General features: G+C 40.6%; 1 protein-coding gene across 1 annotated transcript; it reads right to left on the bottom strand.

Annotated features, from left to right (window-relative positions):
* Window positions 1-4,606: 4,606 nt before the first annotated feature.
* LOC121622941 (tenascin-like) lies at window positions 4,607-29,534 on the bottom strand. Its single transcript, XM_041960021.1, is given in 22 exon segments — window positions 4,607-5,355; window positions 5,819-5,982; window positions 6,567-6,728; window positions 6,819-6,915; window positions 7,109-7,260; window positions 7,636-7,768; window positions 8,221-8,351; window positions 8,433-8,576; window positions 8,737-8,856; window positions 8,989-9,132; window positions 9,821-9,943; window positions 10,257-10,529; window positions 16,175-16,450; window positions 19,641-19,904; window positions 20,121-20,210; window positions 20,296-20,481; window positions 20,972-21,241; window positions 23,961-24,114; window positions 25,970-26,085; window positions 26,204-26,475; window positions 26,533-28,159; window positions 29,057-29,534. Coding segments are annotated over 22 exon segments (5,487 nt in total). The 3' UTR covers window positions 4,607-5,244.
* Window positions 29,535-62,034: the final 32,500 nt, after the last annotated feature.

Below are 62,034 nucleotides of genomic sequence, written 5' to 3'. Positions count from 1 at the left end.
GAGTGAAATGTCTCAATTATTATTGGATGGATTTCCATTTAATTTGGTACAGATGTTCACGATCACCTCAGGATGAACTGTACTAGCACTGATTATCCTGTCACACCATCGTCTGGCTTTGTTTTATATGTAAATACCTTCAGAACAAATAACATTCCCATCAGCCTCAGGTGTAGCGCCAATTAGCAAATGTTAGCATGCTAATAAGCTAAATTAAAACAGTAAACATTAGCGACACCAAATGCTAAGGTGATGCAAGTGTTGTGTCTGTCTGCATGTTAGCATGCTAACATTAGCAACACTGTGCTTAAGTGCAGCCTAGCCAGTATGACTGAAGAATCAGTGTGTAGCTAACAGGCTAACAGCTCAGGTGTTCTCCTGTCCAGCCTCATGGTGTGTCGCTGATATTAGAAATGAACAGATAACAGGATGCAAACGTCTGTTTGTGATAGCGTCCTGTTACAGCAGTCTGTGGGTGACACAGCACTACATGCATACTAAATGTATACTATAAGCATTAAATATAAATTACACTGAAAGACATAAGAATAAAAATGAGGATAAATTGTGACAAAATGGCTAAAAGAAATTGTTTTTGGAGGGATTAATGTAAGTACTACAGCCTGAAAATAATTTTACTTTGCTTTACGTACGTAGGAATAGTTAAAAAGTCTTTAAGAGATTAAGTCATAAAATGATATAAAATGAATTAGTCATCTGAGACACTCATATAAAAACACTGTGTGAACATATATATGTATATAATGTGATATTAATGCCATTTTAATTAGTTAACAGGAATTATATTGATTGATTGATTGATCCATTTTGCCCTACAGTAAGCCTGGCTGCGCCACACTGCAGAGCTGCTTTTAGACGTCACCTGAACGCAGCACATTATTGCATGCAGCATTAATCAATGTCCCTTAATGTTTGATATGGTGTACTGTGTGTACTGTTGCAGTACTGTTGTACTTGCTTTGAGCAGTCCCCCAGGCAATGCATGCTGTCTCTTTGCTGTACAGGCAGCCTGGCGTCAAACTTCTTGCGTAACTGCTTTATACTTTTCTTTAGTACACAAATAATTCTTGGCTGCTTCCATATATATACATACTTTTTTAGAGATGAAGAGAAAAATACCCCACCCAAGCTTTAAAAACAGTCATAATGACAATTAAAATTATATCTGCAGGCTTAAATGTAAAAACAAAATTAAAGCCACAATCATCTTCAGTTTACAGCACATGCATGAGGAAGTCACTCAGCATATAGAATAATCAAATAGAGCGTGAAATTACCTATTTTTCAATTACATATGTCTAATGGTGGAGTGGAAAGCAGTGTGGAGCGCAGTGACGGGGTCGTGGCAGATGATTTAGATACATGTTCACACAGTGCCAGGGACTCTGCACCGAGAGCGCAGCCAATTCAAATATAGCACAGACTCTTGGGAAAAAGTTTCCTTGAAAAACATGATTAATGGCAGTCCAGCGTGTTTCAGCGGGGCTGCATGGCGTGACTAATGCAAACAGGTTTTCTTAGGCAACAGAGTAACCTTTGCTCAACTGGCACATACAGAAATCCCATTTTTATTTCGGCTCCTATTTGACCTCACGAAGGAAAATACAACCTCCGTGTTGCTTTCAGGTAGCATTTTAGACAGACAACGCCAAACCGCCGCCTGTACTGTGGCGCAGGCAGCAAACAATCATGCAACAACAACAATATAAGACACAAAACGTTCCCTGACAAAAGTCTAATCTCTGAAGACTTGTCTTTCGGCCGTTGCATCAGCAGGAGAGAGTTGACTGTGTAAATGTGAGGCAGCTCTTTGAGCAAACAATGATATAACGCTGTTCAAATACTGAGAGTATCACAATGTGTAGCAACACCGTGACAGTTCTGAGAACTGTTGGCTAATTTTGGTTCACATGTACTGAGGCAGGCCCCCGTTGAACTGCAGCCTTACCTGGGATGCATATGTTACCCTATGGGAAGTATATATAGCAGCTACTGTGCACAGTAGCAGCCAGGACTCTCGTCTACAGCCATGCTAGCAGCTCTGTGAGGATGAACGTAGTTCTTTAAGCTAAATGCTAACACCAGAATGGAAGATTCACTTAATTTAGTGAAATCATAGGAGATGTTGGTTGCTGAAACCTAGCGGTTAGCTGTCACTCAAAGGTACCATGCCCATAAATATGCATTACTTTGAGCCTTAACATCATTTAAGTAAGTTAGATAAAAATTCACCCCTGTACAGTTGTCAGGAACGAGGAAATAAGCTATAGAGACCAAAATTGTTTTTGCACCAGGCTGCTGTTTATTTCTGCGGTAAAGTTTGGTATTTTAATATGGGGGTCTATGGGGAGGAACTGCAGTTTTTGCCATTTCTGCATGGTTGCCGCTTGGATAGAACAGAACAACACAAGCTAGCTAGGCTGTGCTAATACACAAAAAGACCTCTGAACTGGAAACAAAATCCATCTGGCCAGAGTTCGCCAACATAAACACACCTCACGTCACAAAAATATGGCACCTATTGAGGAGATATTTCACTCCGAACCACAGATGTGCCCCTCATGTTGGTACGACAGGAAGTAAGTCAGAGTCATGGGCTTAATGGATGATTCAACAAGATTTCCTGGAAATCCATCCAATAGTTGTTGAGATGACTAATGGGCCGAATGACCAACCAGAAACCTAAAACTGAGCCTTTTCCCTTGGTTCGATCTCCAGAAAGTCTGCTGCATTTAGGGAGACAAGCAGAAATGCCGTTACTCAAACAGCAAACCACGTGTATTGCGGTTTTGGCCATTTCACCAAGTTAACCTCTGAATACATATAATCTCGTAACAAGGCCCGCTATCGGCTCTTATCTGTCCCCCTGACGACAGGAAGTAATCAGGGTCATGGGAAATATGGTGATTTTGACAAACACAAGGGCTAGATAATTGTATAATCTCTCAACGCTGGAAACGCTTGGAAAGCTTTTAGTTGGGTGCTTGTATCACCGATAGTTTTCGGAGGTGTATCACACGGGCGTCTGACTCATGACCTCGAAGTCCTTATTTAGAAACATCTCAGGGCTAAATCTGATCTTAGCATCATGCATAGGGTAGAAATCCAGGTCAACTGTTACTTCTATGTGGAAAACTCCCAGCTCTGTGCCAGCAGACATCTAGTTTCTCCTCGCTCCTCTTCGCATTCCTCATCGTCACATTCAAACAAAATGTTCCAACATCGTAAACCTTGAACAGCTGAGTGTGTCCGGCTCCTCTGAACGCATAAAGGTTAATCTGAATACTCAGAAACTGCTGTTGTGATCACGACGAGACCAAACGTTCAGTCACGGTGGGACTGCTCTCGAGGAGGATCGCACGCCAGAGGCCAAAATGTACCCATTAAAGCCATCAGCACACAAACAGTAGCCGAGAGGGGAGAGAGGACACAGGTGGCTGCAGATCAAGATGAATGATGGACCAGAGGACAGGAGGTAGGGTCTGATCACCAGGTCACCTGCCTGGTGTCCAAAGACTGAAATGACCTGATACTTGCTTAAGCACGACACATACATCAGTCATATTTAATCAAAACGATCCCTCATTTAGGGCTCCTGTGGTTTTAAGAACAAACACCCGCCTGCCCTTGTTATAGGCGATGAGAGGGTTTCACGTCAGATCTGGAACGGTCTGCCTAAACGACGGATTTGATGACAACTGTAGAGAGGTATTGATTTTTGCAAACCTTGTGCGGTTTGCACAGAAGGCTCCAAAGGGCTCCAGTTGCAAAAGAAAGATAACGCTGATTTTGACTGAAACTTTGGAACGGCGAAGAGATCCTGGCGCAGAGACATCGGGCTGCATTCAAGCCTGTGAAGCCTCAACAGAAAATCTTCTAAAAAGTGAAGCCGGTCAACATGAAGAGTGAAAGCCCGCCTCCTGCATCTACACCAGTTTCATCTTTTATTCTGGAGACTTTTTTCTGATATCAAACAGGGTTTTAAACGCCACATAGAATTAAATAGTTTTAGGAGTTAAAATGATGGGAAATGTTGTCAATAAGGCCTAAAAACAGGAGATTATTGACATTTATGCCACATTTTTGTTTGTACTTCCCACCTGTATTTAAAACTAACTCCAACTACATCTGATCAATTAACATGAGCTGGACACAGAGAAGCAGCGTTACACTGACGGTTAAAACAACCATTTAATTCAGGTTTTTACTAAAATAAACACTAACTCATTGAGCCGATGAGCTTTCTGGCTACAGAAACAGTTTTTTACAGGTCTGATAGTGCTGACTTGTAACTCCACAACAAATACTCAATAATTTAAGTCTTTTTAACACCTTTTTTGCCGTAATCTGAATTGAATGCTTTTTGATACCAGGAATAATTTATATTTTTGATATTTACTGTCAGTTGCTCTGTAAAATATACTCTTAAGTAACAACAACCACATACACCCAGTACTGAGTATTGCATTGAGGGTAAACACTGCCATCTGCTGGACCGGAGGTGGAACTATCTGACAAGACTTCTTACACAAAGAGCTCACACACTTTTATCAAACTAATATTTTTATTTGTACTGAAGGTTGCAGAGCATCAGATTTTTTTTTCTATCAAAAGAAGTAAAGCAACATTTAAATATGAATTCAATGGTGTTATCGGCTTCCAAACGCGAGCCGTCTTTTGGTTGTACAGTAAAAACATACGTGACATTTCACAGACTTCATTCTATGTTAGGATGTGTCATTTTATACAATTTATCCTTGTCAATAACTCAGTTTAAGATGGAGGAATTGGACTAATTCAAACTTTCCATCACTTTCAGGGATGTGAGAGGTCTGACGCCTTCTGGCTATGTGCCTTTGACATGTTACTGATTCAGTGGATCCATTTACACAATTTTACAGTTAATCATCATATCATTACAGATGTTTGGTCCCAATAACACTTGTACTGTATGTCCACGTGCGCTCATCCAACTCATCTCTACTTTCTTTCTTCTGGAACGCAGAAATATAATCACACATACAACAGTGTCAAATCGGGATTTCTACACACACAAAATAAACGGCTAATTGATCCTTTGGTGTAACGTTACCAGGCTCATTTCTTACAGGCAGATTGTCTTCGTTTGTGTGTATTTTAGAGAAAGGTCTGAGGAAGTTCATGACTGCTGACGAGGCTGTGGGAGGGCGGAGATGAGGTGTAGGCGAGGGCGGGTTCGCGAGTCTATGATCGCTTTTTCCTGCTCTCAAAGTTTCTGAAGTTGGCTGGCCTAATCTTCATCTCTGCAAATTCAATTGAGTGTTCGTGGCCCTTCCAGTGGAACCAGTTGATCCCCTGTGGAAAAACAGAATACAAGTGATGGGAAAGAGGCAGTGAGAGATCTAACACATCAGAGTTACATAATGTTGGAGAGAGTGGAATATCTGATGTAGATCACTCACAAGTTTTGGGAAAAGTTATGTAAAGTGTTACAACAAATACTAGGATATAAGGTCTTCATTAGTTGTACTTCATCTCTGAGGAAAGCGTGATGAAAAGCAAAAGATATTTTTTTGGGTGAACAATCGTTGAATAACTTTTCTTAATATACAAACTGACTGCAAGAAGCACAAGTGGAAGAAAAATGGGAAAAATTATGTTATACAAGACTCAGAATAAAACAAATCAACAGGGCTGTAAGACGTGAATTAATGTCCCAGAAAGTTTGTTTGTTATCGATGAATCCTGTAAATCTTCTGCCAATGAAAATTCAAGTTGTTTTTAATAATTTTGTGAAATGGATCTCAACTGTACATACCTTACTGTGACTGTTGTCCCCGTACTTCCCCATCAGGTTGACACGGTGACAGTTTTTATACCAGAAAGCGCCTTTGTAGGACAAGGCGCAGTTGGTGACTGCGATATCATTATCATTGTCGTAGGTGGAGAAGGGTCGGCCCTGGTGGTACGTCATGGAGTCACCTGGTAAACATATCGACAGTAAAGCTCACAGGTTCATGCATGTGAACGTGTGAGCTTGTTCAAGACAAGCCTGAAGCAAACCTGTCAGTGTTAATTAGTGAGCTTTAGTAGATGGATTCAGTTAGCTCTGGATTGAGTCATGCTAGCTGCTTCTACACGTTTCCATTCTTTAAAGCTAAGCTAAGCTAACCTGCTGCCGAGCTGTGGCTTAATATAGCACACAGACATGAGAATAGTGTTGTTTACTACTGGTCCCCAAATGTCAAACTATTCCTTTAAGGTAGTAACTGCTAAACAAATGATGCAAAATGCAAACATTGAGATATTCATTCAGAAAAAATGCCATCTAAGCAAAGCGCCTACATGTCTATTTAAAAATGCAATAAAGCAAAGTGCAGCGTGTCCTTTAGCAAATACCCTTTCTAATCAGGATTACTCAAACTATTGCAGTTCTATGGACATAAACTATATATTTAAAAAAGCAGATGCTGATGGAAGTTGCTGTCAGGAGCCTGGAACCCAAAAGGGATTTTTGTAGTGAGTCATTCTCAAAATGTCCATCTAATCCTTAAATGTATACCCACCTGCTGTTCCACTATACGCTCCTATGTAGATTTTGTAGCGTGTTCTCGGCTCTGCAATTGTCAGCTTGTCGTACTGAGCGTAGGCCGATTCCCCGTTGTCCCTCAAGTCCACCCGCAGCTCATAATGGCCAGAATTTGTGATTTTATGGAGGTTGGAGAGACCTGTAATAATTTAATATGTGTGAATAGGGAAGGCAGCGAGTAAGAGACCGAGAGGCGGAGTGAATAAGACGAGAAGACGAGTGCTCTTACCCAGCCAGAACTCATTATTCATGTTTCCAAAGCCAGCAGTGTAGTTCTTCCAGTTCCTGTAGAATTCCAGCTTTCCATTCTGGCGTCTGAGGAAAACCTGAAGAGGACTGACTTTCATGAGTGTCACAACAGCTTCACAACGATCATAACAAGCGCGGCCGAGGTCACGGCGGTGCCGTCCATCATTAGGAAAACAGCCGTCGCATAACTTGTGCGATCACATCCGATTCGATGTGAGTTATGGTTTCAAAGCTGCCTTTAATTGGATTCCAGCAGGTTGATTTACTCACCATCCATCCTCCGCCATCTGTGGTCATGTCACAGTAAACCTGGATGGGCTGGCTCTCCTCTCCTCCCACGTAGATGGTGTACAGACCAGAGGTCGTCTCTCCATTCAGTAAAATCTGAGCACAGTCCTTAGGGTGTCTGTACAACTGTCCAACTAGAAGCACATATTAAATAGAAATCATCTTAGATGACACAGTTGCTTCATCTTCATCTCCGTTGCATAAAAAAAGCGGATGGAGTGTACAGTGTCATGAGAGGGGAAGAACTTTGGAAAGAAAAGAAGGTTTTGAAAGAGGAAAGAAAGTGAAAATTGAATCCTTTGGGAGCAGCTCAGACAGAATGAAAAATAAGCAAAGGTGATCTGACTGCAGTATCACGTTAACTGAAAGGAATCTGCGTTAGAAGAAGTCGTCTTTCTAACGCGCATCTGGACCCTTCGTGGCTAAAAAATACCAGCAAGTCTAGTAAATTTTACGCAATCCGCACAAATGATTAAATGCGTGCTTAAAATGTGTGTTTCCGTCCTTACTGGTGGTGAAGACGGCGTTGACGTGACGACTCCTCTGGGCTCCAGCGATGGCCTGCAGTCTGACACTGTACTCAGTAGAGCCAGTTAGCTGAGCCATGCTATAAGAGGACGCTGTGGGGCTTAGCACCACTTCCTGAATCCATCCACAAACATACAAACACAAAGTATTTACAAAGAGCGAGACGACTCTGGAGGTTTCACTACAAAAACATTACAACTAAACTAGAAGACACTGGAAACATGTTAATCCAAAGGAATAAAAATATTTTTATGTTTTTGCATTTGTTTGTTAGAAGACAAACCGTAACAAAAAAAAACACGGACAATGTAAAACATATGTGAATTTGGTAATTTCTTGTGCAGAAAAGTTAGACTTCAAAGACAGAACTCTGCTGTCCGAGAGTCCTTGAATGCACCAGAAAGAAAGTTCAGAGCTGTCATTCTCTGTTTAGCTCGCAAGGCAGCTGAGATCACAAGAGATCACACGATGTAAGAATCCACCTTGGTAGGATTTAAATATCTGAACTACAGTCGTTTGGTTGTCAGTCACCGTGAGTTCAGGCGGTCTCTGTTTTTTGTACATACCCTGATTATACCATCAGCAGAGGAGAAGCTGAGTGTGTAACCAGTGACAGCAGCCTGCGGAGGTTTCCAGGTGAGAGTCGCACTGTCAGTTTGGATGTTAATAGCAGTCAGATCACGAGGAGGGTCCACGTCTGAAAATACAACATCACGCTGTGGATTAAAGGCACTGCAGCTACAAAACGTACAAGAATCAACAGAAGAGTAGCTTCTACCTGTGGTGAACTCAGTCACAGCAGAGTCGCTCCTCTGAGCTTCTTTCATAGCATGTACTCCAACTGTGTAGTGTGTTCCTGGAACCAGGGAGCCCATCTCAAACTCCACTGTGTTCCCAGAAACATGCTCCACCATGGGGGACACTGCAAGGCAAGGCACACCCGCATCAATAAATCAAACACACAATCAAAGTCACTCATGCACACTATGAGACTGTGAATGTGAAGAATGAGAACAGAAATGTCTCTTTTAAAGAGAATCAAGGGCTAACGCAGATAAATAACACTGTAAACAGAAACACACCTGAATCAGCACTGTAAGTAATGACGTAGCCATCGACCGTGGCCGCAGACGGTTGCCACAGCAACAGGGCTGAGACGTCGGTGACATTGACTGCGGTCAGACCCCGAGGCCTGTCCAAAGCTAAAGGCCACAAACGGGAACACAGCGTCAAGAGAAACGGCTTCAATTTCATTTTCTACGAACTGCCCCCAGCATCATTACAGCTCAGGAGGACTGAAGAGTGTTGTGCAAGAGAAGAAGAAGAACGCCAACCTGTGGTTACAGTATCAGTGCTGGGGTCACTCTCCTCCAGGCCCTTCACAGAACTCACAGTCACTTGGTACATTTTGCCGGGGATCATGTTGGGCAGCAAAGCCTCGAACACGCTGCCGTCCACAGTCAACGTCATCGGACTTCCTGTGGAGGAAAGCGAACAAAATGTGAGTCCTGCACTAAAAATCTACCTGTTTTCACTGCATCCTCCAGAAATGAGCTCTACTATAACTTCAAGTCTACCTGGTACTTCTTATTTTTATCGTCATGTGTGATAAACTCAATTTGTGATGGGCAGCAAGCAAGACTAAGAGTTTACAGCTGTGTGCGGCTGTGTCTAAACACTGGTGATCTGACTAAAATGCTAACATCAGCATGCTATTATTTGCTCAAGATAATGTTAACTTGCTGACAACGTTATTTAGCATGTCAGCCTGCTAACATTTGCCAATTAGCACTGAAAATAAAGAAGACAAAAAAAAAAACAACAAAAAAGACCCGATATGAACATGCATGTACTAAATTTAAAAAATAAAGATGCCAACCTCATGGTGGCGCTATCACGAGAGTCTGCACATATTTCATAACAACCCGTCTGTTAAGATATTTCATTCAAAAAAAGATCAAAATGACTGACTGGAGGACCAACACTGCCATCACTAACAGCCATGACACTAGTGAGGCTAAATTTACTTAAACTAAACCATAATTCAAATATTTATTGAATTATAAACCAACCAAAACTAAACTATGTAACTACATTCAAATGTTGATCTAAATTAGAACAGAATAAAAGCCTGCAGTAAACTACAACAACACGATAACCTCTTACCGCCTTCGAAGGGCACATAGGTGATTCGATAGCTGTCCACTGGAGTGTGAGGCATGGACCAGTGAACTACAGCTGAGGAGTCAGTCACTTCAGAGAAGTGAAGTCCCCTTGGAGTGCTCAGGCCTAGCAAAGTGCAAAAGAATATGCGCAACAGGAAAGCAGAAAAAAAGCTGAATTAAAGCGAAGAAAATACGGCCAACGAAATAGCACGAAAAAATGAGAACTATGAGCTCGGAGGATCCAAATTAAACTACAGAATATATGTTTCCCAAAAGATCATTTTCCATTAGAGTCAGACCTGGAGGTAAGCCTAAACCAGACAAATAAAGATGATTAGTGGGACTGTGAGTTCAGCTCTGACAGCAGACGTCACACCAGAAACTCAGAGTTTAGTGGTTAGTATAAAACTGCACACTCGGCAGTGTTTTTCATATACCTGTCTGAGCAACCCCAGTTATCGGTTGGGAGCGTTGGTCCAATGTGACACCATAGAGCTCGATTTCATACTCAGTGCCACTCATGAGTCCAGTTAAAACTTTGGTGCGTTCGTCGCCACGGACGCTGTACTCTTGGGGGTGGGCTAATCTTTTGCTGTCTCTTATTTTAATCACAAATCTGTCAAATATGTCTTCATCAGAAGTCCACGACAGGCGGAAACTGTCGGCCGCGATGTCGGAGACAAAGAGATGCTCCACCTCCGGCTCAGCCTCTGGTTGGACAACAGAGACATAACGTTGCAGAGGGTTTGGTGTTTTCCCAGCAATACTCATCAGCTTCTGAGAGGTGGCCAAAGACATCAGTTTGGAAGAAGTCAGCAATCAGGCAAGAAGGTTTCCAGGTGGCAGACAGGTGTTAGAGTCCAGCCTGAAGGCCTTGTTGTCCACCACCTCTGATCTGCCATGCTCAGGCGTCCGTTAGTGTAAATCAGTCAAAAACACAGCACGCGGGACATGAAGGCGCAAGTTTGGGTGAATTTAAGACAAGATGCTTTGTGTAAATGTGCATTTATATCAGCGAACGGTTTGACATTCTGAAAAAGGCTCCAGTGGAGCCGTTGGACGGATTTCAGCAAACACCGGTTGAGCTGAGGTCCCCATGCGTCCTCAAGGCCAGCCTCGATGCATTCAGTGCATTCAAAGACAATGAGACAACAAACGGGATCAACTGACATCTCATGCTCAAAATGTCTCGTTGATTTATCAGTGTTTTCCTACTTCTGCTCCTTTTCTTTTATTCTGTGGTTCTAGCCAGATCGAGGAACCGGCATGAAAAGGTAACAGCGTGGTGAAAGGAACTTTAAAGACGTCCGTGGACATGATACGGTACGTCGTATTACGTCCACAGACATCTGCGGTAAGAAGGCTGCAGGAAAACACATTTTAAAATATGAAAACAAACAAATATGCTTGCTCATATTTTGGAGGGGAGAAGAAACAGACGGGAGATCCACATCTCTTCCTCCCGGCGGTGAAGCTGCATACCGAGAAAATGCTTAAAACAGAAGACAAGTGAGCTCATTCTGGAAAAGAGTTGTTATAAATCTGAGTTAGCGTTAGGTTACAATACTGAGCTGAAGCCTCACCATCCAAACATGGCATCCACAAAAATGGGTCAATTCTCAGGCTGATTTTGTTAAATGATATATTAAAGGCTGCTTCTATTATTCAAAATTATGATACAAAAAAACTGCATATCAAAGAATTACTCCATTTATACACCTGGCCAGGTTGTGATAGTGAAATTTCAGGCTTGGATCGTAAAGTTTTATGATCATATACACCGATCAGCCCAATTATTAAAACCACTGACAGGTGAAGTGATGATCTTGCTAGGATGCAATGTTCTGTCCTACAACACTGCAAGAACTGTTCAGGAATGGTCGGAGAAACACGACAGTTCAAAGTGTTGACTTGGCCTCCATATTCCCCATATGTGCTGGAACAAGCCTGATCCACGGTGGCCCCACCTCACAATTTACAAGACTTAAAGGATCTGCTGTGAACATCTTGGTGCCAGACAGCACAGGACACCTTCAGAAGTCCTGTGTCCATGCCTCGTTGGGACTTGCACAGTATTAGGCAGGTGGGTTTAATGTCGTGGCTGATCGGTGTATGTACAGTAGTTGCAACAACACAAAGAACTGCACTTTTTAGTAAGACGAGGGGCCTTGCAGTGCACTGTGAGTGGTACCTGTCACAGCCACTGTAGTCAAAGGCCGAGAGAGAAGCCCTGACTCTGACACCCCGGTCAGCCTGACCTCATAGCCTATGCCGGTGATGAGGCCCCAGATGTCCAGGTGACTTTGGTTTCCTGGCACAGTGAACTCCTGAGGCTCCAGCAGCCAGCCAGAGTCTGTCACCACTATGTGAAAACGGCTGAAGCTGCCACTAGAGGGGGCTACTTCCTCCTGCTGCAGCTGCTGCTTCACCTCCCACGACACACGGAAGCCGTAGGGGGTTATGTTGGAAATGGTCAAGTTTTCCACTTTAGGCAAAGGAGCTGGAAGGGGGGTGGGTTTGATGGGTTTTTTTTTTTGTGAGAGGGAACACATGTGGGAGGAGGAACAAGAGTGAACAACCAAGGGTGCAATTGTTGCAAAAGCAAATCATAAAATCTGTTGTTCCTGTGAGGTGATAAAGAGGAAAGTTGTCCCCACATTTAAAGTGGAAACATCTGATCTGAGTATCTCCAAAGTTTTCAGGCCAAATCACTTTAAAGGCAAATCTGGCATGCATCATAGTGCTTCAGGTACTTCTGCAACAGATTGTAGAAATAGTGTATGTAACCTCTCTTTCCTCACCCAAAGGTTTCTAAAGGGACAGATTGAAGCTTGGATTTGAGTTTACAGTCTGGAGCTACAACCACAGCTGGAATCTATCACAGAAAGGCAGAGGATGAACATCTTGTTCATAACAAGACGTGAAGACGAAAACTTGACGTAGCAACTGGCATTTCTGAATAGAACTCAACACAAACATCTAGTGGCCGTTCTTGGTACTGCACCTTCATGCAATTCTACCTTTAACCCAAATTAAAAATCTGATGTAGTCTGACATTTAAATTGGTGTTTGTAAAAGCTTGGAGGTACTTTACTTGAGTATTTCAATATTAATATTAATATTTTCAATATTAAAGTGACATTTACACATTAATGTATCTACAATTATATGATGATATTATGATATTATGCCATCCTGCATAATGAGGACTTTAACTTTTGGTAACATTTTTTGAATGCAGGACTTTTACTTGTAACAGAGTATTTTTACAGTGTGGTTTTGCTACTTTTTTCTAAGAAAATGTTTTTTTTTCCCCCACCACTGTCTTTATTATCATACTTCTTATACCAGCCATCTGACACTGCAGCCAGTATGAGATAACATAAAATTTACAGCATATAGAAACTAAAGTTTTAATATTGTGTTGAAGCTTTTAACAATAGGTGGTTGCTCTCTAATGGAACAAGATAAAGAATGAGGAAAAAAAAAAAAAACTTACTTAACATCCATGTCTGACCTCTTTGGGGTTAAAAAAAACAAATGATTTCATGTCTCAAAAATGCTACCAGATTGTGAAAGCAGCAGCTCCTAATGATGCGTGCCAAATTTGCCTTTAATGCATTTCAGGCTCTAGACCTGCTGATAAGAAAAAAGTGTTTTACGTTTCAATGCATTTTGAACAATTATTCTGGTAAATAAAGCTGAAAGCAGGAGACAAACTTGCCCAAAAGCTACCATTAGAAGTCTAGATGTAAAAACTAGCCACTACAAGTGATGAGAGTTTAAGACATGAGTAAAATACGTAGTACCTGTGATGGTGTGGGCTAACACAGAGGGAGTGTGGCGCCCATGAGAGATACCATACAGTTCAATATCATAGCCTGTGGCATCCATCAGGTTAGAAATCGTAATGTTACGGGCTTCACCAGGCAGTCTGAACTCCAGCGTATCAGACTGCTGCTCAGGGTCACTGACCCGGACAACAAAGCCATCAAAGTGGCCCGACACTGTGCTCCAGGACAAGCTGAGGTTATGTGGGCTCACAGATGAAGCAGCTATGGTCCCCAACTGTGGGACATCCTCTGAACAGAAAAAGAACATGGCCATTCAGTTATGCTGTGCTGGTAAATCACAATGTGGTCTGTACATGCAGTGTCAAAAAATGCATGTAATGTGATACCTGTTGTAGCTACGTCATATAGGGGCTGTGTGTTCTGGCCACCAGCGCTGGCATACAGCTTTATATTGTAGCTTGTGCTCGCTTTGAGCCCAGCCATGACTGTGGAGCGCACGTCTCCTGGCAGAGCGCGCCCAATTGCCTGCGAGGGCAAAGCAGACTCTCTGACTTCTACTATAAAGTTATCAAAAGCCTTCTCTCCTGTCCGCCACGACAGAGAAAATCTGTCTGAGGTAATGTTAGAAACAACTAGCCTGGACAAATCAGGCTCTTCAGCTACAGGGGGGGAGAGAAAGATATAAAATATATTCATTTATTGAAATCGAAAGCATGTATTTGTCTCTTTTTAAAGTCCAGTGTATGCATATAGGTCCATGTTAGCTTTACAGTGCAGATAACTGAAGAATATGAAATAAAACCCTATTTTTTGTAAGACTAATGACAAATAAACAAAATAAGAATACCTGTTGATGCAACAATACTGACAGCACTTGTTCGGGATCCCTTGTACATCCCATTGAGGTAGGCTACATAGTCAGTGCTGGGCCTGAGCCCTGTGACGTCGTGAGACTTTACATTGCGGGATATGTTAAATTCCTTTGGCTCCATCAGCCAATCAGAATCAATTATCTCCAGGATAAAACCATCAAATTCTCCTTCAGTGTCGTTCCAGAAGATTGAAAAGCTCTCTGACGTTAAGTTTGAGATATATAGCTTGCCAACCACTGGCTGATTCACTAAAGAGAGAAATCATTATTAGATTATCATCAAAAACCATTCTGCAGAACACATACTGAATGAATCATAATTAACTGCTAGTTGGCTGGTTTGATTTATCATATAAAAATGTGAATAGTGACAGGGCACTCACCGCCACCCACTTGAAATTCCTGACAGTCTGAGTAGCTCAATCAAAGATTAAATACATGCATATCGTTTTGTATAGAAATCCTAAATTTGCACAGTTAATTTCAAACCAATTACACCTACTGCTTTGATCAAAAACATGACAATTAGATGGGACGTGGCAAGGGGAAAACGCAAAAGCCTTCAAAGTAAATGGCTGATCAACACTGGCCTGCAAGTTTATATGATTTAACTCTGAGTGTTGAGTTAAATGTGGTGTAGGAAGAAATATTATAGGGCTCAAAGTGTCCTTCGTGCATACGGACGAATTGCTAACAATAGGACAATATCAATTCCGCACGTTGTTGCACAAGAGCAATTCAAAGCAGAATAGGAGGGCTACGGAGAAAAACTTATAGAAACAGATTTTTACATGCGATGAGAAATATAAGTCAGTTGGATGCAAACGTGCAGCAGACAATTTAGGCATCATTCAGATGAAAAACAAGGTGATGTTACTGTTAACCTCAGATTAGATTTTTAGCTTTTTACCTTGAAAATGACAAGAAGATTTAATCATTTGCCACCTAGTAGTTCAAAAGGAAATAGGGAATATTTACTTTGATGTTCTGATGACAAAACTGAACGATCTCAGCGTCATTCACACAAACTAACAGAACTCAGATGTCACTAAAACTCACATGTGAGCACTTACACATCTATGGGCAAATGATCCCTCAAGGTTAATCAATGATACACTGAATGAGGTTTGATGGGATGAAATGAGACGGTCACGCTGTCATGGTGTGACGGGTGTGTGAGGGTGAAAGTTATCGGTTTGCTTTTGCAATCATTGCAGCACATCAGCGTCAAACCTCACCACGATGCAGCGGATGGTAGAGGGGGAGGGGGGGGGGGCTTCATGCACTCTGGTAACTGGGATGGAGGGAGCAGTTCGGAGTAAGGGTGAACATTTGAGGGGCGTTTGCTTGGCTCAGTGATGCGGCACGGGTGCCCATCACCCTGCCCTCTCTCAGCTAGACAGAAACAGTGGCTGGAGGGTAAAGAATGGATCATGACATGTTGGTTAAGATGAAGTAGTACAGTACCCTGTGGCCAGGGCGTTCGACAGTGATGACAAAACAGAAATTAGGTTATTATGTTGCTGTCGTTTCATGCAGCGAGGTGTGGACGCTCCACTGTGAGTGGGACAACAGAGGCTCTAGCATGTGTCTGTGTGTGACTCACAGATACCGACTGAAATAGAAAGACAGTTAAAAATCAAAGGGAAGGAAGAGAGTTAGAGGACAAAACGTTGCAAGTTGCAGGTACCTGTGGTGGCTTCAGTGTACACGGGTTCAAGGAAGGAGCCCTGATACATCCCAAACAGGCCAACCATGTAGCTGGTGTTGGGATTCAGCCCGGAGATGCCCAGGCTGAGAGCGCCTCCCGACAGAGTGAGGTTCTGGCTCTCTGCAAAATTCTCCAAGTTTGTTACCTCAATGACAAAGCTGTCAAATTCCCCACCCGTGGGGCTCCAGGACGCAGTGAAGCCGTCCCATGTAATGTCAGAGATGGTGAGGTTCATCACCATGGGCTTCAGCTCCTCTGGTAGATAGACAGATCAGAGTGGGGTCAACTGAATGGCAAGATGGATTGTAAAAGTTACTCTCACTTAACTTTTCAAGGCACATATTTCATGGCAAAAAGGATGACAGAGTGTTTGGGCCACAGTAAAATATCTCAGATTTCACGATTACAGTCAAACTATTATGAAAACGATGTTGAAAAATTACAAGATATAAAGAGCTTATTCTAAGGTCATGACAACACAATGGTGATACGGTGATTCTACACAAATGAAAACATAATCATTAGTATTACATTCAATTTCTGCCAATATAGCCCTCGAAATCCTCCACACTGGACATTTAATTTTATGACTGAAATCTTCAAAGTTTCAGACCTTCTTGCAAGGAAGAGGAAAGAAAGTCTTCTTGAAATGTGACTGATATATTAGGACTTAATTAGGAAATTGACATTTTTGAAATATTAGATTTTTCTTCTTGAGATATTATGACTGCAATCTTGAAATATTAAAACTTTCTCATAATATAAAAGTAAATCTTGAACTAATCTAGTATTATTCTCATATAATTCCAACATTTTTCTCAAAATCTTACTTTTTTCCTCTCAAATATCAGGAGTTAAATCTTGAAATATTATGACTTTAAACTTGAAATCTGTCTCTTTTTAATGGACCCAATACATCAACTGTCTGGAAAAAAAAAACATGCAGCTATACTGAAATATTTAGAGCATAAAAAATAAATGGATGTGATGATGATGGGTTGTGATGAATGCCTACAAAAAGAAATATTTGCTCCATGTACCTGTCGCAGCAAAAACTTTGAGAGGTAAAGATCGCTTCCCTTCCACCAGCCTTTGTAACGTAATATCATAATTTGTAGAGGGGGACAAGCCCTCTATTTCAGCCTCCCTCGCACTTCCTGGTAGCGGGGTCACATGTGCTTGTGCCGCCCCTGACGGAGCACTGACCTCCACCAATAAGCTATCAAACGCCTCGTCAGGCGCCGCCCGAGCCAGGCTTACATTAGTGGAGTTAATATCGACTGTGAGGCCCCCCAATATGTCCAGGCTCGAGCTTTCAGGCTCAGCCCCAGAGCTCATCACAGCAGTATCAGAAGTGGAAGGAGCCGCAGTGTTTAGAGGGTGGAGGGGATCTGGGGTTTGAACTGCTTCAGCATCCAGAGCAGACTGTGGAGGTGTTGGGGCATCCTTGATGCTCAGCATTAGTACATCTGGAGAGGTAGGCTTTGGTGCTACAGTGAATAAAAGCAGGTTAAAGCATGAATTTGTTACCGGCTCTGCTGGTGACTGAAAAAGAACCTGTGAAAAAGAAACTGGGTTAAAACGAGAATCAAAAAAACAATCCTGCACAAAGTTCTGCCTTATTCCTGTGAAGAGTTCATCATTTCATCTGGTCTCTTATTACCACAAGGTTTCCAAGACTGCAGTTTATATCATCAAGCAACAGCTAAGACATTAATAGCACTCGAGCCAGTGCCATTAATTTTTGAAGGTTCTGAGTAGTCCACCACAGTGGAAGTACACAGTCGTCTTCAAATGGACGTGAAGCCATGCACAGCCGTTTTGTTGCTGCTGTCGTAAAGACAGACTGTTGAGTCACTTGTTTGACATGCGAGTGACGTATGTTGTAATTTTCTCAGGCAGCTTGCGAGTCCTTTAATTGTGTAAATGGGATTCAGGACGATGAATGATGTGGATGGAATTAGTGGTGCAGGCTTTCTGAGAGCGAAATGGTTGCATTTAAAAGCTCAAATGCAGGAAGAAATCAGGACAGGCAGCGAGCTACAACCCTCGTCTCTGGAGGCAGTAATGGCTGATGGAGGACATGGATTTCTTCTTGTATTTGAATTTCAGGAAGCAACATTTGGCCACAGTGCTGAAGCCTCGTCAGATGACAGATGGGATGAGGTGAAAATGAGTTTTTTGGTGAAAGTATAATAATCTCTGTTGGGTTCATCCCAATGAATAAAATACCAGCATGCAAATCATATCGCTACTCTGACCTGAACAACTCTTTGACCTCTCTGAAACAGAACAGATTTCCACTGAAGGAAGAAGCTGTCAAACACCAACGGGACAAAGTGTCTCTGATAAATATTCAGTCTAAAAGAGAATATTATACCTGTGACTGCAACCGCTTCAAGTAGGGCAGATCTCTGGCTACTGGTTATTCCATAAAGTTCTATTTGATATTCTGTTGATGCCTTCAGGCCTTCAATTCTAGAGCGAGTGGCATCTCCAGGAAGTTGGACCTCACTCACTTCCCACAATCGTTGAGTGTCTTTATATTCTACAGTGAAACTATCATAGACACTGTGAGCCTTTAGTTTCCACGAGAGGTCAAATCCATCAGGCGTCATGCCCGAGATAGTCAGCGTTCCGAGCTCATCCTCAGGCTCCGTCCCAGAGAACTGGGACTCAGAGGGGTCTAAATACACAAAGCTAATGACATTGTCCTCCGAGCCTGTAGGAGTCGTTGGCTCACGGTCGTCTGAGTCAGCTAAATAAAATGTGAAAGTGGCTACAAGAAAAACAAAAAGGCACAAATCAAGAAAGCATCATTCAGGTGCAAGCTCATTTCCTTGGTGTTTGTTCGCTGCAGATTTTTTTCCAATCACCAAATCAGTCGTCAAACCTCTAAGTTTAACTCTGTAATATACAGACAGGTCACAAATTAAAGGAAAAAACAAAATAAAGCATCTTAGTGTGGTGTTGAGCTGCTACAAGCTGCCACAAGCATCGATTGTCTCTGGACCTCCACCAGAGGAACACATACTACTCTTCCAGAGTCTGTTATGTAGTGCTTCTGATGATAATGTCAGAGAGCGTTGTCTAACACACTGATGCAAAATCTCCCACAGGAGTTAAGTTCTGATATGCTGCTGACTGTGAAGGCTATAGTACATGATTTACATAATTTTCATACTTCAGTGACCCCTGGCACCCAGTTTATTCAATCAATAATTCAGATTTTTCCTTTGATTTGTCACCATCTGTACCAACTGGATACTGATTTCCTTACAATGAAGAATATAACCATTCAATATAATCAGTCCTTTTATCAGAGTTTTTCTAATCTGTATCTTAAAGCCCTGAAGAAATTAAAGGACATTACAAGGATATTTTGATGTTTTTTATCCTCCTGAAGGCATATGTGCTGTATGCTGTAAAGTTGTCTCCTACCCACCTGTGGATGCAGATAGGGTGACGGGTGTGCTCCTCTTGTGACCTCTCTCTGCAGTCAACACGATGGTGTAGCTCATTCCAGGACTCAGGTTGGACAAGACATAGCTGGTGGCTGCGGCCGGGATCTCCTCCTCCTCGACCTGACCATCTTTGGAGCTGTGCATCAGCTTGTAGGCGCCGACCTTAGCTCGAGGTTTCTGCCACCTCAAGGTGAGGGAGGTCTCTGTGGACTCGACTTCTTCGAAATCTCTGGGAGGGTCGAGATCTGACAGAAGAGAAAAATTAAGTGTAAAACTGACTGATGGTAAACTTTGTTACGTCGCTCTTCACTTCTGTTCACTGCTCAGCACAAATCATAAATCACTTTTCCCCCATTAGTTTCATTTTGTCACCCAATTTGTATCAACAAACTTGACCGTCTGTGTATTTCTGAAGGTGTGAAAAACGACTGTTTGCACAGCTGCTCGGCAGCGTCTCTCACCAGTTGCTGCATTTGTAGTGGCAGGAAGGCTCTCTCTCTCATTCTTCACGGCAGTCACACCAATCCCGTACTCTGTCCCCGGCATTAGCCCTGACGGATAGGAGGAAAATTACCAAGTGGGATGTTTAATACAAGCTTTCTGTGGTCTTACTTTATTTTTGCCTCTGAGTCTTACCAGTGATAGTAGCCTTTGTGGTGTCTCCTGGTCCTCGTGGGAACAGTTCCTCGCCATGAATCGCTCCAGAGATGGGACTGTATTTCACCCGATAGCTACCAACGTCAGCTTGACTGTTCGTCCACTCCAAAGTGATGCTGTCGTCTGTCTGGGACACAGCCTGCAGGTCCGTCGGAGCATCCAGGGCTATGGGAAGTACATTTAATATCAAGAGAATCAACTTTGAAGCTTTAGATTTGTACATACATACCTCAATCTATTATTTTGGCTATTATTGGAATCTGGGCCACTCCAATTCACAGTATGCAAACACATGTATGCACATCTCAAATGACCACAAAATGAATACAAATACTGCAAAATGTTGTATGATATACTGCGAGATTTCACTCTAGCATTTTGTACTATTTATGTGGACTTAAGGGATAAGGCCAGTGGTACTCATACCAAGTCCAAAACCAATTATGGATCAGTTCATCTCACAATATGACTTCCTCAGCACCCAACCCTTTGGCTCCTCTTTATGTGGTAAAATTTTAAAAACTTATCACAAATATAGTTTCATTTAAAAAATAAAAAAGCATAGTAGTTTTAGCAAGTGCTCCTCAAACATGAATAAATTGTGCATTTGTTGAGGTTGTTTTCAGCTGCACAGTTACAGCTAGCACATGCCTACCTGTAACGAATGTGGTGGTGACAAGGTCACTGGTGATGTCTCCCCTCCTGGAGATGAGCGACACCTTGTACTCGGTGTCGGGCCTCAGACCATCAATGCTGTACTGCTTGTCTGGGGGGGGGATCTCCACTCTGGTTTCATCTGAGGGGTCGGAGCTGGGACCGTAAAACATGGTGACTTTGTCCATGGGAGCCACCGGCTGAGACCAGCTGACCAGAGCCGAGGAGTCCGTCACATCCTTCACCTCCACCTGCTGGGGGCCATCAATCTCTGGGGTGGGAATTCAGGTGAGAGAAGCAGGGGTGAGATGAGTGAGACATCCAGGGAGTGAAAAGAAATTGAAACATTATCAAAACGAATGATCAAATAACTGAGACAGAAGGGCTGACTCATTATAAAAATCTTTATTATTAATGCCTTATTCTGCATGACCATTGTTGGATATTTCGGTCATATTTATATACTTTGTTTGATTACACACATATATTCTGCTTATAGTTCAATTACATGCATATGCTTATATTAATGATGAATGATGATTAATGATGATCCTGATTATGATTATGATTATTTTCTGCTAATGGATTGTGTGACTGAATAATCAATAAGAAATTCTATTTCTCCATTTTAAGTTTTTCCTTTATTATTCATAGAAATGATTTAGGCAAGAGTGATTCTTTGTGTGCAAAGTATATCTAAGGCTAGTGTGACCGAGAACAGGAGGTTTTGAGATAGAGGCATGGCATGGGAGACATCTTGGGGCCTTCGACTTAAGATAGAACAGGTTGGCGTCAGGGATAAGGTTGTCTCTCTAGATTTGTCCTTGCAAACAGGTTGCTGCGGTGACGTTGGATTCTCGAAGATGAGCAAGCAAGAGGAGAGAGAGCGCCCAACGTCAACGAGGAGGTGCCGACTGTTTCAGCATTTCCTCATGTTCTGTCTATAAAAATACTGGGTCAGGGAAAGATAGTGTGTCAGACTTCATGAACTGACCCAACTCTGTTGTGGATCACGGAAAGGAAAGTTGAGACCCAGAGCTCTGTTACCTTGCACATTCTACTGATGTTAAAATAAATGCAGATTCCATTGATGTTAGAATAAAACTGATTTTTTGGACTCAACATCTTCTCCTATTGCTTCATTCAAAGAACCCAGAGGACCAGAGAGATTTTTTGAGACACGTCCTCGACACCATAGTCTAGAACTACAAGGAGTTTTCTCTCAGTAACCTCCTACTTACTGCTGATCGACAGTCCCTAGACCCTAACCCCTAATAACCCTAACCCCCAGGAGAAGGCATTAATAAGTGCTTTATAATGACTAATAAAGAGCCAAAATAATAATTATATGCATGCTAATAAGCAACTAGTTAATTATGTGTACTTTGATATAAAGAGTAACCATGCTTTGGTTATACTTCTTGTGTGCCAAAGTACATAAACTCATTTTCTGTTGATTAACTATCCAGTTAATTGACTATTCATTTTACTACTATGAGTAATAGTCACAGTGTGAACACCATTACCAAGTAAACCAACGATTAACAGAATAGTTTGACATTTTGGGAAATATTCTTACTCCCTTTCTTGCCTGGTTCTGTCCAATACAATGATAAATTGGAGTTTTATGAGGGGTTTGTATGCTGGATGATTTCTTCGCTGGGAAAACTGGCCTCCTGAAGTCTCTGTTGGTCGCCTGGCAACCTCACAGTGATGACAAGAAATAATTGTGCCCAGCCAGGATATACATGGTTACTTCATACTGTTTGTGGAGTAAACAAACAAGACATAGCTTGGTGATTAGCGAGCTGTAGAGGTGACAGTAAACAGATTTTAAAAACTTTGCAGAGAGCCAAGCTAGCTTCCCTGTGCTTCCAGTAGTTATAAAGGGCTAAGCTATCTGGCTGCTGGCTCTGACAGTAGTACCAATCTAATTCCCAGCACACAAAAAAATGTGTTTCCAAAAATGTTGCACTGGTCCTTAAAAGTTCTTTAATCAGTCTCTGTAAAAAGTATTTTGCTTCTAAAAGTGAAAGTTTTTAAATTCACAAAGCAAACCTGAGTTTTTGTTGGTGTGAGACCAAGATTGAGACCAAACATAAGAACTCCTGCCATGTTTTTCAACCTTTGTATGTACAACAACCCTTATAAGACTCAACTTGGCTCTCTCATAAGACAAAGCAATAACTTGGATGAACGAGGGAAAAGCTTTCATGAAATATAATGTGATTCCCTTTCACTCAGACATTGTGTTTACTACATGACAAATCTCCTGTGTCCACATGTGGAGGAGACATCTTTTCTCTATGTTTTGGGGCGGCGCTAAAAGGACCTCTGAGGGTAAAAGGGTACAAAAGGTTTAACCTTGCTTCTATCATTCATTTCTGGGAGCTGTGTCTAGTTTCAGCCTACACAAATAAATGACATCAGAAATGAAGGGGTGTGATGCCCTGGGATTCCATCTGCACAGACTGAACTAAATGGCTTTTCCATGCACAACGAAAGTCGCTTGGCCCGGCGCACCATACTGATTGCATTAGCAATTGGAAGCATTTCACCACGTAACGTATGGAGCAACACTGCAATAAAAGTTTGAGTGAGCAGAGGACAAGAGCTTAGAGAAAGGTTTAGTTAAAGTGAACAACATGGTCATGCAAGGCTGAGATTCAGTGTGTGAGTAATTACTCTTTAGGTAAAATCTGTTGGATGGAACTGTGGCGAGCCAGCAGGGATTTCCTGTTGTTACTCTTCTTTTCGTTATGGAATTTCGCTTTTTGACATTAATGCATTTTTTTTACTATGCTCAAGTGAACTGAAGGGTTTTTTGTATCCTACCAAATTATTAGCTGCCAGACAGAGCAGGAAAATGGCATATCATCTGAAATGGATACTCAATACCAAGTGGATGTTTAAAGACATAAATGATTTCACCAGTTAACTATAAAAAATACGTGCATGAAGAAAATGGTTGGTTACAGCCTGAAACTCACTAGTAGTGACTTTTTTGGATGTCTGGGGTCCTCTGGTGTTGTTTTTGACGATGTTGATGGAGACTTCGTACTCCTGTCCTGGTCCGAGGCCTGACTGGAGGAACCGGTTTTGAGATGATGGAAGGGTGCTCATGACTTTTCCATTTTCTTCTTTCTGCAAGGACACATAATAAACTAATGTAAAATTCCCTGTTAAGGACATGGACACAAGATACCAGATTAATCTGAGAAAATCAGTTTAGGGCAAGAAATCACATGAACATGTTTTCATGACGGCAGCAGCAGTAATTACTCTCAACTACTGAGATTTCTCTCATGCCAGATTGTTTAACCAGTCCTGGCATATTCTGAACAGATTCAAAACACATGCTAACTTGCTTTTTTGGCAGAGAGTGAGAGGAGAGCATGCATGCTGCATGTGTCTATTAGCTTAGCTTAGCACATAGCTGCAAACTCAGCTGTGGTGGCTAGCAAGCGTCTGGTGCCCACACAGACAGTGTTGCAGCTTCACTGCTGTTACTGCCAGTCAAATCTTTCTACTCTGAGCCTGCCTTTGATAACAGACTTCAATTATGATGAACTGAATTATGAATGCACGCATCGCTGCCCTTCACTTGATATTTTTTCTCATGTGTGTCACATATTCTATGGAGAGACATTGAAACTGTAGTGAAAGGCTGGTATGACATCTATATGGCCATCAACACATCATTTTCACAGTCTATGCTGAGCACCGCACCGGTCACACGGAAAAAATAGCGTAATGTTCTTTATGTCAGCTAAACAGCAACAAAAAACAGTTTGCATCAGAAACATGTGGTCAAGCACAGGAGTGTGGACCCCAGATATGGCTTAACTAACACTTACTAAACTCTGGAATAAACAGCGAGCCTGCACAAAGTTAAAAAAAAACAAAAAACTGTCTACAGCACCTAAAAAGCTCACTACTTAACATGTCATATCTCGTTTGTTCAATCCATACAAAGAAGTGCAAACTATAAAAAGTTATAGTTTTATTAGAGGTTAAGTATCAGACTTATTGGCAGGCTGCAGTGATTCCCTGGAGTCTTGTAGTCAGTGTGAGGCTGAATTCAGACAGAGGCAGGCTAGAGGTTTCCACCAGTTTCCAGTATTTGATACTGGCTACTGCTTCATACTCGGTGTACAGGCATAAGAGTGGTATCGATCTTATCTAATTCTCAACAAGAAAGCAAATGAATGTATTTTCCAAAATGTATATTTATTCCCTTAAGTTTAATGTTAAAAAGATCATGAAGTGACAGTACAGGCTCAATTAGAGGATAGTATTTTCTCACTGTGTATGCATGTGTTTGCATTTTGGAAGTATTCTGTCATATTTTTTTTGGAAATGTGTAAATAATCAGTTTCTCCAGCAGAAATCTGTGTTGATCTTTATTCTCTTAAACTTTAGAGACCAGTTTTTGCTGCTGATAGAATAAAGCAAAAAGTGTGTTTCTTCTTTCCATGACACCTGAGATATCAGGTACAGAGAGTATGGAGCGATGGAGCATGCAATAAGTTCAGCACTGATGACACATATGCATGATACAACTGTCAATTTCCACCACACAGGAAATGTGTGAGAGGACTGACAACCAACACGACCCTGATAGAGAACTGTTTGATTGTAAACTACATCTCACAACCCATTATCAAAATTAACATGGAGGTCAGGAAAGGACAACATATTTAAAAACTCTGCAGCAACTGCAAAACTTAAAAAAGGCCTCAGACTTATCAGCTGGCACAGTAATTTCCTTTCAAAAGAGTTACTGGTTTGGATTCTAAGCAGCAGATTTACCCGCAGTTCTATGACATCCAGACTTGCGAGAGTTTTTCCAGATGTCAAAGCAATTTTAATGGTTAGCACTGAAATAAATCCATGTTTTGCTGAGACTTCCAATAAGCTGGCATTGCTTATCAACCCTCACTTTTTCCCTATTGGTGAAAATCCTGGGCAATCCTTCAAAGCAGATGGGCAGACTGACCGTGTTACGGAAATAGATTTCCCAGCCATCAAAGGGGATGCTCAGCTGGTCCCACATCACCTCCACTGAGGTCTCTCTCACCGATTTGAATATTAAACCCTCTGGCTGTGGAAGATCTGAAGGGATGGAAACAAAAACAACCAAAAAAACAATTATTAGCATTGACAGGTAAGCCACATGAAGTTATATTCTATGATTATTCACAATATGCTAACATGAAGACGACTGACGTACCTGTGGCGACCCTCGCGCTGACGGGGACACTCCTCTTGTTGCTCAGGACAGCGTACACATTGATCAGGTACTCGATACCAGGTTCAAGCTCTCTGACAGTGGCAGCAGATTTGTCTCCTGACACAATGAACTCCTGGAGAAGACCACCAGGACTGGTAGGCACATACGTCACAAGGTACTCTGTTACCAGCATCTCGTTGTCCCAGGACAGGTCCACTGTCTCACTGGTGATCTCGCCAACAGTCAGGTCCTTTGGAGGAGACACTGGAAAAAGGGAAACGCAAAAAAACTTTGCTGAGGGTGTTGTCTTGGACAGTTTCTCATGCCCTCAATCACCCATTATCCACCACAAAGAGCTAATGCAAAGTCCAGAGCTACATCTGGTTGTGGTGTGAAGAACTGCCAGAAAAGAGCGAACAAAGTGCAGACAACAGCAATACGCAAACCGAAAACCTCTTTTATATTCACTAAAATAGTTTCTCTCAGGAGAAGTGGTGAGTGAAGTTTGAGAACAGAGGGATATTACATCATTCTGGACTTACTTTCACAGTGCATCTAGTTAACAAATGGAAAGTTTCAGGATTTGTGAACTGCCAAGTGCTTTTTTTGTGTTTCTGCACTGAACTGAACGGAGCTTCTTACCTTCTGAGCAGTCCTCCCCAATGTATCCCTCATCACAGACACACTGACCATTCACGCAGCGGCCTTTGTCCTGGCAGTTGTTCAGACAGCTCAGCTCTGTGCAGCTTTCTCCCTCATATCCATTCTCGCATGCGCACTTTCCATTGATGCAGCGCCCCCTGTTGTTGCAGTTACCCGGACAGGCAAGCACAGAGCAATCATCTCCTGAGTAGCCTTCCTGACAGATGCACTTGCCATTGACACAGTAACCGCGGGCCAGGCAGTCATTGGGACAAGCTTTCTGACTGCAGTCTTCCCCGGAGAAGCCTTCGTCACAAACACACTGGCCGTCGATGCACCGGCCGCGGTTCTGGCAGTTGTTGGGGCAGCTTAGTTCACCGCAGTCCTCGCCGGTGAACCCAGCGTGACACACACAATGTCCCTCAATACACTCGCCGCGACCGTAGCAGTTTGAGGGGCAGGTCCTGATGCTGCAGTCCTCGCCAGCGAAGCCTTCTTCGCACACACACTGTCCGTTAACACAGCGTCCCCTGTGCAGGCAGTTGCTTGGACAGGAAAGTTCTGCGCAGTCGTCTCCCTGGAAACCAACATCGCAGGCACACTGTCCGTTTATGCATTGGCCTCTGTTGTTACAGTTGTTGAGACACGCTAACTGGCTGCAGTCTTCACCTTGGTAGCCCGTGTCGCAGATACACATCCCGTTGAAGCACGTGCCTCTGCCGTTACAGTCGTTGAGGCAGGTGAGGTGAGAGCAGTCTTCTCCGCTGAAGCCGGCAATGCAGACACACTGGCCATCTACACAGAAACCGTTGCCATGGCAGTTGTTTGGACAGGTGCGTTCCCCACAGTCCTTCCCGGTGTATCCCTCGTCGCAGTAGCAGGTGCCATTCACACAGCGTCCACGGTCGAAGCAGTCTTTGGGGCAGATGAGTTCAGAGCAGTCGAAGCCGGTCCAGGGTTCATCACACAAACAGTATCCGTCGTAACAGCGGCCGCGGCCTCTGCAGTTGTTGAGGCACTTGGTTTCAGAGCAGTCTTCTCCGAAGAAACCGTCCGAACAAATGCAAACACCACCCACACACTGTCCGTGGGCTCCGCAGTCCACAGGGCAGACAGCGAGTGTGCAGTCTTCTCCGGTGAAGCCCTTGAAGCACTCGCACTTCCCGTCAACGCAGCGGCCCTGGTCCTGACAGTTATTGGGACACTCGGGTTCGGTGCAGTTGGGTCCCTTCCAGCCAGTCTCACATGCGCAGCCACAGGTTTCAGTACTGAAGTTTCCACGACCGTTGCAGTAGGGCTTAGTTCCCACCTCACCTTTAATAAGAAAGTAAAGACGTTTTTATTTTATATTTTCTCTGCTTTTCTGTGCTTTACCCATTCAATTAGAAACTTTTGTGGATTATCATCTGTGTGGCATTGTATCGAATCAGTCTCACTTTTTGTTCATTTTTAAGTACAATAAGCTAAAGAATTTGTTAAAGCCATAGCTTATTTGCTTTCTTGTTGAGAGCTGGATGAGAAAATCGATACATCTCTCTCATGTCTTAAATATAAAAGCAGTCAACAGATGGCTAGCTTAGCAAAAAGACTGGAGACTGCTAGCCTGGTTCTATCCAAAGGTAAAAATGTCCAGCAGCACCACAAAAGCTTCTTCATTATCATATTATATCTTGTTTGATCTGTACAAAAATCTAAGTGTGAAAATTAAAGTTGTAGATTTGTGGGGTTATGTGTCAGACTATTTCCTGGTTGGGTGCTGTTTCTTGTCTTTATGCTAAGCTAAGATAATCAGCTGCAGGCTTTAGCAGCATACATGGAAGAGGTAGTGTAATGCTTGCAGAGAAAGTGAAGATGCTTATTTCCCAAAATGTAAATCTCCATTTTGAACAGTGCATCATTCAGAAAGAGTCCTCGGCTTATTTTAGCAACTAGAAGACTTCTCACTTTCATTGACATTCAGCAACTGCATGTCATTCGAGCCAAACAAAGCCCCGATTTAAAGTAACTGAGGAATCGCGGGAAGCATTACACCCCTACACTGAATTCCAAAGAACTCCTCAACACATGAATGGAACAAATTATCCTGAATGAGATTCAGCTAGTTATGTAGTATTCTTTAGATTGTAATTTTAAGTTGACTGTATTTTAATTTTATTTGACTGTACTGGCTATAATCTATAACCCCATATATGACAGACAAATCACACCTACCTGTGACCTGTGCACTGCAGCAGGTCCCGTCGCCATTGCACTGCTCTCTCAAAGCTGAAACTTCTCCCTCAAGCATCTCCAACCGTCTCATGAGGTCTTTCAGGCCAGGTAAGTCGTCAGTACAGCCACAGGCCTTCCGAGGTATGTTGATGCGGTGGGTGAAGACAATCTGGTTATCCTCATCGACGGTATGCTCGGTGGCGGGATGGCCTGAAGAGAGTGCTGCATCTTTGGGATGGAGCTGCATGCTCTCTGGTGAGTCCAGGTTCACTGAGCACAGGTAACTAGCAGGGACATTGATGTTATAGACGTGGTTGAAAACCACAGGACTGCCCGCACTGGGGAGGGTGACGTTATGTTCTTCAGGGGAAGCCAGAGTCTGTCGTCGATGCCGTAGGATTTTCTTGACGAGACCAGCATTTGATAAACTGAGCAAAGCAGTCAGGAGGAGGCAGCCCAGAAGGCCTCTTGTACCCATGCTGGACGTGGGATGTGGATTTAGTGAAATAAAGATCAGTTTGAACCTCTGACTAAAGGCCAATCCTGGTTTATGGTGAGGTTCTGGAAAACAGAAATAAAAGATATCACACAAATGCAGATTTATTGTAACAGAGAGCTGCAACAATTAGTTGATTAATTGATGTAAAGAAAGTGAATTGTCTAGTATTTTCAGAATCAATTAATTTTTTAAAGCAAAAATCCCAAACATTTAAAGATTTTCAAATGGGACAATTTGATGATGAGCATGATGGGCATCTTCACTGCTTTTGATGGTTTGTAGACCAAACAATTAACTGATTGACAAAAATAAATAAATGTAAAAAAATGTCAGATTAGTCAATAATGAAAATAATGATTTTCACCCTATTGCAATGTTTAATGATGAATACTCAACATATTCAATAAAAACACCACTGTAACATGAGTGAGCCTGGGGCTGTCTAAGGGTAACAAAATCAGCCTAACAGCACCTTTATGTTATATCTTTTTATCTTTTTCCCTTCAAAAACCCAAAAAGTGAAAACAATTTCTAAATTATCTGGGTTGTGGACCAGACTATTTCTTGGACAGGGGCAGTGACTTCCCCATATTAATATTTAACGGTCAGACGAGACAGCGACGTTGATCTTCTCATCTAACTTTCAACAAGAAAGCAAGACCAAAATATGAAATTATCCCTTTAATATATAACAGCTGGAAAAAACATATAATATCTGTACACAGTAAAGATTTCCAACAGACCCAAATGACAACCCAACGATCAGCTCCAACAACTCACCCACTCCTTGAAGAGGTGTTAAGATGAAAAGCTGAGGATCACACAATCCTCTTCCCTTCCTATCTGGGGGACAACAGGAAGCATATTTAATCTGAAGGGTTGCAAAATGATCGACATGACAGGAAAGCAGAAAAATCCTTTTAAAATGCATGTCTTTTGCCTGCAGTGCACCGTACTAAACAATAAGCTACTAACTATTTATTCCCCCTTTTCTTTTAGATTTTTCCGCATTGGCTCTCAATTTGAATTATTTCCCACACATACACACTGCAACGCTGCCAACAAGGAAGTGAACCCTTGCGGGTGTACCACCGCAAACATTCAAATGTGTTCATTAGAACAAACAATGAAGTCAGAGGTTCCAGGATTCCTTCACAGTACTCAAACTAACTTCAGGCTTGTCTGCGGTCCACACAAGTCTTCTTTGTGAGTCAGTCTGATCGTTACATACATCAGTACCTGAGTCACAAAGGAATACTGCAAGCACTGTGGGTACAGCACTCTACACAAGAGATTATATGTAGTGATATTATGTGAAAGTGCTACAGTAAACAAAAAATACTGCTTAAACCTTGTTGAACTAATAAAAAGGTCAAAGAGAGCAAAAATCAACACAACACAGTGTTAAGACAGACCAGCTTCGTCACTACTTCAAATTTAATTTATACTTATTTCCTATAAACCAGAGAAGGAGTGTGTGTACTGCTGTACAAAAAGGATTCAACGCCAAAGAATGCACAGCTGTGCTGGCTCATCAAGTTCTTACACAGATTGCATGCACATATTTGAGAAGTCTCGCTGCTTTGCTTGAAATAAGCGTATATAACATAAAGAGGCAGACTATATCTCACACACAGGACTCCCTCTCACCCATTAATCTCTCAGATGACTTCATCAGCTGGCTATAATTTGTGGGAGCCAAACTAGAACTAATGACAAGCTTCTTCCTCAGCGTGGGAAAGCCTCCCTAGATCACTCAGTGTTGAGTTTCCAAAAGATCTGAGTAAGCACGGGATGCTGAAAATCAATAGAGCAGCCCAAAGTGACTGCCCAGACAACATACTGTATCTGTGCACTGGTCTCTTCCTCACTTATGGAAACATCTTGGCTTCAAGATGTCTCACATGTATGCCTGCTGCTACATCTGGGAGGCAGCAAACTGTACCCTCTATAAAGGGGTTGCACCTCTGCCAGCGGTGGAGGGGTCTGTCCAGATTCTTTGATTAGTAGTGGCTGACCGAGCTTGCACAGGCAAACCAATGAAAAATTACTTCCAGAAGGGAATTGTTCACACCGTGATAGCTACGAAAAGACATGTGCTGCACCTGGATTTAGATTCTCATAAAGACTTCTGGAAACTATTTATTGAGACAATGCTGATACTCAGCGATCAGGTAGTGAGAGTAGATGTTCAACAAAGGTTAAGCTGAGTGTTTGTTGCACCCGGCGTAACCATGACTGCGTTCAGCTTTGTTTTTCCACTGCCACTCGTTTATTTATGTAGACACATTTTATCCTCCAGAGGCACAAAATCAAAACAGATCACAGCACCTGCACATAAATCATAGCCTCCGTTGCAAAAAATACCCACAAAACTGACACAATATGGAGGAAACAAACATATTAAGCTGTCACACGGAGAGAGAGAGGGAAAAAAACAATTTTTATACTGGAACAAAATCTGCTCAGCAATTGAGTATCCCATCCAGATTTAAACAAATATTTACAAATGAAAATTTTCCAAATTTGAAAGAAAACAGGACCAAATATTATCAAAAACATCCCCAAAATATTCTCAACATTAAACCGATCCAATTTCTACCAATGACCCCAAATCCTGTGGGCACTATGCAGCAGCTTATTAGGATTCATCATGATTAAGTATTTCTGATTTTCTTTTTTTTTTATTTATTTTATTTACTTTACTAATCCCAAACTGGGAAATTATTCTCTGCTTTAACCCATCACTGATTCACTGAAACACACACATGCACCATGCACCATGCACCATGCAGCGAGACACACAGGAGCAGTGGGCTGCATTCAAGCACCCGGGGAGCATATTGGGGGGGGTTAAGTGCCTTGCTCAAGAGCACATCAGCCAGCTAATGGAGGGGGAGAGGATACTCCACCACACCCAATTTTTTCTGCCAGTCCGGTGAGGGAATCGAACAGGCGACCTTCCCTTCACAAGCCGCTTCTCTTCTATAACTGATGTGACTTAATACAGATGTGCCTGAAAACCAAACGAATGTGGACACCTCACATCAGCCAAACATCGTGTTCAATGCAATTAAACCCAAATGTACCATAGTGCTGTGCTGTAAGTCACAGTACTCATCAACCGTCTTATTCGCCTGAGCGAAGTTAACAGAAATATCTTTGTCTCGCTTGTCTGTTTTTCCACATTAGGCGGTTACTGAATGGGCAGCTTTAACCTGTGTGCATCCACCTTTGTTCCAAAATATGAGAAGTTCTCCACAGGTAATGCATTTTCCTGTAAGATTTATATGTGGAAAAACGATAACACAGATTAAGAAGCAGGAATCAACAGACCACAGTGTGAGTGTAAGTTGTAGGCCAACAGTCTTTGAATGCAGCAAGAGTCCCACAAGCTAAAAGGAAACTCTGTGGTTTTATCGTAGCATGATGACTGAATGCTGTCCTTCACTTTCTTTCAGTTTTGTTTGTTTTTTATTTAGTTATATTTGGATGATCAAACTGATGAGTATGACACATATTTTCCATTACTGTCAGCACAGTGCTGTTAAACTGTTGGGGCTGAGGTATAGGTATGAAGGGAGACTCCTCCTCTCAATCCTTTTTTCCTTTCCTTTATTATTTGACCTGACCTTAGACCTTGCCTCTCTTTCTTCAGGTGATCTTTACCAGCATTTGTGGACCCCCTCCGTTAATCTGTTAAAGGCGCAGATATAAAACTGAGCTTGAGTTTCACGAGTTTTTGCACATCTGGTGAGTGGAAGGGTAAAAGTACACCGGTGTTGTAAATCTGAAAACTAGGTCTGTCGATATGTTTCAGATCTCTGTCTTGAAAACTTTACAAGACACACAGACAGATAATTTGCAGTCTTAGAGGTACAGACTGAATCCTTTGAAATCCTCAACTCAGCTCTTACTGCTTGCGTTTCAGCTGAAGATGCTCTTGATTGGAGTTGCACCGATCCACTGATTCTGTTCCCTAAATTTGGATATCTGCCGATAACAATAGCAATTATTACAATTCGTTTAAGTTTTATGTATAAGTTTACGCAAGGCTGTAGTAAACCCATGACTTATGAAAAGAGCAAAAAAAACTACAAAGATGCATTAAATGAAGATATATTCCAAGGTAACTTAGCTGGACTATAGCTTAAGAAGGCTGCACATACAAACAGGTGTTCAAATTGCTACTTCTTCAATTTGTTTCACTAGTAAACAGATATCGATACATGAGTTCAGCATGACAACTCCTTCATAAGGTTTTCAAAATGAATGAGAGCTGTGTAGAGAAATAAATATTTACACAAAAAAAACCTTGCTAAATAAGTTAAGTATAAGTAGACTAAGGAATCTGGATCGTTGACATCAGTCTGATATCCAGTGAGAGAATTACATCAGCATCGGCTCCTGATAGCGATATATTTGATTGGGACGGTCCCAAATGCACAGTCCCAATGCTCAATATTTGTGGAATACCCCCTACTATGTTTTTTTATACAAAAGTACTTTGATATCTCTATCATTTGTGTATATTCACAGACAAACTCGTCAAACAACATGAGTCTAATAGTGCTTGAAGTAAAAAGCAAAAATACATCATTCAAAGCACCACAGGTTGACCAAGGACATTTCTTTTGACCGCAGGACATGGGAAGATAATTTGGAGAGAAAATTGAAATAAATATAACCTGTTCACTAAGCTATAATCCAGCATTGCTGTAGCTTTAGTATTCTTCCCCCATGCTGGCAGTGAGAAGGGAACTTTCCCGCGTGGAAAAGAGAAACTGGGAATGTTGGCCCAGGACTGACCACATCTGTTTTGCCTAGTCAAAGAAAAAAAAAAAGGCACTGAACTACTTGTCCACACAGTGGCTCAGTTACCTTTTACCTTTAGTAAAACTGAAACTGCGTGCATTATTTAATTTGTTGTCTGATCATCTCCAGATGAAGGACTGCTTATGGCCACACTGTGATTTCACCCACTCACATCCATGAGAACACAAGCTCAGCATGTCTGGACACACTAATGGAAAACATTTGTGGCTGACAGCAGCGTGTCAGGACTCTGGTCAGTGGCGAATATTAATCCAGTGCATCTGCTTATTTGTTCATCTGTGATATTTTAGCACTTTTATTTGCCATAAAAAGCAAAGTGCAAAGTCTGATCCTCACAGCATCTGGAACAGCTGGAAATCCTCTCAAGAAAGGTAAATGGACAAGTTACTGTGGCCAATACAACAGTAACAGAAGCCTCATTAACGGATTACAAAGTTCCTCACTGCTGCAGACTCCTTTAAGAATAATAAACCTGAGCTTTGTGTGTCCTCAGCTGAGCCTGAACAGGAAGTAAATTTCAGTTTCAGTTTTTATTATAACTGATCATTTGTTGCTCGTTTCTTTTCCACATGTGGTGATTTGCTGCTTTTCTTTGTCATACATGTTGACAAACTTAATATCTTTGGGGTCTGTACCATTGGTTAGACAAACCAAGCAATATGAATATGTCACACTGGCCTTATTTTTCTGTATATTCTCACATTTCATTGACACAATGATTGATTAAAGGGGCCCTGTGGAATTTTCATTTAAAGAAACAGTACAATATGGGTATCTATTAGTAGAAAATGGCAGAAATGGAATAGAACATTTGTGAGTATGCTTTCATTAGTGTATGATCAGTGATGAGTCCGCCATGTTGCACGGCCATTTTTCTACGGTATCCCAGAAGGGACAAATCAAACACTGACTCTAGAGAGCACCATTGGTGTTTTTCTGTGTCTTTAGCAGCCACGATAGGGAAAGGGTGAGGTGAGGAGTGTTTGGTTTGGACCTTTAAACAAACAAAAGTTATGTTTACATGCAGTGAGGATTAAGGTCTAACAAAAGTGTGGAGCTTATTTGTTTTAAATCAAACTTGTTTACATCCATGTTTACTCGATTGCAGTCATCTTTTTTGTTGCCGTTGTTGGCACATATCTGGTTGTGTTACTGCCACCTGTTGATCAGGGGAGCAATGTGTCACCATTGGTAGGATGAGATAAACAAAACTCTCATAGATAAACAGCTCCATAGCACTACTAGAAGTCTAAAACTCCACAGAGAGCCTTTAACTTGCAGGGAAAGTAATTGGTAAATGAATCAAATATAATAATAAAATAGCTGTTGCAGCTCTAATCTACAGCCATGCTAACAGCTCTGTGAGGCTGTAAGGCTAAAAGGAAAACCAAACTGCTGGATAGATAAACCAAAGTCCTGGACAAATTCTGTTCTGTCAACATGCACATTTAATGCTGTGTAGGATATCAGAAAATACCCCTCCATTGGTTAATAGGAGCAAATTCTAATTAGCTAGACATTCTACTACTTAAAAAATAGCCATCTGTGCACCGCCCCTCTCACAACCAGCACACCTGATTCTAGATACTCTGGCAGATTTACAATGTTAAAGGCTTATCACTGAGCTGACACAGAACCTGCACAGTTATATAATCACATACATACATTTATTTGAGTATTCTGTACTGTAAAATTATGTCAACCATGAGTTTACTCTGTTTCTCTGAATTAGGAGAAAGAGCGATATGGATTATTTTATATATAAGACACGACGCCCTCACTAACTGTCAGTGTCATCATGTAACACCTCTGTTGCTCAATTGACCCTGAAAATTAGGTCCCAGAAAACATACTTAACATAAAATGTAGAGGCACGCAATGCTGAGTTATGATCAACCCCCAACCCTTTGTTTAGAGGTCACACAGAGAGAAACAGTTTAGGACAAGACCTGGGGGCACTCCAGCTACTAAACCAGCTGTCCCCTCTGACAGAGGTTTGTTCACTGAGACACCTCTCTCACTCTGCTGCACAGACACATCCCAGGACACCCAGCACATAGCACAGAGGCTGTAAAACATCCAGGCCTAAATAGCTGAGGATGGGACATTATGTGCATCAGAGGAGCTGCAGGATTATAATCTTCTTCATATGAAATATTTATAGTAGAACTTAAGTTAAAACCACAGTGAACTCAAATTGGATTTCAATTCAGCAGAACTAATGGACTGAATGGGTGGAGTATTTTTTTTCTCCTTGCCCACACTGGCAAATCCTGCCACCCACTTTTCCCTTAATTTAATCTCCATGATGGAAAAATGACACACAATGAAAACTGAATTGCATTGCCCAAGGTAATTTGATGAATCATCAGCCTGCAAAACCTCACCAGACAGCAGGATACTTACACATGCACAGTTTTTAGCCCCCACGCACAAACACGCACAGATGGACAATTTCTTATTTTCTATTTTTGGAGTATTGATCTACAACCTGACAAAATTTGAGAGAATCTTTTTGGCGCTAAGTGTGCTGGCTGCCGGCTCTTTTACTAAAACAATCAAAGCCGTGGATAACTCTTCCACATGTTCACTCCCTCAGCAGTCAGTCATCACCTATGGTCCTGCACCGGCTGCTATGCGAGTCAGATCAAGGAAGAAGTTGCAGTATACAATAAGAATGCACTTCCAATAAATTATAATCGATGCCTTCTGGTTAAAAGAAAAGAACAACTAAAGATGTGTGGAACTACTGCTGTATATGTATTTTACTTCATTTTAAAAGAAAGACAAACATAAAGAGCATAAACTAATGAATGAAGGTCAAGAAAATGTACTTTTCTCACATAATATTCACATCTACCAGGGAAATACATAAATATATTGTCTTACCTGTACTAGTGCACAAGCCCGTGCAGGTAAGATGCGGCGCTCCCGAGTCTGAGTCGTCACACATTCATGGAAGTCAAGAAAATGATGCTCTGCTCTGTACTGTCACTGCTCTGTCTCACAGACTCTCCAGCAGGGTGGCAGCTCTGTCAGTCCTCCCTCAACCAGCTCCTTATCCTTCCTCACCGTTCACAGCTCAGGCTGAGGTTCAGCTCCTTTGCTGACACAGAGCGAGAGAGAGAGAGTGGGAGTAAATGTCTTTTAAAGTGTGAGGAGTGTTTAGGTCAGACCCCCATTGCTTAAACTCCAACCCTTAAATAGCAGTCATTCTCCCTCCCTGCACTGCCCGTCTTCCCTCCCTCTACTGTAACTAATGGATGCAGAGCTGGGCTGCTGCCTTTAAATGAGATGCCAGTGTTACTGGGAGTCATGACAGAGCGAGCAGCGCTTGTGGTTGTGCAGGAAAATTAGAGGGGGAAGCCGGGAATGAGAGGAAAGTGAAGTCAGACCGTAGACAGTAGACAGACGCTTCCCTTCAACCATATTAACTTTGCAATAATGATTTAGGATTTTCTCTTGCACGATTAAGGCTGCAGAAATGAAGTATATTCTTTCTTCAATTTACTCAAATTCTAATTCGGGGAAATCCCCCCATAAATCATCCCTCACCACCACTCCTCCTTTCCATACATTAAACTAATCCCTTAGCCCGTAAAAGCACACAGTGTGAATCTTTCTTCAGCTCAGTCACAGTCATGGATATCTACAGCAGCTGAAACCACATTTTATTACATGTGCAAGCACTCTGAATAAATCTGGCATTTTTCCTGATTGAACATTTCCAGTAATTATCCAGTTGGTGATAATTAATAAAAGTGACAGAAAAGGCGGATGTGTAACAGGAATTGGCTAATCTCCAATTCCTGGAGGAAATGTTGCCTTGCTCAGACACACTTATATCCTGCACAGATACACTTACATTTTCATGCATTTAACAGATGGGATGAGCAGGAAACAGACACATTCTTAACGGTTAAATCCAGGCATCTTGGATTAAAATGAAAGCAAGCTGCAAGGGAAAATGCAATATCAGTTGTTGTTGTTGGTCCCAAACCTGACTGTAAAACTGCAAGACGACTTGGAGTTCAGCCGGGGAAGAAGGCAACATGTCACCATACGGGCGCCACACAGTTTAATCTCAGATTAGATGAGGGTAAAGCAAGTATCATCTTAATCTATAGAGTGAGCCTAGTTAACATGTTGGTTTATTGGTTGCTGTGGCATTTTCAAACAGCTTGTTTTATCTTATCAACAATCGCAAACCCAAAGATAAACCATTTATTGTCACATAAAATGAAGAAAAGCAGGAAATCCTCAAAATTGGGAGGATGGGTCTGGGGAATTAGTCCACATGTGCTTGAAAAATGACTTAAACGATTCGACATTTATAGCATCAGTATTTATGAGAAGGGTCCTTCAATAATATCAAAACATTTTGTACTATCAAATGCATCAACAGTAGGCTACTGTAGATTTACACTTAAGTTTCATACAACAACTACGAGACACTTGGAGGTTATTCCTCCAACATGGCGTAGAGAACAGCCATGGCAATAAACCGCTAAATAAATAGAAGGCAAAGAAGCCCAGATGAATAATAGTATAAATTCAACTACCACTATGGCGATAGTTGAGATGACAACTGAACAGCAGTTGACAGCTTGCACCTGGGCACTCTTTTTTGGCTCCATAGAGGACCTCAGCTTGTGAACAAAATGTTAAATGTGCATCTAAAGATTTGAACTGCATTCTTATAGAAATACATTGAAATCAGAGATGTTTGTTCTGGCCTTGTTTTTGTAAAGTGACAAGAAGGAGGAGCATCTCAGAGTCAAATTAATGAACTCAAACAATAGAGCCTGGCTAATCTAACAGCACAACAGAGCTAAGCAGATTTGTCACTTTTCATTGCAGGTTGGTCAGATCGGGTAAATGAAGCCACAAGATAAAAAGACGCGACAAACACACTAAGTGCACGTACTTCAAGATCCCATAATGCAAAACAGGAAATATATGCATGTCTGAAACAGAGTTCAAGTATGTTCTGAAGAGGATCCACTCACAAGCAGGGGATAAACTCATAAAATCTGCCACCGTTCATTAAATCACATCTTCTCCTAAGCGTCAGAAGACCCCAGGGATCAGGTCTGAAGGAGGGCCCTCAAGAATGAGAAAGTGTGTGGAACCAAGGAAATAGGTCACACTGTGGCCCCTTTTAATTTAAGGCTCCACATGTGTTTCACATGTACTTCACACTGCAATACATCCCCTGTGGCTCCGGCACAGACCATACAACATTTGCAAGCTATTGCCGCTGCAGTTATAAACAAAAATGACAGTTATGATTACAACAAGACATTCTGAGGGATGCCTACCACCATTGGAACAAAATACTTAGGCAACTATGTCTGCTACTTAACAAGACCAAGAGTCCACAGCCATCAAGCAGCTCTGTGAAGCTGTACTTAAGCACAGTACAGTAAATGCTAACCTCAACATGCTCACAATGACAATGGTAACATGCTGAGTGAACAGTTATTATTTCCATGATGTTCACCATCTTAGTTTGGCATGTTAACATGCTAACAGTGGCTAAAAAAGCACTAAACACACAGTACAGCTCACTTGTACTGTTGCAGGTATTTGGTCATGAACCAAAGTGTTGAACAAAATACAATTTTGACCTGATGATTGCGCTGGATAAGAAGTTATGAGGTCTCCAATGTAAAAGCAATTCATCCTGACGGTGAATATGAATATCCATACTAAAATTACATGCCGATCCATCCTTTAGCTGTTGGGCATTTTAGGCAAAACCAAAAAAGGGAGCTTCATGGTGGCCCTGTAGGAAACCAGTGTCACCAGTGTCGGTAGGATTTGTCCTCTGGGAAACATGAATGTCCATACAAACCTTAAACCCATCAAAGAGTCGAGGTAAATGGAACAAAGTGGTGGACCAACACACCAACACTGCAACCCCCAAGAGCCACATGGCTAAAAAGGTATAAATCTAGCGTCATCTAGCAGCTCCCAATAAAACTCAGCGCTATCCACAATAAACAGAAGGTTAGACAATAGTGGTAAAAAAGTACAATAGTAAAGTAAATCTGCTGAGCAGATGACTCCGTGAGGAGACCTGGACCAGACCAAAACCATCCTGTTAAAACAACACAGGTGTTCCTTGTGTTGGAGATTAAAGTAGGTGTTACAGATTATAGATCTTCAACAACTTAAAAAGCTCCAATTCCATTTTGTGAGCTTTGATTCAACATGTGGCCGTAACAAGATACAGAGAAATATGAGTCCAGCGAAATAGTATTGCGGACTACAGAAGGACCATGGTTTCAGTTTCAACATAGCAGAGAAGATTTAGATTTGAGAACACCTCAAATGAACAAAAAGCAATCCAAGGCCACAAAACAGTAAAAAGCTGATAACTTCGTGGCTGATGTTGAGTAGAATCAATGAATTGATGGACAGAAAATCTATGAATGCCATAACTTCACTCAACTTGGTGACGTCATCTTAGACTGTGGAAAGCTGTGTTGTTGTTGTTGTTTTTTTTTTTTTAACTATTTTATAACCTTTTCATTGACCAATATATTGATAAATCAAAAACAAACAGTAGATTAATCTGTAATCATACTTTACCCAAAATTCCAACAAAGAAATTAAATACAGTTTTGTTTTTTACTGTTTTTGAGACACTCCATCTGACATATAGACTGTGGAGGATTCTTTTTAATACATTAAAAGAAACTGTTTTTTGTTTCCGTGCACTGAAATGAATTTTAGTCTCCTGTGCACTTAATGGCTTTCTTTGAGAACATGCCAAAGACTAAACATTTATTGGTAGTTTACACAGTCAGATTCTTTCCTAGAAATTATGGTTGATTCATCCAGTCCATACAGTCGGGTTGACATGCTACTTGGTCCAGTCCTCTATAATCTCAACAGGCTGAAACTGGCATAAAGAAAAGCAAAGTGTCTCCAGTCCGACCTTTGGACAGGGTAGTAATCATACAGCTCAATGGGTTATGGGTAGTTGAGGCTCAACTGTTCACCTAAAATGAACCATGAGGTCAGTAAATGTAGCAGGTTTACTTTATCAAACATGAATGAAAATGGGTCTGAAAATGCATGTCCTAGGTTGCCAAATAAATCTATCAGTTTATATCTAAATAATATGTTTATACTGTATGTAAAATATTAAATTGGCATAAAACTGTAGAGTTTGCTGTAAATCATGGAGGCTGAAATATTTACATGGTTACTTACATGATGTTAATGTTGCTATACAATTACTGAATGTTTCAGCGAGAGGCTTTAAAGTAGGAGGTATACATGCTGTTTGATCTATTCTAGTTAAAGAGTACAAAACTAAGGGGAGGACAGAATGGAAAACAGTCTGACTGGAAATGAAGCTGCTGTTTAAATGAGTTTTAAAAGAAGCTAAAAACACCGAATCCTCTTTGAAAAGTGTTCACTTAAGCTTTTTCTGTTGATCAGTGTCAAAAAAGCCTCACAAATTACAAATATTGAATGGTGTAAAAACAGGAAACATGAAAACTTCTGAGAGGTGAACACTTCCTATAGGCACTACAGTTGCTAATTTCGAGACTTATCCCTCAATAAAGCAAATATAACATAATAATCAGATCATATTGTATCATATCAGTTTCTGAGGATCTTCTAGCAGGGGTCATCAGATTTATTACCAACAAACTGTGAGTAACTCAAGCATGGAAAAGCAAACTCTTAGATGACCTCATTAGTTTTAATGAATCACTATGGCACTGTAAACCCATGACACATGCAAGACACTTGTCACAGACTATATCTGCCAACAATTTGTTTCATGATTTGTTTCTGGTCAAATGCTGGCAAATATCGAAAAAGGTAGACTTGATTAGACTAGGGGGTTACATTAGGTGAAATAATGACAGCAAGCTACTCTTTACATGATTTAACTGCAGAATAAACGCTGTCAAATGACAGTAGTGGCAATGGGACAATTAACCATGGTAGAGACAAAAAAAAAAAACATATGGAGAGCCGTGTATCCTCATATGTGGTGCTACAGCCATGTGCAGACACTGAGCAGACCAGAGATGTCACAGCTCATACAAACATGAACTAATATGGCTCTGAAGGCATCTTAAAATCCCCCTCAGGTCGCTGTTGAGGCTTGCCAGCACATCTGCTGAGAGCTTCTGATTGCAGTTACTGCTAGGAGCGGCTTCAACCAAAACCACAGACGACAAACTCTGCATGGAGATCCCTTCCCTTTGTTGTCTCATTGTGGTAGCTCTAATGAGCTTGTGCTCTTTACAGATTAGAGGATCTGCACTTCCAGGCATTAGTTTATGGATTAGAGTGACACTGGCGAATGATCTGCACTGAATGTGACCCTTTGTTAACTGCTGTGTTTGACTGGGTTGAGTTAAAGCTTAATCAAGCACATGGCCCGATATCTTTAATAAGATCAGTGATCACGGATGAGTCATTCATGGCTGCAGTTAATGTCCTAGTGATGAGAAGAATTACAGGACTGATATCGTATTTCATTAAGACATAAGGCACATACAATTTATATTTAGGTTCAGCAGTTAACTGCATATACTTGGACTTGACTCAACTGTACTGCAATAACATGTACATACTTCAATGAAGTCAACTGATAGCTTGAGACGGGTTTATAAATTGTCATTTTTTATGAAAGATTTAACTAAGACCAAGAGTCTAAAGCCACAATAGTAGCTCCGTAAGGCTGCACTAATGTAATGCTAATGCTACCATGCTCACAATAACAATGCTACACTACTGCTCTGGCTTTAGGGATGCTCAATATTAGCATGTTCACTATCTTAGCTTATTATTTTAGCATGCTAACATTGGCTAATTAGCACTAAACAGCTGTACGGCAGAGGCTGATGGGAATGTTAGTTTTGCAGGCATTTTGTCATAAACCAAAGTATTGGACAAATTAAAACTTTGACCTGATGATGGCACTAGATCAAAAGTTATGGGCTCAAAACCACAAATGTCATATAAAAGTCAGGGGATCGCTTAAGACATTAAGGTTCATCTTGCGAGGACCATAAATATTTGAACCACATTCGGGGCCAATACATCAAAAAGTTGTTATTTTACTAAAAAACTAATATGTCAATCAGACAGGGGGACTAGAGGAAAGTCAGGGGATCACCAGTGACAGAAAGATTCTTCTTGTGGGGAACATTAATCTCAGTTTGTCTGTAGTAGGCTACATCCTGAAGGGAAATGAATCTACCAAATTTCATAGCAATCCATCCAAAACTTTGCGATTTTCACTTGAGTTTCACTTAAAAACTAAATAATATTTTAGCTCATGCCATAATAGATAAGAAATTGCCCAATCATTGAAACTACAAAGGAAAATATGTCTGCCGTAGTGGCCGACACAATCCAATTTAGCCGCCGGTTTTCCAAAAAAATCTTAATGCTTCATTCTCTCCTTCTGATCAGTTAATTTGCTCAGTTAATGGTCTTGTTGAACTGGGGGAGAAATTATCATTGGCAATTAAAACAGACAAAGAAGTATAAGACTTGCATTGAGGAGAGACTTTTGTCAGTGCTGCATGCCCCAGTGAACTCAGTATTGTAAAATGAAGATGTTCGGGGGTTATTAACTACACAAAGAGTTTCCTGAAATCCAGAGAGAAAATTCAACAGCGGATATCTGCCTCAGACAGAAATTTTAAATTAACCCATTACCTTTGACTGCATTTGCTATGATTATGTAATTATAAATGACTATCACTTTTATAGCAAACTATGACAACAAATTTTATAGCTCTTCTGATGTATTTTGCTGGAAATCGCTCGAATGTGTGCACATACTATTGTCACAATATCAATGATGCTTGGCAACTCAAGAACAGTGGAAATATGGCTTTTTCCTTCCCCTCAGCAAAACCTTCTTAGGCTTTCAGAACAAGCGATACACATTGTCCCAAAATACATCAGTCTCAAAGTCTCAAAACACAGAAAATCCACTAGAATGTAGCTTTGAATGTGTCAACTCAGATATCATGTTGAACAACCATGCCAGGGTCTCTATTGATGTTTACATCACAGCATTAGACTGTAATTCCCTCTCTCGGGTGTTGACGACATTCATGCCAACGGCAATCCTGCTACGTCTCTGCTCAGAATATTTCTATGGTACAATTCAGCTCCAAACTTATAAAAACAGTCCGTCAGAGCAATATTCAAAAGCATCTGAATGCATTAAACAAGTGTTTAGTTACCTTTTGGGCTTGTTGCAGGCTCCATATGTCTGTGAGTTGTGAACAGGTCAGCCAAAATGTTAAATATATAGTAACATTATCTAGTATGTAAAGTTGTATACAGCAGAATTTTTTCTTTAAATCTTTTTCCTGCAAAGTTCAATCATCATTCGAGTCCTCAGATTTATCTTTGACCGCTTTGAGAGGTCCCGAACCACACAGTATACACTTTAGGTATAGCTATTAAACTCTACTGTGGTACATCAGGAAGTATCATGACAATATCCTGACCATAACGAATGAGAAGACAGAGATGGTAGAAAGCATAGTCCTGTCTCCTACAAATCTGTCATGTCCTATAATGTTCATAGACAGTACACAGTGTTCCCCCTTGGATGACTGCCTCGAAATCCAGATGAACCACTCTTAACATCAGCATAAATTAGATCCACCATGCAACACTTACTTAAAAAATAAATCACTTTTAAAGCTGGTTCGCCTGTTAGTCCCGTTACTTCCTTCCTCCAACACAGTGCTGAGGAACACCTGGAGTTGAGTTTTCATTAAAACAAAATTATGACTAGTGTGTTAACTGCATGCCAAATTAATGAGAGCACACAAGGCCAAACTGCCTCCTTCGTTACAATATGATCCATTTTAAAAACATTATTTAAACCAGCGCAGGGCTCACTCCTATATCACATCCAAACTTCACAACTGTATACTGTCCTGCTCAGTATGAAGTCATTAACAAGAACATGAGCAGTCAAACACCAATTGTGTTTTTTTTTTAAACTCCCAAATATCGATATCAGTGTCATCCACAAAAACCCAGGATCAGACTATTAAAATGATGTACACTATCGTCTGTATCTTATAAACAATAATAACCAAAATTTCAGTCGCTCTACTGAAGTCCTTCACAAATGCAATTTCACGCATGCTGATTCTACTGTGTTGGCAGCTAAAGTTGTGGTTCCAAACATGTTATCTTGTGCACAAGTTGCCCTTCAAAAGTTAGAGCACACAGCTGAAACCAGTCTCGGATAAGTTATAACACTGGTATTCTCTGTTGAGCTGCAGGGGCCTCCCCGGTTTCCAGGCCGCCTCATTCCATCCAGCTGACATTTCCCCACTGTGGAAGATGGCTGGTCTTCACAGAGGTTACTCAGTCTGGCCTTAGTTAGCAGCTACTCAGCTCTTTTATGCACACAGCTGCAGGAACTCTGCGGTCTCAACTTGGACAAAGACATATGGAAAATGTGTGGGAGCATGAAGTGATCGCTCTCGCTCCTGTGACGTCTTTCACTGTGAGGTCAGTAGTTTTTCATTTGTATGAGGAATAGTCTGAAAATCACTGTGGTGAGTCTAAAAAATATTAAATTACAAAGCTTGAAAGCCTTTCCTTACCTGAGGCTAATTTTAGAGATTTAAATAACACCATTAAAGAAAAGCTGACATCTAAACTTGCTCTAGCATAAAAGTATCAGCACAGACAAGCTCTATTTTTATCTTTGTTTAATTCTCATGTGTAATAGTAAATATGGCTTGCTGGAGTGAAATATGGCGAGGAAAACATACAGCAACTGCACCACATTCAACTGGGAAAAGGCAAACTGGTAAATTATTCCCTGTAAAGTAGCCTGTTGCTGACTGACGTGCAGATGAGGCAGCAGGGTGTGCACACAGCCTAAAATAAATACATCGTGTAGATACAGCACATTTCAAACTAGCTGTCGGGCCACATTGAGGCAGCAGAGAACACCATTTTTCTCTGCAGTCAGACAGAAGCGTCTGCAACTGATCATTATCCTTTCAAGATCCTTTCATGTCTGACATAAGAAGGTTGAGGACACAGAAATGAGATGTTCAGTCACTTGAGAAAAAATAAGTTTGGCTCATCTGCGTGATTAACAATGGAAACCAAACCTCTGTACAACGTGGCAAACATTACACTGTAATGTTATTTTGCTGTCACTGTACATCTGAAATAAAACCATCCACTACTTCTACCACCACCATCAACACATCCCTCTCTCATACACACACAGTCACTAATATACTGTACAAATACATAAAGTTACTACATTCCTCGACAAAAAAAGTAACTGACTTCAGCTCTGTACCATAAAATTTTCACATTTATCGCGACAATTCATACTGTCACAACAAATGAAATGAAGCGTACATAATAAAGTATAGTGTAAGTTAAAGGTTAAACCAGTATTTATTTAAAGCAACCAGTACATAACTTGGAAAATGTTTGCAAATAGGGATAATGAATATGAAAACAGTTGACTGTGGCTCCTGGGTTTATCATGATTAAGGAAGCACTTCAAGATTTTGACCTCCTAATATAAAAAGCTTCTTAAATACTATGAAGGCTGTATCAGCTACTTCTTCATATGTTTAAAGGCTTCACTTTAAAACATGCATTTTCTGACTGTTTTAAACACAACAAGCTGCAAACACAACACTGACATATGGGGCAAACGTTACCGAACAGTTTCTTCACACTTCCACCAGACAAGGAGCAATGTTAGCATTCATTTCTGAGAAAAACATCCGACTCTGCTAAATGCTCCACTGTGTTCATCAGTGAGTTGCTAACTATTTATATATTTTATCTCCGGTAGCTGAACAGCCTCTTAGCTGCAACCTAATTAATACATCATTATTCAAAGCACTGTATAAGTGCAGGCTTTTGTAACGACTGAGTTAGTTTCTTCTAGGGTTGGGCAATTTTCCATTTTCATATTGCCTAATTGTGGTTACTCAAGACGGCCGATTGGCAATCTGATTGCCAGAGGGCGCCAGGAGAAGGAGGGCGTAGAGGGAGTTATGCCACAACAACTCAGTTCTTATTTGAAAGCATTTTTCTTCATCGCTAATATCTAATAAGAGAAGAGCATATTTTAGTATTCATCATGAGACACTGGTCAAAGGGACCATCCAGGTGTTCCTACAGTACATTACTGCTGCAGCAAAGACTGAATTAGATCAGTATAATAGCTTTTCAGCTTCTGACAGGATCTTGGTACACTAAGGTATCACAGAGGAGGAAGCGGTCTGAATGAGTCAAAGCCACTACAGGAGGAAACTTCATTACTGTAGACGCGTGAAAGGCCATGAAACATTTTTTGCTCATGATTCCTTTTGTATAAACGTGGCAGGAAGCACTGACAAACACACACAAGGTACGAGCAAATATTTACCACATGAGGTCATGTCATTTACCAGAGTGATGAAGACGAACTTAGAAGAGGGAGTAAAAGAAAACCAGGTGCCAATCAGCGGAGGCCATTTCTGCCAGAACCCCACGCAACTGTCCAGAAAGCTAGTTCCACATCACATGTTTTCACCAAAAGTTTATCACTTCAGTACTGCTCAGCCACCATCATCTGTAGGAAAAAATGAGTTCACAAAAAGGAGCAATAAAACATAACCCAAAAACATATTCATCTTAGATTTCACAAATATTTTTACCCGTCTAAATAATTTTAAAATCGGCAAAACAGACAAGTCAATTCAATGTTAGTGTTTCAAACAGCTTTAAGATGTCGGTTTGTTGATGTCTTTTTGTTTGCAGTGGAGATCTCACTCCTAAAGAGCGGTTTCATGTACTTAATTCCAAATACCAAACTAAGACACCTCTAATCATTTCCAGCTGATTGCCATCAACCATCAGTGAGAAAAATGAGTTGAAATGCAGATGACTTAAGTTTCAGCGGGATAATGACAGGTTCGCTCAAACAGAGATGTTTATCGAGAAGCAGCTGCTTTGTGCTCGTAATACAAGCTAGCGGCACACTCGTAAGTTCTGCGCACAGCCGGGAAGAGGAGAGGTGATGTCATGCTTATCGGGCTACTGAAAAAGTTAGTTCAGCTTTAACGACTGGACAAACATGTCTATGTTAACTCAAACATCACTGTGCCAGATGGCCATTAATCAGACGAATTACTGGAAAGCAAATGTAATCAAAACTTAAAAACAGCTAATATTACTCTGCTGTCATTTACAAAGATAAGAAAGAGCTTAAAGGATGAGAACACATTCTTCCAAGTCCATCTTAAAACAACACATGACGATATGAACTTTAAAAGGTACAATGAGTAAGAATTGGCCACCTATCAGAGATCTCCCTGAACAAATAGGGGGCAGCATATCACCAGAGTGACTGCCAGATAATGTTTTTTGAGCATCTTCTGCCCATAACTTACATATTGTACCTTTAAAAAGAGAAATTTGTTGCTTTTATAATTCCTCCTTTTCACACTGGCAGTTAGGAGATCATTTCTTAAACGCAGTCTGAAATTTAACCAAAGCTAATTTGAGGGTCAGCATTCACAGTTAGTGAATATCACATGGGTATCTTTAAGTGCTGCTAGCAGCCTGGAAACAGGGATGGTAATGTTGGTTGATCCAGACCTAAACATCTCAGCAACTACTGGATGGATTGCCAGAGGATGCATTGCAAAGATTTTTTATTTTTTGCGTAATGTCGCCAATAAGTAGTAAGTTTAGTAGTAACTCTGGAGAATGAATACCGACATGATTTGTCTAACAGAGAATGGTCTCATTTCAGCTACCTCACAAAGTGAGGTCTGTGGATTTTGACCATCTTTTATTTTGTAAAAATGGTCAGAAGGACTCTCTAGACAGGAGTATAGACAGGAGGAATGATTACAGCAAAAAGTGAGTCTTTCATTGTACATTTGGGCAAGTAATTTTGTATTAAGATCTGAAAAAATGTCGATCTTTTCTTTAAATCTTTAAATTATAAAAAATGTTAATGTTCCAATTCATACATCTCTCAGGGTGAAATCAAGCCTTGTTGCGAGGAGGGAAATTCAGTCAACCACGCAGTGGCTGTGGGAAGCACCAAACCACCCAGTCATCCTGCTGCACACGAGTGAAGTGGTTCCAAATATGAGGTCAGATGCTTAGTGGTTGGAAGCCCTCGTGGAAGAGATCTGTCCACTGCAGAAAAAGTAGCAGCTACAGGCCAGCTTTTGATGTACTGAAACCTAACATTCAGCAGGAAATGCAATTACATCCAAACCATATTCAAAACTGTCAGAATCATGACGTGTGGTGCTCACCACCGGCCGCGAGGCCATCGTGTGTGGTAATGTTAATTTTCTGCTTCACGGACTGTTCTCTGGTCTACTTCACTCATGTTTTACCCCAATCAAGCCAAAACAAAGTGAAGCTAACAAACATTTATGATCAATTTAACAGACTGGAGTGGAACAGTTAGTCTTCCTCATCCACAGTGATACGAATGGTGGGGAAAAAGAAAATAGCTCCTACATTAAACACAAACACACCTCACAACATGATGTGTGGATAATCTTGAGTAATAGGGTAATGATTTCTGTTAAGAGTCATTTTTCAAATCTATGTTTTGGGTTCTTTGAGCAACACAAGCTGAGTGCCATCTAGTTCCACTATAGTTGAGAGAAGGTAGACATCTTTACAGTCGATATATCCAGAACTGACACACACACAAAAAAACAATTTAAATGGATAAAGAACAATAAAGGTAAGAGGAAAAAAAACATTAATTTTGTGGTGAACTGTCCCTTTAAAGTGTTTCATGACTCTACTTGAAAGCAACGTTTTTAAGATGAAATTCAGAGGAGAGCCTGCTGAAATCCAAAAGGTACAATACACATTTATAAGTTAATTAAACTAACACAGTGGCCACAGTTTTGTCGTTTGATTAGAGGAGGACGTTCCAAACAGTGCAACAGCGGTTTAATATGACTGAAGACTTTCCATGTACATCAGGTCAATGTGGGAGTCCTATTTCTTCTACAAGAAGCATTTCTGATGACAATGTGAAGAAGAGCCACTCATAAAAATGTCCGCCTCACCAAAAGCTCCAGCCACACTTGCCTAAACCAACCAAAACAATCTGCTATTACCATGACAACTGTACTGTTGTCTTTTGATGTGGGTGGCTGTGGGAGGTGGAACATTTCCGTAGAGGTTACTCATAGATGATTTTCACATAGTACACAGTGATTATACTGCAGCTTGAACTTCAGGGAGAGTCAGCAATAAACCTAATGCACTTTGTGAACACACATCTCAGCTGATTAAAGAAGTCATACTGACTATTGGTCTTTTTACACAATATCTAACAAATTACAAGTAGTGACTATTCAGTTACATGATGTTGATTAACTCAGCTACAAGGAAAAGGGCCAAATTCAGCCTCTAAACATGAGGTTTTGCTGCTTTATTCTGTTTTACATGACTGTAAAATGAACATCTTAGTGTTCTGTAGTTTTAGCCAAACAAAACAAGCAATCTGAAAATGTATTGAGGAAACAATTCAGTAATTAAACAAGACTAGAGCACTGCTTTTGAGCTACATGCTAACATGACCACAGTGACGATGCCAACTTGCTGATGTTTAGCAGGTATGATGTTTACCATGTTCACCACCTTAGTTTAGCATGTTAGCATCTTAACTGCAGCTGAGGCTGAAGTGAATGTCATGAGTTTTGCAGGCATATGGTCATAACCAATTAATTATGCAAATTAATTTTTAACGCTGACAGCACTAGATAAAAAAAATGAAGGACTCATTCTGAGGGGGAACATAAATTATCCATCTCAAGAATTACAAAAAATGACAAATCACCAAATCTACTCAAAAATAACTTTTAGCTGAAGACCTAAAATCTTCATTACTAGAGCTGCAACAATTAATGAATTACTCGATCAACAGAAAAATAATTGGTTACTGCTTTGATAACTGGTTAATCATTTAAGTAATTTTTCCATTAAAAAAATGCTGTTTTCAGCTTCTACAATATGAAGATTTCCTGCTTTTCTCCATTTTCTATTATTGTACATTTATTATCACAAGCTTTGAAGTGTGTGAACAAAACATATGAAGACATGACCTTGGACTCCTGACTTTTTATAGGCCATACCTACAACTCGTCGACAATCAAATGAATCGAATTTGTCAACAAAATAATCAGTAGATTAATCAAAAATGAAAATAATCGTTAGCTCCAGCCTAAATCATTAGTGTTCTTTTATGAAGTCCACTATTGGCAAGTTGCTTTTTTTTTTTTTTTTTTTTTTTTTTTACAAACTACACTCCATTCCACGCTGAGAGAAAAGGTATACTGCCAGCATAACGTTTCCACTACTGTGTCATTCTGTAAAAAGTTTCACCATGACCGACTGCTGTCAGAGTGTTTCTGGCGCCGGTCCCCTCAGGACATTCAAAATTTGACCCCAGCAGTTTGCACTCTGACATACTTTCTGGATTGTACTCAGTTTCTGTTTGCCTCAAACTGCCAGTCATCTCCAGGAGAACATGACTCCTGTCTCTAAAACCATAGTGAGGAAAACACAAACATCTCCAACAGTGAGAGTGATGGAGGGAAAGCTCAATGAAGCAGGGAGCCTGAACAGTGGATGTCATCGGTCTAAACCAGATGTGCTGACAAATCAACTAGCTGCTGTTTTCAACAACTCCAAAACAAGTAAGATTGCAGTCGGCTGCTTTGTCGTGTTGTCTTCTAATGCAAAAACAAGAAAACATCAAGTATTGTAAAAATATTCCCTTTTTTTTTTCGATTATCCTACTCCCTAAAAATAAAGGATCTTTCAAATCATTACAGTGAATGTTTATATGAGTGTGTCTTTCTTCCCAAACATGGTCTCTGTTCACAACATGGAAACTGACTTGGATAACAAAACAAAGAGTATACATAAACGAAATACTAAACACTGCAACTTAATAGCCATATATTTAAAATTCACTTTGAAGGAGCACTCTAAAATACTCTGATGAGTACTTTCAGCAAGCTGCATATCAGTTGTCCTCTGAATCAATATCACAGCATATCTGGAAAAGTCCAACCACAAACACAGTGGACAGGTTTAAAAAGCACTTACAAATGATTAAATATGCTTAGTACACAACAAATCATCTGCTGAGTAAGACAGAGGCTAATGGTAAATAACAAAATTGTTTATTTACCCAAAACTTCTGAGTAAAACAAGTCAGCCAGTCATTACGATCACTTACAGTGCAAGACGGTCTGTCCAATTCAGCTCAGATTCAACTGCAGCAGATGGAATTAAGTCCTCTAGAAGAATCTCCCATCAGCGAGCTGACCACACAAAGCCAAAAACATGCGCAGAGTTAAATCTAAGAGCATCACACTTGATCCAGTACCACAGCTGGGGACCTTTTACCCATCAATGGAGCACTTTGCAAAAAATAAATAAATAAATTAATTAAAATTGAGAGAAGTTAACAATTTATCTAAGTGGAACAAATCTGTAATGTTTGTTGGTGTGGCCAACAGTAGCTGATATGTGCATGGGTCATCTGCCTCCCTGCAGGAAGTCTGTAAAATAAAGGAGCCAAAATCAATACCGGTAATAAGCCATCAACTGAACAAAAGAGGTCAGTGCTTCCAGACAGAGAGGGATTAGAGCTGGCATGCTTGTCTGGGTAAAGCGGTCGGGACACTGCTGTCCTAAACTTGGATGGCAGTTTTACTACCAAACATCTCTAGTTTTATTGGATGTACTGTGTAATCTACTGTCTCCGCGAGTTTACTGAGATGAGGTTCATTTATTTTCTTCTTGGTAATTTTCTTTATAGATTTCTGCACTTTGTCTAGTACACACAAAATCTTATGCTCCGTGCTACTTCAGGGTTCGTCTTATATTTAATTGCCTTCACAGGAGCATTTAAAATTGATTTTATTAAATCTTTCATTAAATCTGAAATGCTTCACATAAAAAGAAGCATTTGCCAGGTTTTTGTTTTTTTTTTTGTTTGTTTTTTTAAATAGCGTTTACAAAATCAATGCAGCCACTCACAGGCATGTAATCACATTTGACTGAATTATATCACTGCCACAATGACAAATACATATTTGCTCAGTTTCTCATTAAAACAAGAGCATTTTATTTTCATCTTTTCCTTTTCATGTTTTAACAATACAAACCATTTTAAATCTGAATTGAATGTCTTACCATAACAACATACTATATTATTCTGTTTAAAAAGAAAAGTGTCTTGCATTACTTTATTTTGCTATATCATGAAACTCTCACGCAACACATCTGTTTACCCTCGATATGCGCTTACAATCCAATCTGACAAGAAACGATAGTGATAATGTAGTAATAATGAGAACAACATGTCATGACATCAAGCTGCTACCATGACTAAAAGTGAACAGTTTTTGTCATGGCAGAAATACACCACCGTACAATAAAGACCATATGACATTAATAACGTGATCGTTTTTCAAAGGGTATTATATCATCTGTATAATAATCTGTGCCATATAATTGGTCAAATATGTCTTCTTTTTCCTTTGGCCTATTAGATTTAATACACAAGACATTATCAATCCATTCAATGATACATTTGTTTGCTGACCCTTCATTATAGAAATCACTTTAAACTATTAATGCAAATTTAATTCTGATTGGACATAAAATACTGCAGGGTTAAGAGTGAATGATGTGGATAAAGACAAGTCAAAGGTAAGCCAATTAAAGGGTTTTAGTAACTGAAAGGGGGGGTAAAGAAACTGGTAGCCTCAGAAAAAATGCTTTTACAGCCCCAGCTGACCTTTGGGTTAACTTACAACCCACATAACATTAAAACACATAACTCTTCTGCTCCTGGAGAGAAGGCAATGAAATATATGTACATGAGGTCCTGTGTTAAATCTGTCATGAACATTCTGTGTGCCAGTTGCAAGCAGGTCAGAGGTAAAGCTGACATGGATACTCTCATGGCGCCTTTGATCTGTTTCCTGAGGAGGCCGTCCTGAAGAAACCAAATTGGTGCCCGCTGATTTATGTTGCTCTAGACAAGGCGAGGGCTCAGGGAAATCCTCTACGTCTGCTTGCCAGTGCTAACACCTCTGTAATTTCCAGGGCCAAAATAAGAATTTCCTTTTGTCACTGTAAAAGTTGGACATAATTCCACCTCAGGGATTCTGGAGACAGAAAGAATGACGAGTAAATCAGGACTTTTTCATCAGTTTTCCTCTCTCTGCTGGAATCTGAGGATGTGAAATGTTACCTCTGAGTATCATCAGTTGGCTTCAAGGTCCTGAAAGGAACACTTATGCAATTTTCAACCCTATTTCCATGCATTAGTCATGAGACTGATGGATCTACAGTGTAATGCCAACCATACTTTGCAATGATTTCTCAATCACTGCAGCTAATGCTGGAGAGGATAGAATAGACCAACAGCTTGGTCAGCTATCAGTACCACTTTAAACAGCATTTTCAACAAGTAATACAATAATCCAGCATCATGTAAATAGAGATGTGCCAAACAAATCAGCTTGATCAGCATCTGCCCCAGTACTTATTGAGAGGATCAGATTGTTTTTGTTACAGAATTACTCAGTGTATGAAAATAATGTATATAATATTGTGATATTGCGCTATTTACCTCATTGAGTTACAAGCAGTAAGGCTGTGCATATTTCAATTTGAGAAAAAGAGAGCAACAGTACCTGATATGCATTCAGTATCAGCAGATAATCGTTTCTTAGATCCAGAGTTTAGGTATCGAATTCACTGCCGGAAAGGAATAAGATGGATTCCGACAAGTAAACATAGAAATAACTGCTGAGAGAATCTATGATAGGTGTCAATAATTTGTGTAGATTAAATTTCATGCTAAAACATATATTATTCATGTGTATTTGTTTTTTTTTTTTTTTAACACTGGAAAGGCAGCATGCATGTTGATCCATTAGAATTGTGTAACTTCAGCAACGTGAGTCCAACAAGGAAAGAGGCCTGCACATCATGTTGCTGGCTGCCAAGCGCTTCAGGATTCTCCCCCTCCAAGAATGGAAACTTGTGTTGGTGTTTGAGTGATGTTGTCAACCAGCTTCGCCTTGATTGTGAAAACAATGGGAAACCTAATATACAATTTATGCTAAAGTTTTTATACGGTTACATTCTGTTTCACAGACAAACAGCTGGCAAAATGCTTTTCAATTGTTTTGAAGTAATCCAGACAGTAATGTTTTGTCTGTGACCTTTATGGACTCAATCAAAAATGCGTAAAGGCTGACGCTTCTATTTTCTTTAAATATTTGGTCTCCAGGGAAACCTCTGAAAGAGCGTCAGCGCAAATGCGTTGAAAGCTAGCTGACAAGAGTCCTCGTGCTCTGCGTTTTTTGGCTAATCAGTAAACGCACCAACAATAATACTGCTGCATGTTTTGGATGACATTTCCAAGATTATATCAGATGATTGCTGAGCTCTCTGCACAGTTCAAATAAGTCATCCATGGCTGGATGCCATCAGTAGCTGAGTTTGTTCTCAAAGATTTCTTCTCCCACATGCAAGATTCATTGGTATTGTACTGCAGATGTGTATTCTGGCACTGAAATCAGCGAGTGCAGTTTATAACATCTGATGCAACAACAGACTTTTACTTTCAGACGTAATAAGATAGAAATTCAAAATCTGAAGTGCAAGCAAGTTTTTAAGAAGGAAACCAAGGCCAAAACCAACCACTTAAAAAAAAAAAAATGATATGATGAATTAGGTTATTGTGAGATTAGATCATCACTACAGGATGCTGAGACCTATGGTTTAAGTGTGAGACAACTGAGGGATTGCTGGATAGTTTCTCTTTACTTATGAGATTTTGTACAATAAAAGAGTACTAATTTCTAATAAGATACGATTTCATAAAAGGTTTTTAAGATGTAATTAATGGCTTTATTAATAAATAAATAAATTAATATTGCATTGTAGATCACTTATCAGCTATTAATTAGCATACATTTGTGAAAAATACCTTTGACATGTGTCTAATCGTACCCTTTCGATTAATAATTCATAATTTCTATAATAATGTCTAAAATAGTAGTAAATAAGTAAAAGTATTTTAATGGATTCCAGTGCAGATTATCCACAACACTTTTCTGTAAAGAAAGTAATCAAACAGCTGCAATCTTCTTGATGACTTAAACAGCTAAAATGACAAATGTCCTGCTGGACAAGGACAAGGCAAGGTACCTTATTTGAAAGTAGATGGGGGTAAACATGTTAGATATACTTACTACATGATTTAGTGATTTATCATTAGCGTCTTTAGACATGCACAGTGGTCGAAACAGAGCGAAAGTTGATAGATATGTTCCTGTAGCTTCCAACGAATATTTACTGGCTGTTTATACAAGTTTATGAGCTCCACTGTATGGAATCTTAAGAACACTGCCAGAGGTTTTAACAGACTCTTTCAGAAGACATTAAATTGTTTATTAACTAATTCCGACTGTTTGTCTGCTGCAAAACCTGTACAGAAGGTTTTCAAATCCACTGTAGAAGTTGTCTGGACGTCCTGTGGCAACCCCATTAATTGTGTGATGGATATAAAGGCTCGAACTATAAACATTCTCCTCTTTTCTCCAGGAGTCTTTCCAAAAAGAACAAGGCCCCAGGAGACCCTGGAAGATCTCAGATTCTGTCAGGAAGTTGTTAAACAAGGCTACTTGATCCAAGAACACCAATAAAACACCTCAGAGGCTAATTTATTTTAGTAGACTGCTATTTTGGACATAACAACACAACTGACAAAGGAATACGTCAATTCCACCAAAGGTACTAAATTAAGAAGCTTCACCACTATTGCCGATGTAACCAACCACTATCATACTAAGGTACAACGTAATTCTTTGAAAGCCAATCATATTAACACTCTGTTATTTGATTCCAGCACATTGTAAGACAACTGATCAGAGGGTCATATGATTCAGCATAGCAGTTACCACATTAGTTGGCAGATGACTGCAAACAGAGTGGAGAGAGGAAATGCACATATAGTGTCAAGTTTACTTGACCCCAGGCAGATGAGTCACAGATGTCCCACTGGAGGGAATAAAACTACAAGTAAAACACCACACTGGTACGCTTTACAAAACAGTAATGTGGATTTGTTGACCTGCTCCAGTCAATTGTATTTCTCTAGACAATAAGCAACACTATGTAAAACAACCCTATGCATACTGCCAACCTAGTTACAGACCTCTGAATCGCAAATATTTCCAATTTGTGGATGATTGACGCAGCTATATAACAAAAATAAACACATTTATTGATCAATGTGGGAAAAAAAAATTAACTGCTTGCATATCAGCTGACAATTACAGTCTGATTATCACACTCGCATACTGTAGCCTGAGGGGGGAAAAGGGAAATAGACTGTTTCTACTCTGCACACACATTCAGAGATACGCTTTCATGAATAAAATACATTTAATTTATATTTCCTCCACCTTCAAAAGGCCTTGCTGTTGAAGCGTGCATTCCTAAATTGCATTTTAGTCTTATTGTGGCATTTAATGTTTTTTTTTGTGGTTTCATCACACTTCTACATGCATGCAGAATAACCATTTTAAAAAGTAAGAATACTCTATCAAAGTGACGTTAAAATACATCTGGGAATGCCAGATACAGTTTGTGCATTCCCTGACAAAAATATCCTCATATGTAGTATTAAATGTTTAACAATCAAATTCATATATTATATTTTATAGCTAGACAGGGAGAGATAGACAAAAAGAGCATGGTTTGCATATGAGCTCACTGCTGTCCAGGTGGAGGATGAATCAGCTGCAGCTACCCGCTGGTCGTGCAAACACTACAACATCAGCAGTGGAGCCACTGACATCAGACTGTCTGTGAAGCACAAGCAGACCCTTCGCTATCCAGCCTTTATACTTCAGATCTGATGAGTCAAAGTTATTTGATTAAATGAATGAAGAAACCAAGGTTCATGATTACACCCCTCTCCATAGATAAATTCAATGTTTTCAACATAAGACATAATTAACTACGCTATACTGCAGCACACCCCCCGACACACCATAGTGTTTCATTCTGTGCAGTGTGTGAGAGAAGTGTGTCTCTATCCTGCCTTTTTAATTATGTATTGACAAGACCCCGGGGAATGACCTCATTTCACCGCTAACTAGCATTTAGTCAGCCAATGTGGGACATGGTTATAAGAACATACAAGAACATGATGCAGTACTGCACAAAGAAAAATCTTTCTCAGACTCAGTGTTTTTGATGTTCTGCGTCTCTGGCAGCCCACTCCTTCTTTGATAACCAGAGGTAGTGACACCACAGTGTGAAAATCAGGGATGCACATGTACCACATTTCTTCCGGCCAAATACAAGTACTTACATTTGGGTACTTGCTGATAAGAGTACTTAATAACATCATTAAAGGAAAGCATGTTTTATCTTCATCAGTGGTCCTCATTTTCTGACTAACAAATTAAATATACAGCATGATGCTGTTGACATTTGTACATTCAACTTTGTGTTTTCCTGAACAAACATGGCACTGCCACACATCTCACTAAGATGTAACCTGTAACACATTCAGTGGATTTCACTACCACACAACATAGCTGAAGGCCGAAATGTCCTGCAACATGTTGATGTGCTTTTTCACACAGTCATGCAGCTTTGATAACACGGTTTCTGTCATACCTCAGCTCCAGCACACTAAGATGACAAATTCATTATTTTACTATATTTTGTATTAATAATCTGAATCTGAAAATGAACTAGCAATTTAAATGATCAAACAACAGTAAAAAGTACAATATTTCCGTCTGAAATGTGCATAATTATTAATTTCCCTACAGAGAAATAGCAAATGGGGATTATTCTCAGAGTTGCTAAATTTACACAAATTGATAATCTCTCACAATGAGCGGTGACAGTGACATTTTAAACATGTGGTATGGAAGTATTGATACTTTTGATGACGTACAGCATGGATGTACAGTTCTTCTTGAATTGATGAACTGATCCATAATATAGTATGACACTATGGAACACTGTCGTGTATAGGTCAGGATTCTCAAATCAATAAATCATGAGCATTGCTGATTTTCAGACATACGCAAATAGCACAATAGTCTAGCCTCTTTCATTGTGTTAAATCATGCTACAAAACCAACCACAGCTCATTTGGCAGAATCTCAAGCAGTAAAACAGCATCCAGGACACGGAAATGGAAACTGTGGCTCCTGTTAAATCCACGGGAACACCATGCTGGCACACTTGAATTGTTTGCAGCTTTATCGCCTACCCCGAACTCCCAACATATTACCACGTGACTTGGTTGTGCATTCGTCGACTCTACTTGTGATCAATAATCTAATGCTGTTAGCAGTCATCTGCCTAATCAATAATCTGATTGTAAGGTAATTTCAGGCATTTTTCAGTTTCCTGGCAACTACACAGCTCTGTGCTTTAAAGCCCATGTGACTGTCAAAAGTATGAAGATTAAATAAACAGAGGAACTGCAGGTGTTCCTTCTAATCCCTTTTGACTAACTGCCAACAAACATTCGAGACCAGACATGTCATCATCATAGCCGCTACGTTAAATACATCTTCATCTCAGCGGGACAAGGGCAGCATACGTCAGCCATGACAGTACAAGTAAATGTTTGGATTACAGAGGACACTTAATACAGTCAACAGGAATGGACTATTTTTCTTCAAAGTTCATCAATGTTTGCCACTTGTTTGACAAAACAAGACCAAGAGTCTACAGCAATGCTTGTGGCTCTGTGAGGCCATACTCTGGCACAGTGGATCTTTGAGCTAAATCTCATATCCCTGTACTTACATGATGACGATGACAATGCTAACATGATGATGTCAGGCAGGTATAATATTTACCATGTTCACCCTCTTGGCGCTGGATGAAAAGTCAGATAATCACCAAAAGGTATTAGAATTCACCCAGAGGGGAACATGAAAGTTTGCACCAAATTCAACCTGCTGGTGGTGCTAGAGGAAAACAAATCAGTGGATCAGATAATTAATTGCAGAGTGGTTTGTTTCTTTCGTGTTTTTTTTTTTGCTGTGGCGGCCTGCCATGGCAAATCGCTAACAGCGGAAACCTTGCTCCTGGTATTTAACAAGGTATACGATGAAAGCTGGGGGCATATTTGCAAGTCGCACTGGTGCTCCTAGTTAAAAAAATTTAGTTGCACTGTCTCCAAAAATGGTCACAAAATGCAAGTAAATGGTTGCAGTCTGGAGCGCTGTGGTCCAACAGTTCAGATGTTTCAGTCTGGACTGCCATCCCTAGAGCCACGGCACTGACATGGCTAAAATATTGCAGGACTGTCTTTGGTGAGTCACTTGTGACACACAACTCAACAGCCACACCTAAAAAACCAAAAACTGCTCCTGCCTGCTGACCACCTCATGTTAAATAAATGCACTACTAACTTTACCAGCACTCTCCGGCCACAATCTTTCGAACAGCCGCATATCTGGGAAATGAGCCGGTGTTCCAGCTTCTTGTCTGGTTAAGCTGCATTACACACAGTCTTTAAAATGGTGACATCAGACATCAGCTGTTGCTACTGTACAAATGAGTTTGAGTTGGGTAACTCCTGCTGTCTGACCCGAATCTCTGGGAAGACAAAAAGGGAGGGAAAGGTGCAGGAAAAGACATGGAGACCCAAGTCTTGCCTGCTTTTTATCACCAAGGGAATTGTCAGAATGCTTCCACATGAAAATAAACAAATTCAACAAAGACATGATACACTGTGAAACTAATGTCTTGGCATATGAAATTAAGTTTGTGCCACCAAATAAACAACATTTAACTGTGGACAATTTCACCCATGGATTTCATATGGAAAATGTAATTATTTGCATGAAATGTAGGCATTTTTGCACCACAAACCTCATCTCCAGCAGGACACTCCTCTGCCTTGACTGACCAGTAAAAATAAAAGCGCTCCTGCTTGACCACATCTGGAGGTAGTCTGGCTCACGTTGGGTTCAGATCATAGGTAGGTGTAAACAAAACCTGTACAAGGTGCTGGGATCCATACAAAAAAGAACCTTGATACAGATATTTGTTTTTAGCCAACTTAAAATATAGGTTGTTGTTTAAATTTAGAGAGCAAGCATGGGTGAAGAGATGCATCTCTAATTCTGGGTTTTACATTTATTCTATGCCAAAAAAAGCACCAAACAATGCATTATTCAACAGAACTGTGTGGAAAATGAATGCAACACTAGTAGGAAATTAATGATATTCAGAAAGAAAGAAGAACTATGAGATGTCATCTGTGCAGCTGATCTGCTGTAAACAAGACATGTAATTAATCTAGTCACAGAGTAGTCTACACAGCGGTCATGCAACACACTGGGACAGACTCATGCACAGGTTTTGCATTGGAGGAAAGACATCTGATCTCATAATGAGAGATAACAAGAGTGCATTAAAAATACCAGGTGTAACCACAAAGGCGAGACTGGAGCATTTATTATCCAGATACAGATCCCATTTCGTTACCAGGTGAAAATGGGGTCCATGGATCCAACAAGGTCAA

The sequence above is a fragment of the Chelmon rostratus genome, chromosome 19 (assembly GCF_017976325.1).
Source record: "Chelmon rostratus isolate fCheRos1 chromosome 19, fCheRos1.pri, whole genome shotgun sequence".
NCBI classification, from domain to species: domain Eukaryota; kingdom Metazoa; phylum Chordata; class Actinopteri; order Chaetodontiformes; family Chaetodontidae; genus Chelmon; species Chelmon rostratus.
Note: the sequence above shows the minus strand (reverse complement) of the source record. Positions and strands in the feature narration are given on the sequence as shown.